The 72,089-nt window shown below is 43.4% G+C and overlaps 1 protein-coding gene across 1 annotated transcript; it reads right to left on the reverse strand.

Moving 5' to 3' along the window:
* Positions 1–14,441: 14,441 nt before the first annotated feature.
* On the reverse strand, positions 14,442–57,740 carry CLSPN (claspin; the record flags this gene model as incomplete). Its single annotated transcript, XM_080691380.1, has 25 exons — positions 14,442–14,552; positions 15,143–15,304; positions 15,564–15,646; positions 17,870–17,975; positions 18,975–19,102; positions 19,338–19,459; positions 19,561–19,725; positions 25,197–25,300; positions 26,595–26,670; positions 27,918–28,029; positions 28,658–28,884; positions 29,508–29,662; positions 30,003–30,202; positions 32,318–32,382; positions 32,971–33,146; positions 34,178–34,422; positions 36,199–36,390; positions 43,545–44,113; positions 44,305–44,413; positions 45,504–45,576; positions 46,370–46,447; positions 49,064–49,225; positions 52,187–52,632; positions 54,440–54,545; positions 57,717–57,740. 25 exons carry the CDS (start codon positions 57,738–57,740, stop codon positions 14,442–14,444), a joined length of 3,996 nt encoding a protein of 1,331 aa, XP_080547506.1.
* Positions 57,741–72,089: the final 14,349 nt, after the last annotated feature.

Genomic DNA, 72,089 nt, shown 5'->3' on the forward strand with positions numbered 1-72,089 from the left:
CTAGCCCTATTTTTTATTCTTTATTTTTGAAACAGGGTCTCACTAAGTTGCAGAAGGCCTCACTAAGTGGCTGAGGCTGTCCGTGAACCTGTGATTTTCTTCTCAGCTTTCCAAATATTGGGCTTACAGGCTTGCTTCACCATGCCCAGCTATTTTAATCTTTTTTAGCCGAATAAGGATAATATGCCTTTAAAATTGTTGAATAGCATTATGACTGTGAACACTGTTACTTGGGCTCCTAATACCAGGCACAGCCTGGTAGGCCCTTGGACATATAGAGCCCTTGAAACAGATGAGAAGAAAAGTTACTGCCCAGATCTGGCTCATCTTCAAGAAAGGAAGGCCTAGGAAGCCCACAGCCTAGTTCATCCACTTCTCCACTTCTTCCCAAAGCGCCACTCAAGTCTAACCGAAAATTACTGTGTGACCATCTTGGGTAAAACATGGACATTTCCTCACTCTGCTGTGAAAAGAAAATTCCAGCCCAAAGTTTTAAAGCCTTTTCTTCTTTTAGCCTTGGAATCTTTTATTTATTATTATTTTTTCTTTTTAGTACTGAGGATTGAACTAGAAGCATTGTACTTCTGGGCTACACCCCCAGCCCTATTTTATTCTTATTTTGAAACAGAGTCTCACTAATTTGCTGAAGGTCTCCCTAAATTGCTGAGGTGGTCCTTGAACCTGTGATCCTCCTGTGTTAGCTTCCTAAGCACTGAGATTACGGGCGTGTGCCACCACGTCCAGCATTATTATTATTGATTAGTTAATTAAAAAAAAATTTTTTTGCAGTGCTGGGGATCCCAGAGCCTCACATGTGCTGGCAAGTGCTCCACCACTGAGCTGTATTTTCAGTTCTGGAATCATTCTGTTTTCTTCAAACAAAATCTTTTCAAAATACCCAGTTTGAGATCTTCTGGCTTTTTTTTTTTTTTTTTTTTTTTTTTTTTTGCGGCATGAGGATGGAACCCAGGGGCATTCTACCTCCGAGCCACACACCCCCACATCGCTATTTTTCATTTTTTTATTTGAAATAAGGTCTCGCTGAGTCGCAGAGGGCCTCACTAAGTAGCTGAGGCTGTTCACAAACCAGGATCCTCCTGTCTCAGCCTCCCAAATGCTGGGATTTACAAGTGTGAGCCACCACGCCTGACTCTGGCTCCTCAGGCTTTTCTTTTTTCTTTCTTTCTTTTTCTTTTCTTTTTGTTTTGTTTTGTTTTGTTGTTGTTCTGGGGATGGAACCCAGAGGCTTCCTACCTCCGGGCTATACTCCCAGACCTATTTTCTATTTTATTTGGAAACAGGGTCTCACTAATTTGCTGAGAGCCTCACTAAGTAGCTGAGGCTGGCTTCGAACCTGTGCGATCCTCCTGTCTCAGCCTCCCAGGCGCGGGGATTACAAGCGTGCGCCACCATTCCCGGCTTGGCTTTTCTTGATCCTTCCACTCGAAACAGCTCCTGAGGGGTCTCCGAGGAAACTTTTCTTGGTGTGTGTGCTGGAATCAAACCCAGAACCTCATGCATGTCAAGCTAAGCACTACCACTGAGCTATATCTCTACCCCGCAGAAAAGGTGTGTGTGTGTGTGTGTGTGTGTGTGTGTGTGTGTGTGTGTGTGTGTGTGTGTGTTTTGTCTTTTTGGCACTGGGGATCACATCCCAGCCCCGCAGGAAGGTTAGAAGATCACCAGGGAAGTTTCAAGCCCATTGCACCAGATGAACCTAGAAAATGAATCCTCCTCCCTCCCACCTTTCTTCCCACCCCACCCCACCCCAGAAGTAAACAGAGAAGGGGAGGGGGTGGGAGTTGCTACGAGAAAGGTAGTGTGGACCCTTTCTCTGCAGTGCACCCAAATGCTAACTGGCCTCTCCCATCCCCTTCCACCAAGGGACCAGAAAGCCAATCCAAAGGTCATAAAGCTGTTGAACATCCCAGAGTAAACTGCATGGAAAAGCTGAGCGGAGGGAGTAAGAGAAGGGGGTCCTGTTCTACCCACTTCCTAGCAGCTGCCTCCGAGGGCTCCCTAATCCCCTGGCCCTCCCCCGCCTCTCCCCGGCCCCACCTCTGCTCCACCCAGCCCATTCATCAGGAGGAGGGCTCAGTATCTGCACAGCCTTTCAGGACCTGATCCTTTCTGGGTGCCCCCCACATGTAACCACTTAACCCCCAGCACAAAGGGCCAAGCTGAATGGGCCCGGAGCCCGCGGCTCGTGCAGAAGGAGAGGCCTCAATGGGATTTGGGGAGCTGGGTGTATAAACCGCTCTGCTTCAGCAGCCTTCAATGGAGGAGCTGGAGTCGGGGCATGTGCCGAGGGGAGGAGCCGGCAGCTGCATCCCGCCCCTGAACAATGATTTATTCATTCTCTTGGCACAAGCAGAGAAAACCGGCCCGGGGAACGCGGCCCCACAAATCGCCCTCAGCCTCAGCCGATTCCCACGATTCCCACGGCAATCGCTGCTGTTCAGAGCACCCCTCCCACTGGTAATGTATTGCCTAAATCCTGCCCTGCCTTCCCCCCCAGCCCTGCAAGGAAGGAGAGTACATTCTGGGAGGCCGGAAGGTCAGGCAGGCGTCTTTCTTTGAACTGTCTGTACCCAATTTCAACCTCTCCCCAACAGCTTCCTGGAAAGGTTTTCTCCACACCCATCTCACAGCCATAGAAAATAAAGCCAACAAGAGTAAATCAAAAGACACACAGTGTGGCCTGTCTCAGGATTGCCCCAAGGGCAGAGCAGGGAAAGAAGCAGAAAGTTGGGAGTATGTGGCTTAGAAATTCTTGACAGCACGTGGGAGTGCAATTAGGCTTGCTGGGGGAGGTAATGGCTACCAACAAAAGGGCCCTGTACCTGCTGTCCCCTTTCCTCTTCCCAGCCTCCTTCCTGTATATCACATCTGGCTCTAATCCCCAGGAGAACCTGTGGAAGAGCTCTGGGGACTTGGGGACAGGATGAAAACAGGTAAGCTCCAGCTGGACGTGGCAGGGCACAGCTGGGGTTCCTGGAAGCCCTTCTACCTCCGGGCTACACTCCCAGACCTATTTTTATATTTTTATTTGGAAACAGGGTCTCCTAAACCAGCACGGGGCTGGCTTCGAACCTGCGCGATCCTCCTGTCTCTGCCTCCCAAGCGCGGGGATTACAAGCGTGCGCCACCACGCCCGGCTTTATTCTTTATTTTGAAACAGGGTCTCACTGAGTTGCAATGGACCTCACTAAGTAGTAGCCGAGGCTGTCCACCAACCGCGATCTTCCTGTCTCAGCCTCCCGAATGCTGGGATTACAAACCTGCGCCACTCACTCACTGTGCCTGGCTGAACCCAGGAATTTGAAACCAGCCTGGGTAACATGGCTTAGATCCCCTCCACCCCTGGTCTAAAAACAAATTAAAAGCAAGACAAAGGAAAATAAAAGAGAACAGGTAAACAAAGTCACTAAAAACAGTAGACTGCTGGGTATGGCGGCACATGTCTGCAATCCTAGCTTTTCAGGAGGCTGAGGTAGGAGGTTCACAAGTTCAAGGCCAGCCCGGGGAATTTAGTGAAACTCTGTCTCAAAGTAAAAAATAAAAAGGGGCCAGATTTGTAGCTCAGTGGTAGGGCATTTGTCGAGCATGTACAAGGCCTTGGGTTTTACTCCCAGTACTGCAGAATAACAACCTAATACATTTTTTAAAAATGCCAGATGGGTTAGTAGTCTCAAGAAGCTAAACTGTGACAAGAATAAATTTGCTCTTGTTCTCTCGCCGCCATTCCTCATGTCACCAGGTCAGATCACACAACAACAAAAAAATCATCATAATAAATAAAACTAAAAATCAATAATGTTAGCGGAACAGGGAGAGCCAGATGGAAGCTACTATCCTCAGACTGGCCCCTGGGCCTCCGGGCCCCAAGCTCGTAATTACCTTGTCACACAGAAAACAAATCTATTGCGCGTTGGAAGTGTGAGAGCTGGGGATGGGGAAGGGAGGTTGTCCTGCTGAGGAGGGGGAGGGACACGGGGAAAGACTGGCCGTCAGTGCTGGTGGTGGGGAGAGTTTGAGACTGAGGAACTAAGGCCCAGATAGTTTCAAAAAGTGTTCTTCCCTTAGACAGCAGAGGAGACACTCTAAGGAAGGTAATCCTGCCTAATACCATCAGAGAATGAGATGGGAGAAGGCCCAGAGCCCACTCCTGAAGTCTCAGTAGAGCAGGTTGCTATGAGGCTGCTGCCCTCTGCTGGGCATAAAAAGACATCATCAAACCCTCCAATACACATGGTAAAAGTGTTTATTCCTAGGTTAGATTGCCCAGAAAGTGGACTCAGCGACCCGTTAGGGTTAGGGTTGCTAAGAAGTGCCCTCGAAAGCCAGGTATGGTGGCACACGCTTATAATCCCAGCATCTGGGATTGACCCGGGAGGACTGTGGTTCGAGGGCAGCCTCAGTTACTTGGTGAGGCCCTTTGCAACTCAGTCAGACTATTTCAAAATAAAGAATAGAAAATAGGGCTGGGGGTGTAGCTCAGAGGTAGAATGCCCCTGGGTTACATCCCCAGTACCGCAACAACAACAACAACAACAACAACAACAGCAACCAACCAACCAAACAAACAAACAAACAAACAAACAAAAAGAAAACCAGGCATGGTAGCACACGCTTGTAATCCCAGCATTTGGGAGGCTGAGACAGGAGGATCGCAGTTGGGCAGCCTCAGATACTTAGTGAGGTCCCTTGTAACTCAGTGAGACTCTGTTTCAAAATAAAGAATAATCAAAAATAGGGCCGAGGGAGTAGCTCAGAGGTAGAATGTCCCCGGTATTCCATCCTCAGTACTGCAAAAAAGAAAAAAAAGTGCCCTTAATCTAAGCATGGTGGTGCATGCCTGCCATCCTAGTACTTGAGAGGCTGAGGCAGGAGGATCACAGGTTGAAGGACAGTCTCAACTACCAAGAGTAAGCCTCTCAGCAACCTTGGGAGACCCTGTTTCAAAACACAAAATAAAAAGGGTTAGGGGTGTAGCTCAGAGGTAGAATGCCCCTGGGTTCAATTCCCAGCACACCACCACCAACACACACACAATAAATAAATAAATAAATAAATAAATAAATAAATAAATAAATAAATAAATAATAAAGAGGGCTGGGGATGCAGCTCAGAGGTAGAATGCCACTAAATTCAATCCCCAGTAACACACACACAGTAAATAAATAAATAAATAAATAATAAATAAGTAAATAAATAAATAAATAAAAAGGGCTGGGGACACAGCTCAGAGGTAGAATACCCCTGGTTTCAATCCTCAGCACCACACACACACACACACACACACACACACACACACACACACACAAAGTGTTCTTGGGCTTAACGCTATGGAAAGAAAGGAGCATAGGAGTATTGCTGAGCTGTGATACAGGCCCAGCAGAGTCTCAGTCTACTCCAGAAGGAGCACTGAGGTTGGAATTGCCCTTCACTGTTGTCCCCGAATGAGCTGAGATGACCAGGTGTCTTGTTTGCTTTGGTTTTTTTGGCACTGGGGTTTGAACCCTGGGACATTCTACCACCACCCCCACAGCCCTATTTTATTATTTTGAAACAGAGTCTCAGTAGGTTGGTAAGAGTCTCACAACTTGCTGAGGCTATCCTTGAACATGTGATCCCCCTGTCTCAGACTCCCAAGTACTGGGATTGCAAGTGTGCACCACGATGCCTGGCTTATTTGCTCTGCTCATACGCTGATCCTTGAGAATGACCAGAGAGCCTTGATTCCGTGATTCACAGACCCACTCATTCAACAAGCACTCACTGAGATTTACTGTGTGCCAGGCCTTGAGGCCAACACTTTACAATTTTTTTTATTTAATCCTCACAATGGTGGAGCTAGGATTAACTCAAGTTATTCAGATGAGATCAAGTTATTATTAAGTGGCTTCCAAAGTCCAACTATACTTTATTCATTTCTTTTTTTTTTTGGCGGGTCTGGGGATGGAACCCAGGGGCATTTGACCTCCGAGCTAATCCCCTGCCCTATTTTTTATTCTTTATTTTGAAACCAGGTCTCACTGAGTTGCAGAGGGCCTCACTAAGTAGCTGAGGCTGTCCGTGAACCACGATCCTCCAGGTCTCAGCCTCCCGAATACTGGGATTACAAGCGTGCGCCACCACGCCCGGCTTATTTTGTTTTTTGAAACAGACAGGGTCTCACTGGATTGCTGAGGCTGCCCTCAAACCTGCGATGAGGCTGTCCTCCATCTCAGCTTCCCAAGTAAAGGATTACAGGTGTGTGCCACCATGCCCAGCCCGATGACACTTCATCTGTTTTTACTGGATACATTGCAGTTTTACATCATATTGGGGTACAGAGTGTCAGAAAAATACATGCACACATCCCTTGTTTTCTTCCCACTGTTCTGGCCTCCCACCCTCCTCTCTCTGCCAAGTCTTTGTGATTGAATTCGGCAATTTTGTATATATTCACAACATTATTTTTACTATTGCATTCTTTATGACTTCCTTCCCCCTCCCTTCCCTAGGCACCCTCAGTCACTCCCCTAGAGTCTCTGCTCATCTATCTGATTTCCTGATATCTTTTTATTTATTTATTTTCGGTGGTACTGGGGTTCCTGGAAGCCCTTCTACCTCCAGGCTACACTCCCAGACCTATTTTTACATTTTTACTTGGAAACAGGGTCTCCTAAACCAGCGCGCACGGCTGGCTTTGAACCTGCGCGATCCTCCTGTCTCTGCCTCCCAAGCGCGGGAATTACAAGCGGTGCGTGCGCCACCACGCCCGGCCTCCTGATATCTTAATATCTAAATAATATCCTTTATTTCCAAATATCTCTCTAGCTTCTCAATATAAGAGAGAACATACATCCATTTATCTCAAGACTGGATATAATCACTTAGTATAATATTCTTGAGTTCCATCAATTTTCCTGCAAATTGTGTGATTTTGTTCTTTATGGCTGAGTACAATTTCATGTGTAGTATACCAAAGGTCTGTGATCCATTCATCCATTGATAGACAGCTAGGCTGGTTCCATAATTTGGCTATTGTAAGTTATACTACTGTGAACATAGATATGCACATGTGATTATAATATTCTCATTTTGTCTCCTTTGGGAAGATGTCCAGGAGTGCTATCACTAGGTCATATGGTAGTTCTGTTCCCAGTCTTCTGAGGAACCTCCATGCTGATATGCAAAGCAGCTGTGCTAGCTTGCAGTCCCACCAACAGTGTAATAGGGTTCCACATCCTCGCCAGTATTATTGTGTTCTTGATAATTGCCATCCCAAATGGAGTGAGATGAATATCAGCATAGTTTTGCTTTTTTTTTTTTTTTGGTGGTACTGGGGTTCCTGGAAGCCCTTCTACCTCCGGGCTACACTCCCAGACCTATTTTTTTTTTTATATTTTTATTTGGAAACAGGGTCTCTTAAGCCAGCGAGCCTGGCTACGAACCTGCGTGATCCTCCTGTCTCTGCCTCCCAAGCATGGGATTACAAGCGTGCACCACCATGCCTAGCTCAGCATAGTTTTGATTTGCATGTTCCGGATTGCTAAAATGGTGAACATTTTTCATATATTTTGTTAGCCATTTGCATTTATTTTTATTTTTTATTTTTTTTGGTGGAACCCAGGGGCTTTTCTACCTCCAGGCTACACTCCCAGACCTATTTTATACTTTATTTGGAAACAGGGTCTCACTAAGTTGCTGAGACCCTTACTAAGTAGCTGAGGCTGGCTTCAAACCTGTGCGATCCTCCTGTCTCAACCTCCCAAGCGCAGGGATTACAAGTATGTGCCACCACACCTGGCTATTATTCCTTATTTTTAAGAGTCTATTCAGCTGGGTGTAGTGGCGCACACTTGTTTCCAAATAAAGTATAAAATAGGTACGTAGAAAAGCTCATGGGTTCCACCTCCAGTACCCCCCCCCCAACACACACAGTCTATTCAGTTTGGTTGCCCATTTTTTAATTGTTTTTTTAGTGTTAAGCTTTTTAAACTCTTCCAAGGACACTTTATTTATTTATTTATTTATTTATTTATTTATTTTGGTGGTACTGGGGCTCCTGGAAGCCCTTCTACCTCCGGGCTACGCTCCCAGACCTATTTTATATTTTTTTTATTTTTGGAAACAGGGTCTCTTAAACCAGCAGGGCTGGCTTTGAACCAGCGCAATCCTGTCTCCGCCTCCCAAGAGTGGTGATTACAAGCCTGAGCCACCACACCTGGCTTCCAAGGACACTTTAAAAAATGACTTACAGCCAGGCATGGTGATACACGCCTGTGATCCGAGTACTTGGGAGGCTGAAACAGGATTGCAAGGTTGGTGGCCAGTCTCCATAACCTTGTGAGGCCCTCTGCAATTTAGTGAGACCTTGTTTCAAAATAAAAAATAGGGCCGAGGTGGGTGTACCTCAGAGGTAGAATGCCCGAGTTCCATCTCTAGTCACACGACACACACACACACACACACACACACACACACACACACACACACACACAGGTACAAGTGCTACTGCTGCTACCAAAGATTCTTCTGGTTGTATGCACCAGAGAGAGAGAGAGAGAGAGAGAGAGAGAGAGAGATAGAGAGAGAGAGAGAGAGAGAGAGAGAATGGGATGGCTCACTGTCCACAGCCAAGAGTTGTGCTTCCACAGCCTCCTGTTTCAGTTCCTTCCTAAAAAAATGTCACTGTCTGGAAGAGAACAAGACTTTAAAATTCCTGGTTGTAATTAATAGAACAAAGGCACTGTTGCCCAGAAGGAAGTTGAGCTAGCTCCTTCTCTGGGTATTCATTGGAAAGAAAGCCCTGACTCCCAGTGTTCTTAACCGCCAGGCACTCACAAGGGTCAGTTCTTCCCTGTGTCTGATTTCCACACCTGCTTGAGTGTTCTGGGACAGCAACGCTGAAAGGACAAGAGGGGGAAGTTTCTGCTCCAGAAAGCACTTGGTGCCCTGCACCTCTGCCTACCTGCTCTGTGGAAGAGGGCAGGGCCAGCGAGGTAGAGAGCACCGTTAGTTGCTATTTTAATACAGTCCTGTCATGTTCTCCTCCTTGGGCAATTAAAACTTTCAGCCCCAGTCACCAACATGAAAATTTCACTTTTTGCATTTAGATTCCAATTATAGAGAACTTGGAAGGAAAAAGAGGGTCGGGGGATGCTTAGATGTCAGGGAACAATTTCTGGGTCTGATTACAGAGATAGTCACTCAACATTGCTGGCCCCCTTCCAACACACACACACACACACACACACACACACACACACACACACACACTCCTTTCCTCCTGGGCTCCCAGAACCTAATTTTTCATGTTTGGAAAACCCAGATGATTTTTGCCTGGGTCCATCTGGTTTTCCAAATAACCTGTCTTTTTGATAAATAACGTAAGTTAAATTAGACAAGACAAACAAAGAGAGGGGTTGGGCAGTCAGCTTTTCTCCTCTCTGCTTCTGAGAAAAAGGGAGGAGTAATTTTAGTGAGACCCAGTTTCAAAAAAAAAAAAAAAAGGCTGGGGGTGTAGCTCAGAGAGAGAATGTTCCTGGGTTCAGTACTACCCCCCCCCACACACACACACGAGAAAGAAAAAAAAAAAAAAAAAAGAGAAAGCAGGTTGCTGAAAAACCCAAACCCCAGTCCATTCCCAGCCCCGCCTAGCACTTTCTACCCCTTGGACATGCCCCAGCTTAGAGCTGGGAGCTGCCTCTACCTCCACACCTAGCCCCCGGGCCCTCAAAATGACCAGATTATGGTTTTCTTGAAACGAAAGAGCCCAGGCATCCAGTCTCCTGGCTTCTTCCAATCACCCTTAGGCTGTAGCTACTTTAAAGTCCCTTCTTCCCATTATATATCCCACCACAGGGAAGAACTAAATCAATAAGCTGAAAATGAAAAACCCTTCAGGTGAGAGAAGAGGACAGAAAAAGGGATGATGGGAAGGACACGGGTAGTAGACACCGACGAGACAACTCAGACAGAAAGATCTGTGTCTTGGCCTCAAAAAGGTAAAATCCTGCCGGGCGTAGTGGTGCACGCTTGTAATCCCAGCATTTGGGAGCCTGAGACTGGAGGATTGCAGTTAGCGGACAGCCTCAGCTATTTAGTGAGGCCCTTCGTAACTTAGTGAGACTGTGTTTTAAAAAAATAAAAAATAAAAATAGGGCAGGGGCTGTAGCTCGGAGGTCGAATGCCCCTGGGTCCTATCCCCAGACCCACCAAAAAAAAAAAAAAAAAAGGTAAAATCCGAGGTTGACACCAGCCGTACGCAAAGCTGTGCCTATTTCCTCCCTAGTTCACTATGAAAGTCTGCAGTACTCCGTTCCTAACACTATCCAAAGAACCAGCACATGCTGGCCACTGCTGGCTGCTGGGGTTAGTCACAGGCTGGGGGGCTGTGAGCTTCAAGGCCTGGCCTCCCCTCAATAAGAACATGACGTGTCAGCTCCAGCCTTTCCTACGCAGTGGGCTGGCCTGCAGCCTTAAATATGCATCATCATTTCACATGACTTTGTATGTTTGATCAAGCATGGGCTTGATAAAGAATAAAAAGTAGGGCTGGGGGTGTAGCTCAGAGGCACAATGCCCCTGGGTTTCATTCCCAGTACCGAAAAAAAAAAAGTTAACGGCTAGCTTGGCATGTTAAACCCTATCATTTAGGCATTGAGGCGGGTTGTTTTAGACCATGAGAAGATTCAACCTTAAGAAATTTTGCTTCAACCTTGTGAGACTTTGCTTGAGTCCAACCAAGTAAAAAATAAATAGCTTTTTCAGGGATGATATGATCCAACTGTATCATTACGACATTCTTTTCCAGAATACTCTTTCCTAACCTCAGCTTCACAAGTCCCAGACAAGAAGCTCAAGAGTTACCAGACATAACACTAGGAGATTAAAACCAAAAGCACCCATCAAAGTCTTCCAGAGCTGGGCAGGATGTCGCATGCTTGTAGTCCCAGTACTTAGGAGGCTGAATAGGAGGATGGCAGGTTTGAGGACAGCCTCAGCAAGTAGTAAGACTCTCATCAACCTAGTGAGACTCTGTTTCAAAATAAAAAAATAAAATAGGGCCCTTTCTGAACCCAAGTGCTCTCCAGCTTCAATATACTGACTCAGCTACATGTGGTGCCACATGCTATGATCCCAATACTTGGAAGGCTGAGACAGGAGGAGTATAGGTCTATGGCCAGACTCAGCAATTCAGTGAGACCCTCAACAACTTAGCAAAACTGTTTCAAAAAATTAAAAATTGCCAGGCGCAGTGGTGCAAATGTATAATTCTAGCATTTGGGAGGCAGAGACAGGAGGATCGTGGTTTGAGGACAGCCACAGCTACTACTTAGTGAGGTCTTTTGCAACTCAGTAAGACTCTGTTTTAAAATAAAGAACAAAAAGCTGGGTAAGGTGGTGCACGCTTGTAATCCCAGCATTTGGGAGGCTGAGACAGAGGACCCGGGTTTGTGGACAGCCTCAGCTACTCAGTGAGGCCTTTGCAACTCAGTGAGACCCTGTTTCAAAATAAAGAATAAAAAATAGGGCTATAGGGCTGGGGGTGTAGCTTGGAGGTAAAATGCTCCTGGGTCCCATCCCCAGTACCACAAAAAAAAAAAAAAAAAAAAAAAAAAAAAATAAGGCTGGACATGTAGCTCGGAGGTAAAATGCCCTTTGGTTCCATCCCTGATACCGTAAAAAAAAAAAAAAAAAAAGAGCTAGGGCTATAGTTCAAAGGCAGAACACGCATGGATTCAATCTCTAATGCCAAATAAATAAAGCTATTATTTAAAAACAAATAGCTGGGTGTGGTGGCACACACTTGTAGTCCCAGCATTTGAGAGGCAGAGACTGCAGGATCGCAGTTCGCAAATAGCCTCAGCTACTTAGGGAGGCCCTTCGCAACTCAGTAAGACCCTGAAAATAAAATAAATATAAAAAGACTAAAAAATAAGACCAGGGGTGTAACTCGGAGGTAGAATGCCCCTGAGTTCTATTCCCAGTACAGCAAAAAAAAAAAAAAAAAAAAAAAAAAAAAAAACCAAAACCACCACCCACCACCACCAAAAACCCTTCAACCTATAGCTATAATAAAGTACATGCAAAGTCTGCTAAAGAGAAAGTGGTACTCAAAGGGCTAAAACAGCTGGGCATGGTGGCACATACCTGTAATCCGAGTACTTGGGAGAGAGAGACAGGAGGATCACAGGTTTGAGGACAGCCTCAGCAAGTAGCGAAACTCTCATCAGCCTATCAAGATGATTTCAAAGTAAAAATAAAATAGAGCTGGGAGTGTAGCTTGGCAGTAGAATGCCCTGGGATCAATCTCCGGCACCACTAAAAATAATAAAAGAAGCTGGGCGTGGTGGCACACGCTTGTAATCCCAGCATTTGGGAGGCTGAGACAGGAGGATTACGGTTCACGGACAGCCTCAGCTATTTAGTGAGCTTCTGCAACTCAGTGAGGCCCTTTTGCAAAAATAAAAAATAGCCAGGCGTGGTGGCGCAGCTACTTAGTGAGGCCCTCCGTAACTCAGTGAGACCCTGTTTCAAAATAAAGAATAAAATATAGGGCAGGGGTGTAGCTCGAAAGCCGAATGGCCCTGGGTTCCATCCCCAGACCCGCAAAAAAAAAAAAAGAATAAAAAATAGGGCTACGGGTGTACGGGTGTAGCTCGGAGGTAGAATGCCCCCGGGTTCCATCCACAGTACCTAAAAAAATAAAATAAAATAAAATAAAATAAAGAAAAAAAAGGTGTGTGTGCTGAAACAACAGGTGCCACCATGTTAACTCTCCGCGCCACACTAACCCAGACCACCGGTAAGTTTGGTCAATTCATAGGAACCGAGGGGCCAATTGCACCAGCCTTTCACTCTGACCTTGAAGATTCTCCTGGGAGGGAAACACCCTGAAAACAAAATCTTCAATTTGAGAGCCAAGGATTTAGGAATGAGCATTCCAGCTGGACAGCGAATCTTGCCTTTAAGGCACTGAGATTTATTGAAAAGCTACATACATATTAAAACAGCTTTATACATATATCCCTCATTACAAGATTACAAATATACAAACATGAGTTCAGTAAAAGTCAGCATCTTGAGTAATAACTAGAAAACCTACACCCTAATTTCTTCACTTAACTTGGTGTTCCTCATCTCCCAGTATAAAACAGACACAATCTCACTCAACTTCTCAACTCAGCTCCTGATTTGAAACTACACATCCACATGAGATGTTTTTCCAAGGCAGTGCTGATGTTCAATTCTGAGTAGGAAAAAAAAAAATCAGTTTAAAATTCTGAGACGAAGCCGGGCGTGGTGGCGCACGCTTGTAATCCCAGCATTCGGGAGGCTGAGACCTGGAGGATCACGGTTCGCGGACAGCCTCAGCTACTTAGTGAGGCCCTCTGCAACTCAGTGAGACCCGGTTTCAAAATAAAGAATAAAAAATAGGGCAGGGGGTGTAGCTCAGAGGTCAAATGCCCCTGGGTTCCATCCCCAGACCCGCAAAAAAAAAAAAAAAAAAAAAAAAAAAAAAAATTCTGAGACGCTTTTTCAGGGAAAGCAAGGAGTGATGATAATTCTCGACACTTTTATGAAACTCCATAGTGGTCTTCTCTCAAAATTAATAATGAAATATTAAAATCTCCTGACCATTCATGTCCTTTGAGTGGCCAGGACAATATGTTCAATGGGAGATGCAATAAATAGTGGTTACGTTTCTTCTTGTCAGACAGACAAGGGAGGTCCTTGAGCAAGTGTTTCAAATTGAGAATTTAGTCCCAGGAAAAGTTTCTCTGCTTCATAGGCTGGCTACTGTGAACAGAAAATAGATGTAACCATTTATCTTCATTTCATACTCCATAAAATTAGGGTTAAGGTATTTCTAATTCCAGTACCACTTTACGTCCTTATTTATAAGGGCAGCAATGGTTAATTAGAAATCTGAGGTTGTCATGGAAAGAAAAAGCAGAAAAATGTGAGGGCCAGGCTAAAGCAACAGCCCATCGGTTGGTTCTCAGGTGCTCATGTAAGAGGCCTCTCCTTCACTGACTCCTGGCCACCATGTGGGTGTGGAGCCATTCTGGTACTACCATCACTTTGCAGTTTTCCGTAACGCCACACTTTATCACTGAGAGATGTCAACCTAGGAAGTGCTGGGATAAAACGTCACAGGTTTAATGGAGGAAGTCCGACTTCACTCAAGTATTCCACTTCACCCAAGGCAAAATTTGGAACAGTGCAGAATTAAGATTAGCAGCCAACTCAGGAAATAATACTAGGAAAGGAAAAAGATGTCCAGAGTCACGCAGCACAAAGAACTAGAATCTCTGTTCAAAACCATAATGCACTGATTATGAAAGAAGGAGAGATGATCGGTGTGAGTATCAATTCCAACCGTCAGTGCCAGAAACTTCTCAAATGTGGTCTCAGCATAGATGCTGGCAGCCTTCATGTTGTTAGTTTTCCAAGTATTTGAAGATGCTTGGCTTTGATCCTGGAGTGCTATCATCTGTTTTGAGGCGCTTAGGAGAAGCAGGTGTCATTAATAATGGACCCCTTCTTCTTACCTAGAGGACAGAGAGGGAGTCAGGGCCAGCTTAAAACCCTTGTGAAGTTACTTACTTTTAATTAGCTCTTAAGCAACTTAAAGTTAAATCATGGACAATTAACAGAAACAAATATAAACATTCTAGGCAAGAGTAAAAGCTAATTATCTACAGGGCCTAGCAATTCCCCTGTACATTATTGGGGAGTGCAATATTATATAACACTGTAGCATAGCTACTAGAACAGACTTTTTTTTTGGTACTGGAGATGGAACCCAGAGCTTTCTACCTCCGGGTTACACTCCCAGACCATTTTTTTTTTTTTTTTTTTTTTTTTTGCGGGTTTGAGGATGGAACCCAGAGACATTTGACCTCCGAGCTACATCCTCTGCCATATTTTTTATTCTTTATTTTGAAACAGGGTCTCACTAAGCTGCAGAGGCCTCATTAAGTAGCTGAAATGGCTACTCGCTAAATGGCTGAAAGCCTCACTAAGCAGCTGAGGCTGGCTTCAAGCCTGCGCAATACTCCTGTCTCAGCCTCCCAAGTACTGGGATTACAAGTGTGTGCCACCACGCCGGGCTTAGTACATCAGTTCTTAAATTCTCTACCTGAGGCTTAGACGATTCCTTCGCTGCCTCAGCCTTGGCAGGAGAAAGTGTATGAAAGACAAAGTTTCTTGAATTCCGGGGAACACTGGGGTTGACATCTGAGAGGGCAGCCAGTTTCTGAAGTACAGCTTTGGACTGTTTTAGCAGTGAGCCTGTTTTCAACTAGAGAAAGAAGAGTCATCTGTTATCAAACCCCAAGTGCCAAGAAAGAATGAAAAATTGGTCCCTCCTTTTTCCTCTCAGAAGAAGGGAATATATTCCTACTCTACTCAAGTAAAAAAAAAGAAAGAAAGCTCCTTTGATATCTATTCCCATTTCCCGTAGCCACCTCCCTCCCCTAATAACAAAGACTATCCTTAGCTTGACTTGGGCTTTTAAGACCTCCAGACCATAATGTCAGACTAACAGGGTCTCAACCAACCTGCTGAGCACTTCCAGGTCTGATGGCTTCAAAAGGGTTACTGAGTGAAGGCTTTGATTCCTGAATAACCACAGGGCGGTTGGCTGGAAAGAAGAAACAGAGAGGACTGGATAGAATTACTTTTAAATCTAAACATGCTAAGCAGCCTTGTAACTAAACCAATGACCTAAAGTAATAAGAATTCTTTATTTTATAATGGTAACTTTGAAACTATAAGTGCCTCTAAACAGACAGGCAAGCTGGATGTATTAATTAATCATTAACAGAAATAGTTAAGAAAAGCCGGGGGTATAACTTGGGGGTTGAATGCCCCTGGGTTCCATCCCCAGATCCGCAAAAAAAAAAAAAAAAAAAAAAAAAAAAAAAAAAAAGAAAGAAATAGTTAAGAAAAAAACAAGAACTGGTATGTGGAATAATTTTTTTTTTGTACTGGGGATTGAACCCAGGGGCATTCTACCTCTGAACTATACCCCCAGCCTTTTTTAAAATTTACATATATCTGTATGAATTTTTGTGGCACTGTGGATCAAACCTAAGGCATTCACCTCCGAGCTACATCCTCAGATCTTTTTATTTTTTGTTTAGAAACAGAGTCTCACTACATTGCTGAAACTGTCCTCAAACCTATGATCCTCCTTGTCTCAGCCTCCCAAGTACTGGGAATACAGGTGTGCACTACCACGCCCGGCATTTAATTTTTTATTTTGAAATAGGGTCTTACTAAATTGCTAAGGGTCTCAAACTAGTAATCCTCCCATCTCAGCCTACCAAGTACTGGGATTACAGATGTGTGCCACCACACCTAGCATGGAGTAGTGTTTAAGAGTTTTATTTCTATCTGGGTATGATGGCACACACTTGTAATCCCAATACTTGGGAAGCTGAGACAGGAGGATCACAGGTTTGTGGCCAGCCTCAGCAATTTAGTGAGACCCTTTGCAACTTAATGAGACCCTGTTTTAAAATAAAATAGCTGGGCGTGGTGGCGCACGCTTGTAATCCCCACACTTGGGAGGCGGAGACAGGAGGATCGCGCAGGTTCGAAGCCAGCCATGCTGGCTTAAGAGACACTGTTTCCAAAAATAAAGAAGTATAGAATAGGTCTGGGAGTTTAGCCCAGACGTAAAGGGCTTCCAAGAACCCCAGTACCACCCCCCAAAAAAATAAAATAAAATAAAAGCCAGGTGTGATAGCGCATGCTTGTAATCCCAGCACTTGGGAGGCTGAGACAGGAGGATTGCACAGGTTGAATCCGGTCTCACCTATTTAGTGAGGCTCTCAGCAACTTAGTGAGACCCTGTTTCCAAATAAAATATTTAAAATAGGTTGGGGGTGTAGCCTGGAGGTAAAACACCCCTGGCTTCCATCCCCAGTACCATAAATAAATAAATAAATAAATATTTTAAAAAAGGAGCTGGGAGTGATGGCGCACACTTGTATTCCCAGCATTTGGGAGGGTGAGACAGGAGGATCGCAGTTCATGGACAGCCTCAGCTACTTAGTGGGGCCCTTGCCTGTTTCAGAAAATAAAGAATAACCTGGCATGGTGGCGCATGATTGTAATCCTCGTTCTTGGGAGGCAGAGACAGGAGGATCTCGCAGGTTCGCCTCTCTGGCTTAAGAGACCCTGTTTCCAAATAAAATATAAAATAGGTCTGGGAATGTAGCCTGGAGATAGAAGGGTTCCATCCCTAGTAACACCAAAAAAAAAAAAAAAAAAAAAAAAAAAAGGGCTGGGGGTGTAGCTCGGAGGTAGAATGTCTCTGGGTTCAATCCCCAGCACCACACACAAGAACAAAAAACAAAGAAGAATTTCATTTCTGCCAGGCATGGTGGTATATATTTATAATCTCAGTACTTGGGAGGCTGAGACAGAAGGATCACAGGTTCAAGGACAGTCTCAGCATCTTAGGTCCTTAGCAACTCAGCGAGACCCAGTTTCAAAATAACAAATAAAATAGGTCTAGGGTATAACTCCAAGGTAGAATACCCTGAGTTCAACCCTAGTACCATACACACAAAAATTTCATTTCTGGAGTAAAAAATACCTGGGTTAAAAATCCTAGCTTTAACACTTAGGTAAATAATCCTGGGCAATTTATTAGAGAAGGCAGAACTCAATACTTCGAGCCTTTGAACGTAAAGCAAAACCAGTTACATCAATTCACAAGTACAACCTCTACTGTCTGACAGTCACACTGTCTTTAGGACAGTATTAAACACAACAGACCCTGAAAGTTAGTTCCATTCAAGGCTGCAGCACTAACAATCCAAGGGGCCAGACCTGAGAAGAAGCAAGAGCTCACCATTCTTCTGCAGTGCTCTGGCCGTTACTTTCTTGGCTAGCATCATAAACTGACTATCTTCCCCAATTTCTTCTTCTTCTTCAGCTCTAATTTTTCCCTGCTGTGCCTGAAAATAAAAGTACTGCATTAACATAAAAGTCTACAGCTTCCCTAAATAGTTAGTATAGCCTGAATTGTAAAGCTAGGTTACTGGGGTATCATTTGTTTCCCTTTTAGCAACCTTTGCTACTTTATTTTTTTATTTTATTTTTTTGTAGTACTGAGGATTTAACCTAGGGACAGTCTACCTCTGAGCTACATTCCAACCCTATTTGTATTTTTATTCATTTATTCATTTATTTTGCGGTGCTAGAGAGATGGAACCCAGGGGCATTCTACCCCTGAGCTACGCCCCTAACCCTATATATTTTTTTATTCTTTATTTTGAAACAAGGTCTCACTAGGTTGTAAAGGGCTTCACTAAGTTGCTGAGGCTGGCCATGAATCTGCAATCCTCCTGTCTCAGCGCATAAGTACTAAGATTACAAGTGTACACCACCACATCTGGCTTATTTTTATTTTGAAACAGGGTCTTGCTAGGTTGAGGAGAATCTCACTATTTGCAGAGGCTGTCCTTGAACCTGTGAACCTCCTGTCTCAGCCTCCCAAGTCCTGGGATTACAGACATGCACCTCCACACCTGGCTCCTTTGCTACTTTAGACTAAAAAGTTTGGATTTGGACAAACATGAAGAGTATTGCCCATGGTAAGCGTCGCAATATAAAAAAGCAAACTGGAGGATTAAAAGGGTTACCAATATATTGCCTAAGATTTTGAAACTCATGAAGAGCCAAGTGACCAGGCTCTCTCCTCCTAAACTGGGATCAGAACTAACAATATTTTTTTCCTTTTTGGGGTACTAAAGATTGAACCCATGGGCATTCTATCTCTGAGCTACACTCCCAGCTCTTTTTATTTTTTTTATTTTGAAACAGGGCCTTGCAAAGTTGCTGAGGTTGGCCTTGAACTTGCAATTTTCCTGTCTCAGCCTCCCCAGTACTGGGATTTCGGGTGTGTGCCAAATATGCTCGGCTTTTTCCCCCCTTTGTTTGGGCCGACTTTCTACCTGGTCCCGAAGCCACTGCTCTCGTTCAATTCGCTCCTTTCTCCATTTGGCTTCTGTTTCATCAAGCTGTTCTTCAATCTGATCATCATCAGAGTCTCTGTGGAATAAGTCCATCTGGGAGGCATCATCTAAAGCAAAGAGTTAAGACTTTCAGCGTTCTGCAATCCCCGTGGCAGAGGACGTTCACACGGGCACCAAACAAACCCTTATTATTTACTGTACTGACATAAACCTATCCTTTCCACTAATAGCAACGGTTATAGCTAGGTCCTCCACATAATCTGTTGGAATGTCATCAGCCATTTTAACCTGGACAAATATGTACACCGGAACCATTTGCTTCTAAAGGCAGCAACAAGATACCTATATTTTTCCATCGAAATTTCCTCATTCGCCCGGGACCATCGCTGTGCAGATCTCCATCAGCAAGGTACCTCTCTTGGTATAAACGCAGCTGTCGCTTATCATCATCCAACATGGTTTTCCTACAAGAGGAGAAATAAGGTGCTTAAGCCAGGACCATCTGGCTCACGATCGGGCCTGCCTTACGACGCATCCTATTGCGTAGGCTTGTTGGGACACTAACATGTGTATTTTCTTGACTTGACTCTGCAGTTCCTCATCAGAAGGAAGTACTTCATCAATTACGTCCTCTTCATACTCGTCCATCTCTTCCCCGTCATATTCATCTTCACTTCCCACATCACTTCCCGACACCTCTGCCTCATCTTCCAGAAATTTCCTCAAACGCCTGGAAAGCAATTTTGAAAATAAGAAGATTCAACAATGACTATATACACAGACTATGAACACAATGAGAAAAGCAGAACACAAAGCCACCTGTAATAAAAAAATATGCTTCAATTTATAATATTTTTAGAATGTCTAAAGTAATTATTTTAAAAATATTTAAAAGTGAATCACTTAATACATACCATTTTCCAAATTTTGTTTTGTTTTGTTTTGGTACTGGGGATTGAACCCAGGGGCATTCTATGTACAAGCTATACCCCCAACCCAATTTTATTTTTTATTTGGAAACAAGGTCTTGCTAGGTTGCTTAAAGCTTTGCTAAGTTGCCAAGGCTGATTTCAAACCTGCGATTCTCCTGTCTCAGCCTCCAATCTACTAGAATTACAAGTGTGAGACACTACACCTGGTTTCCTCTTCCTTTCATATAAAGAGAATATCGAAGACATGAGGAGATTTGAAGCAATGACACTAGACATGTCACTAGTTCTGAGAAGAACTAGAGACGTTTAATATAGAAATCACCCTGCCGGGCGTGGTGGCGCACACTTGTAATCCCCGCGCTTGGGAGGCGGAGACAGGAGGATCGCGCAGGTTCGAAGCCAGCCGCGCTGGCGTAAGAGACCCTGTTTCCAAAAATAAAAAAGTATAAAATAGGTCTGGGAGTGTAGCCCAGAGGTAGAAGGGCTTCCAGGAGCCCCAGTACCACCAAAAAAAGAAAAAGAAAAAAAAAATCACCTAAGAAAGCTCAGAGAAATTAAACAATTTACCCAAGGTCACACAGCTAGGAGGTAGCAGAACATGGATTCAATCTAGGTTGGGTAACCTTAATGCCAGAAACTCTTAAGCTCCTTTACTGTTTTTCTTCTTCTTTATTTGCGGTACTGGGGATGGAGCCCAGGGGCATTCTACCTCTGAACGACAGCACCAGCCCTATTTTTATTCTTTATTTTGAAACAGGGTCTCACTGAGTTGCAAACGGCCTCACTAAGTAGCCAAGGCTGCCTGCGAAACGTGATCCTCCTGTCTCAGCCTCCCAAGTGCTGGGATTACAAGTTTGCGCCATCACACCCAGCTCTTTTTTTTTTTTTGGGGGGGGGATGGAACTCAGGTGCATTCTTCTTCTGAGCTACACCCCCATCTTGTTTTATTTTTATTTTGAAATAGAGTCTTTCTAGGTTGATGAGAGTCTCATTACTTGCTGAGGCTGTCCTCAAACCTGTGATTCTCCTATCTCTGTCTCCCAAGTACTGAGGTCACAGAGAAAAACTACCACACCTAGTTTGTTTTGGATTTGAGCATAAAGCTTTCAGGAGATGGGATGGTGAGAGACTGGGACCTTCTTACAGCTTATTAAATCTTGCCCTCCCCAATAAGAGACAAGACGGAGGCGCAGAGCTCCTAGTAATCAAAATAACTCCCAGTTACTTCAGCTCCACTTAAGAAAAAGGCTGCTACCACCCTAAGTTCCAAGTTCTGTTTGTCGATGGTGATAGAGAATTTTGGTGGCTTTCTGAAGGCTGATTTTTATCAAGACATATATTGTATTTCTAGAAAGTTAAATTTCTCTAAATCTTAGCATTCCTAAGGAATTCCTTCAGAGGCTACCAGTTACTAAGTGTTTCTCAATCTCCCTACCCACTCTCTTTGAGCAGTTAAACATTTAGCTTTATAAAACTTTCATTTGAACAAAGCTCTGCAGTTAAATAAGACTTAAGAACCACTGCCTTCAAAAAAATCTATGGATAATCTAAAGCTGGATGACAAAGTTAACTTGACAAGTGACAAATTAGAACCCCAAATAGATCTTAATAGACTGGAATGATGGGCTAACAGCAATAATATAAATCTAACAGGGATCAGTATGATGTCCTGTATGTGAATTCCAAAAGTCATTCAATACAATATAATACTGAATATCTATTAGAATTATGTTTGTGAACATTTTTATAGGAAAATATCTACTGATATGCTACGTGGGGAAAAACAACAAGATTCAAAAATATACATATGAAAATTATGTAAATCTCAACTATATAAAATATATGCATGCAAATGTTAATTATAATCAGTATCAATACTTTAACATATGTTTTGGATAATGGACGAGTGACTTTTTTATTTATATCTTTCTGCATTCTTTTTTTCCTTTTTTTGGCGGTACTGGGGATGGAACCCAGAGGCATATGTACCTCTGAGCGACACCTCTAGCCCTATTTTTTGGTTTTTTATTTTATTTTTAATTTTTACTTTTTGTGGTACTGGGGGTGGAACCCAGAGGCTTTCTACCTCCGGGCTATACTCCCAGACCTATTTTATACTTTATTTGGAAACAGAGTCTCACTAAATTGCTGAGAGCCTTACTAAGTAGCTGAGGCTGGCTTCGAGCCTGTGCGATCCTCCTGTCTCAGCCTCCCAAGTGTGGGGATTACAAGCATGCGCCACCATGTCTGGCGGTCATTTTATTTTTGAAACAGGGCTCACTGAGTTGTGAAGGGCCTCATGAAGTAGCTGAGGGTGTCTGTGAACCGCAATCCTCCAGTGTCCGCCTCCTGAATGCTGGGATTACAAGAGTGCACCACTACGACTGGCCTTTTCTGTATTCTTTTACTTTTTTTTGTGTGTGTGGTACTGGGGATCCTGGAAACCCTTCTACCTCCGGGCTACACTCACAGACACCTATTTTTTATATTTTTATTTGGAAACAGGGTCTCTTAAGCCAGCAAGGCTGGCTTCGAATCTGCGCGATCCTCCTGTCTCCACCTCCCAAGCACAGGGATTACTAGTGTGTCACCACGCCCAGCTCTTTACTTGTTTGTTTTTACAGTGCTGGTGATTGATTCCTGGGCCTTGTGCATGCTACGCAAGTATTCTACTACTTTTATACTTTTTTATTTGGAAACAGGGTCTCTTAAGCCAGCGCACACGCTGGCTTCGAACTTGCGTGATCCTCCTGTCTCTGCCTCCCAAGCGCGGGGATTACACGCCCGGCATGTATTTTTTTAAATATTCTAAAATAGCCAGGTGTGGTGGCACACGCTTGTAATCCTAGCATTTGGGAGGCTGAGACAGGAGGGTTGCGGTTCATTGATATCCTCAGCTACTTAGTGATATCCTCAGCTACTTAGTGAAGCCCTTTGCAACTCAGTGAGACCCTGTTCTAAAATAAAGAATAAAAAATAGAGCTGGGGTGTAGCTTGGAAGTAGAATGCCCTGGGTTCCATCCCAGTACTGCAAAAACTAAAACTAATTAAATAAAATATTCTAAAATAAATGTTTTCAGCCAGATGTGGTGGCGCATACTTGTAATCCCAGCATTTGGGAGGTTGAGACAGGAGGATCGCAGTTCGCAGACAGCCTCAGCTACTTAGTGAGGTCCTTTGCAACTCAGTGAGACCCTGTTTCAAAATAAAGAATAAAAAAGTAGGGCTGGGTGTTGCTCAGAGGTAGGATGCCCCTGGGTTCCATTCCCAGTTCCGCAAAATAAATGAATGAATGAATGAATGAATGAATGAATGAATGAATAAATGTATGTTTTCATCCAGGTGTGTTGGCGCAAGCTTGTAATCTCAGTGCTTGGCAGGCTGAGACAGGAGGATTAAATAGGTTCAAAGCCAGCCTCAGCTAGTTAGTGAGGCTCTCAGCAACTTGGTGAGACCCTGTTTCCAAATAAAGTATAAAATAGGTCTGGGAGTATAGCTCGGAGGTAGAAAAGCCTCTGGATTCTACCCCCAGTACCACAAAAATAAATAAATAAATAAATAAATGCACATTTTATTTTCACGATTGAAACAACATTCAAAAATAATGTGGAGCTGGGCGTGGTGGCGCACACTTGTAATCCCTGCGCTTAGGAGGCAGAGACAGGAGGATCGTGCAGGTTCGAAGCCAGCCTTGCTGGCTTAAGAGACCCTATTTCCAAATAAAATATAAAATAGGTCTGGGAGTGTAGCCCGGAGGTAGAAGGGTTCCATCCCCAGTACCACCAATAAATAAATAAATAAATAAATTAATTAATTAATTAATAATAACAACATGAAGCCAGAAACAATTTGAATGCTGTTTCCCAGTACTTGGGAGGCTGAGATAGAAGGATCCCAGGTTCATGACCAGCCTCAGTAACTTGTGAGGCCCCCCCCACAATTTAGTGAGACCTTGTTTCAAAATAAAGAATAAGGGTGTATTAATTTCGAGTCACCCCCTCATGCCATTTTGGCATGGGGCTGTATTTCTATTTTCTGTATTTTTATCTTTTAATAAACTTCTTTAAATCTTCAAAAAAAAAAGAATAAAAAAATAGGGCTGGGAGTATAGTTCAAAGGTAGAATGCTTCTGGGTTCTAATCCCAATACTGCAAATAAGTAAATAAATAAATGAATGAATAAAGTGGGTCAATTGCCCAAGACTAGAATGAGGAACCCCAAAATGATTCATAGGCACTACAATTCATAGGAAAAAAAGTCCCAGATAATTTGAGTTATCTCTAAATCCTCAGGATCTAGAGTTTGACTCAGCTCTTAGGATCATTGGTTATATTTTATAATTAGTACAAATACAGTTCAAGGAAATAGCCAGACCACCCCTGAGGATAAAGAGAATATCTAGAGCCGAGAATGGTGGCCCTTATCTGTAATCTCAGTAGTTGGGAGGCTGAGACAAGGGGATCACTGGTTTGAGGCCAGCACCTGCTAACTTAGGAGACCCTGTATCAAAATAAAAGCACCCTTGGGTTCAGTTCTTAGAAGAATAAGTAAATATTTAAATAAATAAATACATAAGAAAGACATGGAGGGTTTTGAGTATTAATGTCATGTGGAAGAAGGATTTTATTTTATTTTTTTGCAGTACTGAGAACAGAACCTTGGAGCATTCTACCTTTGAGCTACATTCCCAGTAGCCCCCGCTTCTTTTTTTTTTCCCCCAAGGTACTAGGGATGGAACCCAGGGACATTCTACCTCTGAGCTACATGTCCAGCTCTATATTTTATTCTTTTTTTTTTTCTTTTTGCAGTACTGGGAATGGAACCCAGGGACATTCTACCTGTGAGCTACATCCCTAGCCCTATTTTTTATTCTTTATTTTGAAACAGGGTCTCACTAAGTTGCAGAGGGCCTCACCAAGTAGCTGAGGCTGGCTGCGAACTTGAGATCCTCCTGTCTCAGCCTCCCGAGTCCTGGGATTACAAGCGTGTGCCACCATGCCCAGTACCCTCCCCCCTTTAAATTCTTTATTTTTGAAACAGGGAGGGCCTAAGTAGCTGAGGCTGCCTGTGAACCTGTAGTCCTCTCGTCTCAGCCTCCCACGTACTAGGATTATAAGCACACGCCACCACACCTGGCAGGATTGTGTTTAATCTATGTTGTTAACAAAAACATAAATAGAACCAGCAAATTTAGGTGAAGAGATGGCAAACTGTGACTTGACTATCTGGAGAACTTCCTAGCAGTTGAAGGAATGGAAGTGACACCTACATTTGCCTTTTCAGCTTCTCAGACCGCTTCAGGATTTCCTCTTCATCGTCATCTTCATGGTCTCGCAGTGCCAGATCTTCATTACCAGAGTCACTGTGTTCATCCTGCAAAATCATGGTACTACACTCAGTGAAGAAGAGAAAACGTGTCCTCAACTAAGCAGAATTTATAGGAGTCTAATATTCTCATGCCTGAGGCATGTCATAAATTTTGTGTCTTATTTTTCTTTTTTAAAACCTAGTGGTGGGGGCCGGGATGTAGCTCAGTGGCAAAGCGCCTGCGTTGCAGGTGTGGTGCTCTGGGTTTGAACCCCAGTTCCAAAAAAGACAAAAAAAAAAAAAAAAAAAAAAAAAAAAAAACCTTTAAAACCTAGTCGTGGGAGCCAGGTGTGGTGGTGCACGTTTGTAATCCCAGCATTTGGGAGGCTAAAACAAGAGGATTGCAGTTAGTGGACAGCCTTTGCTACTTACTGAGGCCCTTTGCAACTCAGTGAAACCTTGTTTCAAAATAAAGAATAAAAATAGGGCTAGGGGTGTAGCTCAGAGGTAGAATGCTCCTGGGTTCCATCCCCAATACTGCAAAAAACAAACAAACAAACAAAAAGCATCTATTGTTGGGAGTTGGGTGTGGTGGCACACACCTGTAAAACTAGTACTTGGGAGGCTGAGACTGGAGGATTGCAAGCTTGAGTCTAGCCTCAGCAATATAGTCAGACTCTCAGTAACCTAACTAGACTGTTTCAAAACAAAATCAGGGCAAGCTTGGTGGGGCACACCCGTAATCCCAGTACTTGGGAGCTTGAGATAGGAGGATCTCAGGTTCGAGGACAGCCTGAGTAAGTAGTGAGATTCTCATCGACCTAGTGAGACCCTGTTTCAAAATAAAATCAGCCGCGTGTATAGCTCAGAAGTAAAGGCCCCTGGGTTCAATCTCAAGTACCTCACAAAAAGGGGGGGGGCTTACTGGGCAGTAACTCAGTGGCAAAGTGCTTGTCTTGCAGGTGCGCCATCCTCGGTTTAATCCTCAGTCCCCAAAAGTACACACACACACACACACACACACACACACACACACACGGCCTAAAAAACAAAAGTTAAGAGCAAGAAAAAAATGAATAAAATAAATAAATAAATATAAAGGGCTTGAGGTAGAAAAACAAATGCAATGGTAAAGAGCTTGCCTAGCATGTGTAAAGCTCTGGGTTTGATCTCTAGCAACACACACACACACACACACACACACACACACACACACACACACACACACCTAAAACAGGATTTATAAACTGCCCAAACACCGCTCCTGACAAGCTGCCGAGCGCAATTCTCATGAACTGAGTCAAGAAGAATGCTAAGGGCAGCAACACATGGAGTTCAGTTACATTCCCTTGCTCCTCACCTCATCACTATCAAATTCATTATCATTTGGGACAAGTCGAAAGTCTCCAAATTCTTCCTCTTCACCTTCATCTTCTCTAAAAAGCAAAAAGCAAATCAATGAATCAGTAAGTTGCTGAAAGCAAACTACAAGCAGCCTGCTAATTTAAAGATTTAAAATATCTTAACACCAATAATCTCAAGAAATAGGAGACAAGCTATTTTGCCTCTGGAAAAAAACTTACTCTCTTAACCATTATTTAATTATACAATTAGGTAGTACTAAGTACTTTCACATCCTTGTAAAAGCAATCTCCAGAACTGTTCTCATTTTGTAAAACCAAAACACCATATCCATCAAACAACTTTCCAGTCCTCCTTTCTCCTAGCCCCTAGCAACAACTGCTCAACTTTGTCTCTATGACCTTGACTATTCTTTTTAATTTGACTATTCTAAGTACCATATATAAGTGGACTCTTCACAGTGTTTATCCTTTTGTGACTGGCTTCTTGTTCTTAGCATAATATCCCCAAGGTTCATGCTTGTAGCACGTATCAGAAGTTTCTTCTTTTTTTTAAACCTGAATATGCCATTTTATGTATATACAACATTTTGTTTACCCAGCCATCTGTCAACAGGCCCTTGGATTTTAGCTACAGTGAATAATGCTGCTTTAAACATGGCATACAGATATCTGAGTCCTTGCTTTCATTTCGTTTGCATCTATACTAAGAACTGCTAGATCAGATAGTATTTCTATTTTTTTTTTTTTTTTGGTGGTACTGGGGGTGGAACCCAGAAGCTTTCTACCTCCGGGCTATACTCCCAGACCTATTTTATATTTTATTTGGAAACAGGGTCTCACTAAGTTGCTGAGAACTTTACTAAGTAGCCGAGGCTGGTTTTTGAACCTGTGCAGTCCTCCTGTCTCAGCCTCCCAAGCGCAGGGATTACAAGCGTGCGCCACCACGCCCAGCTTAGTATTTCTATTTTTAACTTTCTTTTTTTTTTTTTTTTTTGTGGTACTGGAGATGGAACCCAGGGGCATTCTACCTTTGAGCTACACTCCCTAGCCCATTTTTTTAATCTTTATTTTGAAATAAGGTCTCACTAAGTTGCAAAGGGCCTCACTAAGTATCTGAGGCTGTCCATGAACCCAGATCCTCCTGTTTAAGCCTCCCAAATTGCCTTTCTTTTTTAATACTATTCTTCCCCAAAGTAAAGACTCTCTAACAAGTACTAAGCCCCTAAGATGATTAGTTATTGCTAACTACAGTAAATCTGACCCTAGGATATTATCAAAAGACCAGGCCTTCTCAAGTTCCTGCCAATTTCTAGACTCACCTGTCTGTTGGAAAAGAGCCTGAGCAAAGGGCAAGTGCCTCTTCCATTGGGTCACCCATGCTGCTCTCCTTCTCCTGCTTACTCAGCGCCAGCGGAGCCAGAGAGGAGGCATCTAGATCAACAGAAAACCACTGGTCACCAAGGAACGACAACTTTATCCTCCTAGCTGTCGAAAAACATGCCAGCTTGATACAGTTCTAAGGCAAGCTCACTAAACACCTCAGCATATCCATTTAACAAATCTTTATACTTACTACGTGTGGAGCACCAGGGAAACAACAGTGATGGAAACTCACAGAGCTTACGCTCTAGCAAGTGTGTGCACTGGGGTGAGTGGGGCACAGGTGGAAAAATAGCCAACTATTTATGTGAAGCTTACAATATTCCAGATAATGTTCTAAGTTGTGTGTGTGTGTGTGTGTGTATATATATGTGAGTATATACATATATGTGTGTGTATATATATGTGTGTGTATACACACACACACACACACACACACACACACACACTATAAATGACACATCATGTGTCAAAGCTGAAGCAGTCTTAAGTGGACACTACCATTCTAGCAACGTAAAGCTCTAAATGTCAGGAAGTATATAGTAAATTCAATTAAAAAAATGCAAAATCCAGCACAATCCTCTTTTCTGTGAACTTTCCACCTGGGACTAAAGGGTTTCAATGACACTGACTTGAGATATTTGGCTGTGGTATGCTTGATGCTCTGTTGGATATCTACCCTGCGAAGTGAATTTTCCCGAGCAAAGATTCAGAAGTTCCTCCATGTTCTCCTTCTTGTCATTTTTCCTCGGTTGACATTTTTCAGCCTGAGATGTAAACTTCCCGGTACACAAATCCAACAGCTCATCCATGTTGGCATCCATGGCATTCTCATCCATACTAGCCAACGGCAACCGAGGCTTCAGATCTTGGTACTGATTCCTGTGGTTTCTAACATTTAAGAACCTATGAGCAAAATGAATAGTGTAAGACATTCTCCAGAGGAGGTGCAAAGTGGTGAATGAAAAACTCTGAATTCATTTCCAACACCAAAGTTAGAATCTAAATCTCAAACCAGAACACAAAAGACTCAACGTTTAGCTTCATACTATTTTTGTTTTTATTTTTAAAGTTTAGCCTCATATTAATCTAAAAAGAGTGGGGAACATTTTCTGAAAGAATAAAATGCTATTTCAAAAGGTAAAGTGTAAAGGATAATTTCTGGCTTCAGATGATACCAGAGTAGGACTGGGTATTTTGTTGTGTGACGTGCTAGCAGTCTGAATTCTCAGTCTTACCCAATGATCACAGCAGAGTAGGATACACACAGGGAAATCTGATGCCCTCATAAGATCTCTGTATTACAAGTAAGAAGAGATCAAAGGTTCAGAATGCCAGCAAGAGCTATTTACATTTTTCTTTTCTGGACAGACTGTTCAAGCTTGTAGAATGTAATCCTAATGGTCTGTACACCTTCTCTTTCTCAGAAGAGAAAAGCACAGATGGAGTGACAGAAGCTCACTTTATTTTTAACAAAATTAAGCAGTACCCAGCACCATTCCCACCCACAGAAACATAAAACTACCTACCCATCTGCATCCAACAGTTGGCTCTGAGTGTCATCTTCTAAACAGAACTGGAAGTCTTCTGCTCCTAGGAAAAGTGTCTTGGGCTCTGGGGAGGCGTTATACAGATCCTGGGAATCCTCTATGGGGAGTGAAGGCTCAGACAGTTTCCCTGAACTCTGGCACCAAAATGAAAACAAACAATAACAAAACATTTTGCAAAAGTCATTCAGTGTCATGACAACAACAGAAGTTGCTTTTTGCGATATTTCTTCTACCCTCAGGCAATTGTAATTGAGGAGGACAATGCATGGCCAAGAGAAGCTTAAAAGGACTTGACCTCCAGAAAGCAAGAGTGGTGGATAAAGCTTGTTTTTAATACACTAAGGGGGTGGATTTTTAAATCTGAACACATAAGCTCAGTACCAAGGTGTGGGAGTTAGTTGGCTGGGACACACTTTATTTAGCAATGTGGGAAGCAAAGGGAAGAGGAGATTAGAAAAACTCTTACCACCTCACCTTAGAGGCTGAGCTGACCAAACTAGCTCGAAAGAGCCCCGGGGATGGAGATCTGAATCCTCCTGCTGTAGGGAAAAAACTGGTCCCACGGCCTGTTTGTTTGTTGCAAGGCTGATAGGATGGAATTGTGGAGCCAATCAGCTCAAAGCTGCTATTGTGGCTGCTCTCTTTTGTTAACAATGAACATGAATCATCTTCATCTAAAGAAAGAGAAATACTTTTTTAGTATAAGATTACAGAAATAAAGATGGATTTATCTAGGAAAGAGATGAGGATGAAACTCACAGATTAAATTTACAGGCAAAACTGGGTGTGGTGTTGCATGCTTGTAATTCCAGTACTTGAGAAGCTGGGACAGGATTGCAGGTGCATGGCCAGCCTCAGCAATTTGTGAGGCCCTCTGAAACTTAGTGAGACCCTGTTTCAAAATTAATAAAAAATAGGCGAGGGATATAGTTCAGAAAATTCAACTTCCAGTACAAAAAAACAGTTAATAGGCAAACCCTTCAAGTTATAGGTTCAAAATCTATAAGTTAAAAGTAAATTGTAGAGCTGGGTGTAGTGGTGCATGCCTGAAATCCCAGTAATTGGGAGTGTGATAGGAGCATTGTAGTTTCAAGGACAGCCTCAGCAAGTAGTGAGACTCTCAACCTTCAGAGACTGTTTTGAAATAAAACTAAAACATAGGACTGGGGATGTAACTCAGAGGTAGAATGCCCCTGGGTTCAATTTCCAATATATCTCTCTCTCTCTCTCTCTTTCTCTCTCTCTCTCTCTCTCTCTCTCTCTCTCTCTCTCTCTCTCTCTCTCTCTCTTACACACACACACACACACACACACTAAATTATAGTACTAGGAAAGCAAATTATATACTTCCCTTTGCTTTGATTTACATATAGAAATATTTCATGTTTCACTCAATAAATACACACTCACTAAGGATCTGCTATCTGTTCACAGCTCATTATAAAGAAATACATGTAAGTTTTCTAAAAACAAACCAAGAAAAAAAAATTCGAATTCAAACTTCTCTCATTACCACATGTAATACTGAAAGTCACTAGATTGAAAAAAATTAAATCTTTATGAAATTGTAGCCCTCAAGTATTGAGACAGAGCCCTCAGCTTTGTCTTTAAAATAATCCCAGCATTTGGGAGGCTGACAGGAAGATCACTTCGCAGCCTCAGCTATATATATATATATATATATATATATTTTTTTTTTTTTTTTTTTTTTTTTTTTTTGGTGGTACTGGGGGTAGAACCCAGAGGCTTTCTACCTCTGGGCTATACTCCCAGACCTTTTTTTATATTTTATTTGGAAACAGGGTCTCACTAAGTTGCTGAGAGCCTCACTAAGCAGTTAAGGCTGGCTTCGAACCCGTGCAATCCTCCTGTCTCAGCCTCCCAAGCACGGTGATTACAAGCGTGCGCCACCACGCCTGGCAGCCTCAGCTATTTAATGAGGCCGTTTGCAACTCAGTCAGACCCTATTTCTAAGTATAGAATAAAATCAGGGCTGGGACCAGGCACAGTGGCGCACGCTTGTAATCCCCACGCTTGGGAGATGGAGACAGGAGGATCGCACAGGTTCGAAGCCAGCCGGGCTGGCTTAAGAGACCCTGTTTCCAAATAAAAAATGTATAAAAATAGGTCTGGGAGTGTAACCCGGAGGTAGAAGGGTTTCCAGGAACCCTAGTACCACCAAAACAAACAAACAAACAAGAAAAATCAGGGCTGGGGGTGTAGCTCAGAGGTAGAATGCCCCTGGGTTCCAACCCTAGTACCACCAAAAATAAAAAATAAAAAAAATAAAAATTATTTTTGGCTAAAAGCAAAATGAAAAGAATAAAGTTTCTTCAGTTTCTCCCTTAGATGTAAGCAAAAAAGCAGTCTAAAAGATAAGACAGCACAAGGCTCACTCAGACATAAACAAGGCAGTCACCCTGGACAGCTTAGGGTTTCCCAGCACAAGCTCTCTCAAATATAAACAAAGGAGTGATGAGAAGAAAATAAATGTAATGATTGATATGATGATTAACTGCTTGTTCTGCTGCTGTCATCATGCTTATACTAGAAAATGTACATCTCATGCCTACCCCTCCCCCAATAGGTAACCAAAAGCATAAAAGAGCTTGTGTGTTCAGTGATTGGGGCTCCGACCCAAAGCACTGCCTGCTGAGCCTTCACTAGTGAATAAAGGAAGCTGCTTCCAACTCCAGTCTCTGTTTCCTGACTTTGGGCACCTAGTCTTCCTGCAACAGTATCAAAGATAGAGAACCAGAGAAAAGTTCAGTATCAGAATTAATACTTACCCAGTTTGCTAGGCTGTTTGCCTGAGTTTTCATCTGTTTCTGATTTTTCTTCAGTAGGAAAGTAACTATAAAATAAAATGGTCAATTATTTCTGTATCTGTTTGTACCTTGGTTTTTTGGGTACTGGGGACTGCACCCAGGGGTGTTCTACCACTGAGCTACATCCCTGGCCTTTTTTATTTTTATTTTGAAACAGGTTTTTTTTTTTTTTTTTTTTTTTTTTTTTGGTACTGGGGATGAAACTTAGGGGCATTGCACTGGGGATATTTTTTGGTACTGGGGATGGAACTTAGGGGCATTAATTTTTAGGGGCCAGCCCTAATTTTTATTTTTTTTATTTTCTTTTAATAGGGTCTCACTGAGTTGCAAAGGGCCTCAGTAAACAGCTGAGGCTGTCTGCAAACTGCGATCCTCCATTCTGGTCTCAGCCTCCTGAATGCTGGGATTACAAAAGTGTGTACCACCATGCCGGCCCTGAAACAGGGTCTTGCTAAGTTGCCAAGGCTGGCCTGGAACCTGAAATTTTCATAACTCGGCCTCTCAAGTACTGGGATTACAAGTGTGTATCACCATGACTACTGACCTGTTCTCTACTTCTTACTACAGGGGCCAATTCAAGAGAATTTTATATTTCCTTAGAGAAAATTACATACCCCATCTTGGAAGAGTTGTCCTTAAACAGAAGTAAGGTAGAGTCTGATGACAGTGGCTTGGGAACAGAGAGGTCAACTGACTTGCCAGTTTCACTACTGCCATCAATATTTTCTTTATCTATTTCTTTCTCTTCTTTGGCTTCAATGTCTTCACTTTCAAGAAGAAATTCTGCAATCTTTACCAATCATGCACCCCAAAACAAAACAATACAAGTTAAGTCAAAAACTCTAAAAGCAAATCCACTATTAGCTTGAAATATGGCTACTTGGTTACAGGTCACATTTTATATCTGAAAAGGTAAAGCTAAAAGAAGTTCAGTCTGACTATTATCATCATTAATATAATTTTCCCTGACAATTTTATTAAAGCTTTTTTGTGTGGGGATACTGGGGATTGAAACCAGGGGTGTTCTAATTCTGAGCCACAACCTCAGCTTTTTATATTCTTTTATATTTTTTTTGTTTTTGAAAAAGAGTCTTGCTAGGTTGCTGAGAGTCTATGTTGGTGAAGCTGACCTTGATCCTGTGATCCTCCTCTCTGAGCATCCCAAGTACTGGGATTACAAGCATGTGCCACCACACCCAGCTAAACTTTAACTGTGTGTGTGTGTGTGTGTGTGTGTGTGTGTGTGTGTGATGTTGGGAATTGAATCCAGGGGCATTCTACCTCTGAGCTAGACACCCAGACCTTTTTATTTATTTATTTAGTGGTACTGAGGACTGAATACAGAAACATTCTACCCCAGCTCTATTTTATTTATTTATATTTATTTGTGGCACTGGGTATTGAACTCAGAGGCATTTTACCTCTGAGTTACACCCCATCTTTCTTTTTTTTTATTTTGAAATAGGGTCTCACTAGGTTGATGAGTCTACTTGGTGAGGCTGTCCTCAAACCTGCAGTCCTTCTGTCTCAGCCTCCCAAGTACTAGGAGTACAGGCATGTGCCACTGCACCTGGCTGCGTTATTTTTAAAATATGAAAACTAAGTGGTAGAATCCAAGGATACAGCTTTGTGGATCGCAGGTGTTAATGGTGTTAAAAGAACTAAATGTACTAAGATTTAGGTACATATGAAGTAGCTACCTTTATCTACATCCCTAAGATTTCTTATACAATTGAAAATGCTTATTACACTCTTATTTCAATCTGGTTTTCTCTTTCTCTTATTCATCATGACCAAGTAACAAAACAGAATTGTCAGAACCTCCTGATTGCCTTCTTCCTCCTCTTCTTCCTCTTCTTTCTCCTCCTCTTCTAGTTCTTCCTTTTCCTCCTCCTCTTTCTCATCTTCTTCAGACTCATCTGTCATTTCTTCCTCCTCTTCCTCCTCTTCCTCAAATCCATCTTCATCATCTAATTTAAACAATGCTTGGCGCTTCTGGCGCTCCTCAAACCTTCGAAGTTTCATTGCCTCTTGCAGTTTAGCTTTTAGCACCTGCAGCTTTTCACCTATACAAAAGTATGTTAAAATGTTTTAGACATAATCATCAACTATATAACACAATAATTAAATATGCAGTTTAGGCAATTCCAAAAGTGTTCTAATCAAAAACCAAAAGGAAAATCAAGGACTTTATTTTGCCATTTTAATACATGGTAATTATTATGAAATGAAATATTAAAACAAACAAAAAGACCTTTCACACCCAGGGATTTAAAAAATAATTGCTTAAAAAGAGGGAGAAGGAGCTGGCCTTGGTGGCACAAGCTTGTAATCTCAGCATTAGTGAGGCTGAGACAGGAAGGTCATGGTTCAAGGACAGCCTCAGCCATTACTTAGTAAGGCCCTTTGCAAATCAGTGAGACCCTGTTTCAAAAATAAAGAATAAAGCCAAGCACGTTGCCGCAGTTTGTAATCCTGGCGCTTGGGAGGTGGAGACAGGAGGATCACGCAGGTTCAAAACCAGCCTCTCTGGTTTAAGAGACCCTGTTTCCAAAAAAATATATAAAAATAGAGCCGGGCGTGGTGGTGCACGCTTGTAATCCCGGCGCTTGGGAGGCGGAGACAGGAGGATTGCGCAGGTTCGAAGCCAGCAGCGCTGGTTTAAGAGGGAGAAGGAATAAATATGCTTCAAAAGTCTCTGGCTTAGTAGCCATAAGGAAAACATCGATAAATTGACCTATATTACAGAAAAAGAACTCAAAAGTAAAACTGGAAGCTGAACATGGTGGCATGTGCTTGTAATCTCAGGATTTAAGAGGCTGAGACCAGAGGATCGCGGTTCACAGACAGCTTCAGCTACTTAGTGAGGCCCTCCAAAACTTAGTGAGACCCTGTTTCAAGATAAAGAATAAAAAATAGGGCAGGGGGTTTAGCTCAGAGGTCAAATGCCCCAGGGTTCCATGCCCAGACCTGTCTCAGCTTCCCAAGTGCGGGCATTACAAGCATGCGCCACCATGCCCGGCTTTTTATTCTTTATTTTCAAACAGGGTGTCACTAAATTGCACAGGGACTCACTAAGTAGCTGAGGCTGGCCATGAACCTGCAATCCTCCTGGTCTCAATCTCCCAAGTATTGAGATTACCAGATGTGTCACCATACCCAGTTCTAAACCGTGTATCTGAGCGCCAGAGTTGGATGTTCTGGATTGGACCATTGCTCCTACTAATTAGTAACTATAAACCGGAATAAGGGGCTTATGTGGTCAGCATATCAATCAGTATTCTCATGTATAAAAAAAGGATGTTAATGTTATTTTACTTCATGTACTTCATGAGGTTGTAAAGATTAAATAAGATAAAAAATGGAAAGCAGCTAGAATAGCATTTGGTAGAGAGTAAATGTTTAATGCCACAGGCATACACACAAAACAGAATATGCATAAAAGTTTTCCTACAAGGACATACAATCACCTTTGTGAAGACTATTTTTTCTTTTCTTCTCTTTTCTTGGTACTGAACTGATCCCAGGGATATTCTAGCTCTAAGCTACATTCCTACCCCTTTTTTAATTTTTAAAATAGGGTCTCCCTAGTTGGGTATAAGGGTGCACGCCTCCCAGTATTTGAGAGGCTGAGACAGAAAGATTGCTACTTAGGCCCTCTGCAACTTAGTAAAACTCTCAAAATAAAGAATAAAAAATAATAGGGCTGGGGGTGTAGCTCAGAGGCAAAATGCCCGAGTTCAGTCCCTGGTAAAAAAAGGAAGGAAGGAAGGCAGGCAGATGTATTTCTATCTTTTTAATAAACTTCTTTAAAGCTTAAAAAAAAACAAACCCTCAAATACCTGGTTTTGTGTGGCTAGCTCCATCCAGCTTCTCGGCTGCCAAGGTCACCGGCACCACATCTGCCTTCAGCTCTTCCTTCCCATCAGTGCCCAATTCCTTCACGATGATGTTCACGCTGACTGTCTGGCCGGCCCTGGACCTGACTGCTGGACTTGCATGCTTCCAGAAGCGCTGCTTCAAGGCCTCCAGTTCTAAACCCAAACACCAACCCGCTGGTCAGTTTGCATGCTTAAGCTCTTGCCTTTAAGATTACAGTTAAGAATTAGAAGTTATCTAGCTCAACAGTGTTGAGGAAGACATCACACACGAGAAAAAGCAAAAGTCCTTTGCTTGCTAATACCTGCGTCAAATACATAAAACCTAACGCAAACTAATGGACCACCTCAAATGTTCTCCCAATATATCTATATCTATATATAAATATATATAGATACATATAAATCTATGATCCTCCTGTCTCACCCTCCTAAGTACAGGTGTCTGCCACTATGCCCACCATAAATATAGAAAATTCTTTCTCGGTGTGGTGGTGCATGCCTGTAATTCCAGTATTTGGGAGGCTGAGAAGAGGATCCCAGGTTCAAGGCCAGCCTCAGCAATTTAGTGAGACTGTGTTTCAAAACACAAAATAAGGCTTTTTTCCCAGTATTAAGCTGCTAAGAAAAAATATTTAGCGGAGTATGATGGTACACGCCTGTAATCCCAACACCTGGGAGCCTGAGACAGGAGGATTGCAGGTTCAAAGCCAGCCTTAGTAACTTACAAAGGTGCTCAGCAACTTAGTGAGATCCTGTTTCCAAAATAATAATAAATCGCTGGGCGTGCTGGCGCACGCTTGTAATCCCCGCGCTTGGGAGGCGGAGACAGGAGGATCGCGCAGGTTCGAAGCCAGCCGTGCTGGCGTAAGAGACCCTGTTTCAAAAATATAAAATAGGTCTGGGAGAGTAGCCCAGAGGAAGAAGGGCTTCCAGGAACCCCAGTACCACCAAAAAAAAAAAAAAAAAAAAAAAAAATAATAATAATAATAATAATAATAATGATAAATAATAACAACGATGATGATGATGATGATGATAGGGCTGAAGATGTAGCTTGGAGGTAGAATGCCTCTGGGTTTCATCCCCAGCACCACACACAAAAAAAGCTTAAACCTCAACTATTCATGAGTTTAATTTGTCATGGCTTTCCATCTTCTTTTGAAGGGGGTTACTGGGGATTGAACCCACAAGCATTCTACCTCCAATCTCTACTCTCAGCCCGATTTTATTTATTTGGAAACAAGGTCTCACTAGGTTGCCGAGAGCTTCTCTAAGTTGCCAAGGCTGTCTTTGAACTTGTGATCCTCCTGTCTCAGTCTCCCAAGTATTGGGATTACAGGCATGTGCAACCACGCCAGCCGCCTTCTTTTTTTCAGTTACCTATTTTGTACACTTAATTGTTGGTAATTTATTGAATATAGGCAAGATAAAAAAATAAAAATAAAAACCAATCCAGTCTGTGATGTAACAGGTTGGAAAAAGTTTTTTATTGAAATCATTAAACTAGTGTAAGCAGCATATCAGAAAGAAAATCCCACTTTAGGCAGCACCAGTACCAGAGACCCAACTAGTATAAGTGGATGCAGTTTGCTCAGTGCTCCAATGCAATAGCGCCTTTCCCCTCTTCCTTGTCCTTTATCCCTCAGCCAGCTGCTACCTGGCACCATCCCCTACCTACTCCACTGAACATTTCATACCATTGTGAAATCTGTAGTGAGAGCGCCGGCTGGGAAGAGCTGGCAGTAATAAAGAGAACAGAAATGAAAAACAGAAAGGCTGCTTTGGGAACGAGGGGCACTGGATATTTTCACATGGCCTTCTCTTTTCCATGACAAAATGTCTAAGGTCTCCAAGTTTGTTTGTTTGTTTTTTTAACTGAAGGTCGAACCCAGAGGCATTCTACCTCTGAGCTACACCCTCAGCACTATTTTTATTTATTTATTTATTTATTTATTTATTTATTTATTGGTACTAGGACTTGAACCTAGAGGCATTCTAGCTCTGATCTACACCCCCAGACCAATTTTATTTATTTGGAAATAAGGTCTCACTAGGTACCTCACTAAGTTGTCAAGGACAGCTTTGAACCTGTGACCCTCCCGTCCCAGCTTCCCATCACTAGAATCACAAGCATGCCTCACCATACCCAGCTTAATTTTTCATTTTGCAACAAGTGTCTCACTAAGCTGCTGAGGGTCTTGCTAAGTTGCTGAGACTGGTTCCTCCTGTCTCAGCCTCCCAAGTACTGAGATTACAGGCATGTACCACAATGCCTGGCTTTTTTATTTTTTATTTTATCATGCTAGGGATCAAACCCAGGGCTTTGCATATGCTAGAAAAATGCTCTGCCACTAAGCTGTATCTCAGGCCTTCACCAGGCTCTATTCTAGCTCAAGTCTCAAGAAATGGTCTCATTCCCATTTTTCTGTCCAGGAATAGAGTTAGAGGTAGCCAGTACTCCCCACACTACCTCCAGGAACATGAGTAATATATATCTAACACCACAAGGTTTAAATCTACATGTATTTTCTCATTAAAATCTTATTCTGTAGATGTAAGAAAATTGCTGCTCCTAATGCCTTTAATCTTAACCCCTTTCAATGTATCCACCACATCAGCTCCTAGATTGAATTTCCTCAAATGAGTATCTGGATAATTTCCCATGTCAAAAAATTTTTCAATGGTCCTCTACTAACAAAGAGCTAAAGTCTAACTAAGCAGGGCCTCACAGTCTTGCAGAATCTAGGCTCTGATCACCACTCCAATTACAATCATCACTGCCAGCCAGAACTCCTTGTTTCCTATTATCCCTGTGTCTTCTGCAGTTCAGTCTCCTCCACCAAGAAAGCCCTTCCTTACCTCTCTGCCTCGGCACCTCAGCGTTCAGGACTCCACACCTTCCAGAAACTTCCCTAACTCCACAGTCTAAGTAAGCTATCCTTCCTCGAGGTTGCCCATGCACCCCTCACAAGGGCACACTGTGTATGTGTGGGTGTGGGTATATGTAGCTGGAGATTAAACTCAAACCTGTGATCCTCCTGTCTTAGCCTTCCAAGTACTGGGATTATAGCAGTTCGACACCATGCCTGGCTGAGCCTCGGTTTCCTCATTTTGTGAAATAATATTTGGGACTATGAGAATTAAGAAAGATAAACAATAAAGAATCTATTAAGTGTGGTAGCTGGGCATGCTAACACACACCTGTAATCTTAGCTACTCTGCTACGCAGGAAGCTCAGGTAAGAGGACTGCAAGTTCAAAGCCAGCACAGGCAACTTAGCAAAAACCTGTTTCAAAATAAAATTTTAAAGCCGGGCATGGTGGTGCATGCTTGTAATCCCCGCGCTTGGGTGCCTGAGACAGGTGGATCGCACAGGTTCGAAGCCAACCTCAGCTGCTTAGTGAGGCTCTCAGCAACTTACTGAGACCCTGTTTCCAAATAAAATAGAAAATAGGGCCGGGAGTATAGCCCGGAGGTAGAAAGCCTCTGGGTTCCACCGCCAGTACCATAAATAAATAAATAAATAAATAAATAAATAAATAAATAAATAAAAATTAAAAAGGGCTGGGATGTGGCTCAGCACACAGACCCTGGGTTCAATTCCTACCACCACTAAAAAGAAAAAATGCTGGGTGTGGCAGTGCAGTTTGTAATCCCAGTACTTGGGAGGCTGAGACAGGAGGATCACAGGTTTGTACCAGCCTTAGCTACTTAGTGAGGCCTTCCACAACTTAGTGAGACCCTGTTTCAAGATAAAGAATAAAAAATAGGGCTGGGGTGTATCTCAGAGGTAGAATGCCTCTAGGTTCAATCCTCAGTACTGCAAAAAGGAAAAAAAAGAAAAAAGAAAGTGAATGTATTAATGCAAAATATGGTAGATACTCAAGAAAATGTTTTTTCCCTTTCCACTCAACATAGGACTGTTTACATAACAAAATTTAACAGTGTTTAATACAGTAACAAAAAATGTGTCTTCAGCCAGGCATGGCACATGTTCTACCACATGTACATGTACTTGGGAGGCTGAGACAGGAGGATGGTAGGTTTGCAGCCATCCTCAGCTACTTAGTGAGGCCCTTTGCAACTCAGTGAGACTCTGTTTCAAAATAAAAAATGAGAGGTAGAATGCCCCTGGGTTCCATTCCCAGTACCACACAAAAAAAGTGTCTTCTCCACCTCTTAATCTGTTCAGATCAAGCGTCTTTGCTAATGCAGCTAGGCTAGTTCTGTTACACAACCTCTCACAAACACCTCCAGCTCCAACCAAATTGCCTTTTTGTACATCCCAAGAATGTCTCTACCTGCACAAAGTTTACTCACTAAATAAAGATGTAGTGGATCACAATCACAATAGCAAATGCCAAACAATAAGCTGCTAGATCAAGGACAGTCTTATGTAAACAATTTTATTCAGTAGCCACTATTTAAGTGGTTTTTTTTTTGTGTGTGTGGCAGAACTGGGGTAGAACCCAGGGTCATTCTACCTCCAAGCTACATTCCCAGCTCTTTTTTTTTTTTTTTTTGTAGTACTAGGGATTGAACCTAAGGACATTCTATCTCTGAGCTACACCCCCAGCACTATTTTTTTATTCATTATTTTGAAACAGGGTCTCACTAGCTGAGGCTGGCTGAGAGCCTTCGATCTTCCTGTCTTAGTCTCCCAAGTACTGGGATTACAAGTGTGTGCCATACACCCAGTTCAATTTTTTTTTCCTTTATTTTGAAACAGGGTCTCACTAAGTTGCAGAGGCCATAAGTAGCTGAGGTTGGCTGTGAACCTGTGATCTTCCTGTCTCAGCCTCCAAGTATTAGAATTATATACTCCTGGGTTCAATTCTCAGTACCACAAAAATAAAAAAAAAATTTTTTTTAATTCCCTGTTCTTTTTTCTTCCTTTTCCCTTCCTTCCTTCCTTCCTTCCTTCCTTCCTTCCTTTTTTTTTCTTTCTTTTTTTTTTTTTTTTTTTTTTGTGGTGCTGGGGATAGAATCCAGAGGCTTTCTACCTTTGACTATACTCCCAGACCTATTTTCTATTTTATTTGGAAACAGGGTCTCACTAAGTTGCTGAGAGCCTCACTAAGTAGCTGAGGCTGGCTTTGAACCTGTGCGATCCTCCTGTCTCAGCCTCCCAAGTATTGGGATTATAAGCATGTACCATCACACCCGGCTTCGGCTTCTTTTTTCTTTTTGTGGTACTAGGGATTGAACTTAGGGGAATTCTACCTCTCAGCTATACCCCCAGCCCTATTGTATTCTTATTTGAAATAGCATCTCACTAGATCGGTGAGTCTCACTACTTGCTGAGGCTGTCCTCAAACCTGCAATTCTCCCGTCTTAGGCTACTGGGATTACAAGCATGTGTCATCAAGCCCAACCTCTTATTTTTTGTTTTGAAACAGGGTCTCATTAAGTTACTGAGGGCCTTGTTAAATTGCTGAGGCTGGCCTCAAACCTGTAATCCTCCTGTTTCATCCACCCAAGTACTAGGATTACAGGTATGTCACCATACCCGGCTTTTCCTTTTTTTCTGATAATTTCCAACTACCAAAGACATACAGTCAGGCTGGACATGGTGACACATGGTTGTAATTCCAGTACTTGGGAGGCTGAGACTGGAGGTTTGCAGGTTCATGGCCAGCCTCAGCAATTCAGTGAAGCCCTCTGCAACTTAGTGAGACAGTTTAAAAATGAAAGAATAAAATAAGGCTGGGAGTGAAACTCAGAGGTAAAATATCTCTGGGTTCAAACTCCAGTAAAACACACACACACACACACACACACACACACACACACACACACACAAAACCAGTCACTTCTCCATTTCCATGGGTTCTGCATCTGCAGATTCAACCATGCTCAAATAAAAAATATTTGAAGCCAGGCAGACTGTGCATGCCTGTAATCCCAGTACTTGGGAGGTTGAAACAGGAGGATTAGAAGTTTGAGGCTAGTCTCAGCAACTTGGGAAAAATCTCAGCAACTTAGTGAAACAGGGCTAGCTCAGAGGTGGATTGTCCTTGGGTTCAATCACCAGTACCAAAAAGAAAAAGAAAAAAAAACTTGGAAAAAAAATTGCATCTGTACTGAACATGTATAAACTTTTTCTTGTCCTTATTCCCTAAACAATACAGTACAACTATTTATGTAACATTTACATATTTTAAGTAGTGTAGAGATTATTTAAAGCATATGGAAGTATGTTAATATACAAATATTATGCCATTTTATTTATTTATTTATTTATTTATTTTTTTTTTTTTTGGTGGTACTGGGGTTCCTGGAAGCCCTTCTACCTCCGGGTTACACTCCCAGACCTATTTTATATTTTTGAAACGGTCTCTTACGCCAGCGTGGCTGGCTTCGAACCTGCGCGATCCTCCTGTCTCCACCTCCCAAGCGCGGGGATTACAAGCGTGCGCCACCACGCCCGGCGTATATGCCATTTTATTTAAAGGACTTAAACATCCACAGATTTTGGTGTCCTGGGAAGAGGGACCTGGAACCAATTCCCTTTCCATAGAAAATATCACCCCTTTCTCCCTTGCATTACTGCTATTTGTGCACTTCTTATCTCTGATAAGATGCTCTGAGCATAAGCATCTTAAGTGAAGGATAAATGTCAGATACTTCTTGGTGTGCCCACACTAACTTGCAGATAGTTACTGGTTGAGTGAGTGGGGGAAAAAAGAAATTCAGTTTTGCAGACAATTTAAATGAACTAATTTGTTTCTCTTTAGCTGTGAAAAACAGAATTTTTATTTATTTATTTATTTATTTTTTTGGTGGTACTGGGGTTCCTGGAAACCCTTCTACCTGCAGGCGACACTCCCAGACCTAGTTTATATTTTCTTATTTGGAAACAGGGTCTCTTAAGCCAGTGAGGCTGGCTTCGAACCTGCACGATCCTCCTGTCTCCGCCTCCCAAGAGCAGGGATTACAAGCGTGCGCCACCACGCCCAGCGCTGAATAATATGTTTATGAATGACTTAAGATCTGACTTAGGAATAGAGAAAAACTTAGGTGTTCTGGTTGAAAAGGAAGAAATAAATACAGAGTATGATAGCAATGTACCTCTTTTGTAATTAAGTATCAAGGGGCTTCTGTTTTAAACAAGGTCTACATCATTCTGATATGCTGCCAAATTTACATAAAAGGAATTCTGCTCATATCTGGTACCTCTGCAGGGCAAGATCATGTGTGATTATTGGTTTCTCCTGTGTTCCCTGCCCTTTACAGGGGCAAAAAATAGCAAGTTGATGGGGTAAATCGTGCCGGGGCAGCTCCCCACAGTGTACAGGGTTGCCTACCTCTGTTTATTTCAGGCTCATCAAGTATCACAAAGGAATCTTCATCAGCACCCAGACGCGGCTTAACGGAAACATCCACTCCCAACTGCTTAAGTCTGTCCAGAGTAAACTTTCTTACTTTTTCGGGTGGCATGGCTGCTGGCTGAGCTTGCTGCATGGGTTCTTCCACTTTCTCATCTACTCCTCCAGTTTGTTTTAGGTCATCTTGTCCCTCCAGACCATGAGATTCAGACGCCACAATCCCTGCAGTCTGAGACTCCTCACAGGCCTTGTTCCTGAAGGAACTGGATTCCTGTGGTGACACCGAGCTCTCCCCGAGTGAAGGGTTAGCATCAGTCTGCTTCTGTTGATCCTGAATCTCTAGCTCTTCACTTTTGCCTGTATCTTTATCACAAGCCTCATCTAATCCAGAAGTAATGTGAGGTTCCTTTGAAACCACAGGGAGCGTGTTCATTTCTTTTTCATATCCTGTACCAACTGTCCGCTCAAAACCTTTGCTATGGTGGGCACTATTCACTGTAGCTGTATTTGCAGTATCTAGGATTTCTTTGTGATGATACTTAGATGACCTAGAGAAGGGAAAAGGAGGCAGCATTGAAAATTATCCAAAATGTGAAACATTCTCATCCCTTAACACATAATGAATCAGTTAAATCCGTTTTAAGAGAGTGAGGACTCTGAACTTTTTACACTAGATGTTTTGTAGCTACAAAACTGAAGTCAACGAAGACTACAATCAACAAGGAGAGAAAGTTCTTACTTTAGTAGTGCCATGGCATTCCCCTGGCAAGTGGGCCTGGGTTTACGTTTGAAGAAGTCATGAATACTTTTATTCTCAGGCATATGATAAGGAAGATTAAGTGCAGACTCTAAAAAAAAAATGGAATAGAACAAGCAAATATAGAGACCGTACATGCCATTTCATATTCAGTTAACAAAACACTATAACCAAATCTAGAACCACAAATAGAAAACAATCTTGCTTTTAACAAAGGCAGGAGCTAACTACAAGAGGTTCTTGAAGACCAGTGGCTTTTATAACTAAAGGTGAGCCAGGCACTGAGGTGCATGCTTATAATTCCAGTACATGGGAGGTTCCAGATCAGCCTGGACAACTTAGAGACCTTGTCCCAAAATAAAAAAGGGCTGGTTCAGTGGTAGAGTGCCCCTAGGTTCAATCCTCAGTACCATGAATAAAATTAAATGTGAAATCAGAACAATCCAGAAAGCTAGGGTTGGGCGTGGTGGCGCACCCGTGTAATCCCAGCATTCGGGAGGCTGAGACCGGAGGATCGCGGTTCGTGGACAGCCTCAGCTACTTAGTGAGGCCCTCCGCAACTTAGTGAGACCCTGCTTCAAAATAAAGAATAAAAAATAGGGCTGAGGGTGTAGCTCGGACGTCGAATGCCTCTAGGTTCCATCACCAGTACCAAACAACGCGCACACACACACACACACACACACGCACACGCACACGCACGCGTGCACACACACACACACACACACACACACACACACACATCCTGAAAGTTCTACTGCCACTGTAGTTTTAGAATTTTTTCAGTTTACATTAATATCCCAAGGCTTTAGAACAATGGCCATTCACCAAGATCAATTCTAAACTTGCTATTAGAGTTCACATTAAGTTTTATTTATTTATTTATTTATTTATTTTGGTGGTACTGGGGTTCCTGGAAGTCCTTCTACCTCCGGGCTACACTCCCAGACCCATTTTTACATCTTTTTTTATTTGGAAACAGGGTCTCTTACGCCAGCGTGGCTGGCTTCAAACCTGCGCGATCCTCCTGTCTCCGCCTCCCAAGCGCGGGGATTACAAGCGTGCGCCACCACGCCCGGCTCTCACATTAAGTTTTAAAACAAGAAAATCCCCAACATTCAAGTGGAGCTAACAAAAAATACTGTGATTCCCTTAAACCTTGCTGTACTGGTCTGCATTACCTCGAATAAGGCGCTGCGTCTCACTATGCAGTTTTTTTAATGCTTCTTTGCTTAACTTGGCTGCCTTTCTTTCCTTAAAGAAAACAAAGTGAGACTATATTAATGGTATTATTGAGAAGGACAGATACTCATTCCAAGGGTTGGCTCTCTCCAGGAAAACAGAAAGATGGGCCTGCTGGTGCACACCTGTAATACCAGCGCTTGGGAGGTTGAGACAGGAGGAACACAGGTTCAAGACTAGCCTCGGAAACTTAGCAAGACTCTCAGCAACCTAGTGAGACTCTGTTTCAAAACAAAAAAATTATCCAGGACTGGTGGCACATGCCTGTCATCCCAGTACTTGGGAGGCTGAGACAGGAGGATCATAGGTTTGAGGACAGCCTCAGCAAGTAGTGAGACTTTCACCAACCTAGCAAAACTGTTTCAAAATAAAAATAAAATAGGGCTGGATGTATAGCTCAGAAGTAGAATGCCTCTGGGCTCAATCTCTAGTACCAAAATTTAAAAACATAAAAATAAAAACACTGTGGGGATCACAGGTTTGAGGACAGCCTCAGCAATAAAATAGGACTATCAGCAACCTAGTGAGACCCTATTTCAAAGAAAGAAAGAAAAAGACAGAGAACAGGAGAAGGAATAGTAACCACTAATAATACAGTACAATATAACTCAAGGAGCTCATTTATTTATTTATAAATCTCAGAAAACTAATTCAATCCAATCCATATATGTGTTCCTACTATGTGCAAAGAAATATGTTGGATGTTGGAGAATAGAATAAACAAGATAAAATATTTATCCTGGAAGCTCACAATCTCCTGTGGAAAGAAACAGATGTAACCAGTCACCATAGGGCTCTACCTTACCTTCTTCCCGGTGCCTTTTGATAACTCATTCTCTTCTCCAGATGAAAAGACCCCGCTCTCCAAGGATGATTCCTTTTTCTAAAAGAGATTGTAAGTAGATTATGAAGACAAAAACTAAACTCAAATAAAAGGATGTTTCTTAAAACATGCTACATTACAAACAATTATCAAATACAATTTTTTGTTTGTTTTTTGCAGTACTGGGGATGAAACGCAGAGGCATTCTACCTCCAAGCTACACCCTCAAACCTATATTTTATTCTTTTGAAACAGGGTCTCACTGAGTTGCAAAGGGCCTCATTAAATAGCTGAGGCTGTCCTTGAACCTGTGATTCTCCTGTCTTATCCTCCCAAATACTGAGATTACAAGCCTGTGCCACCACACCCAGCTCAAACACAATTATTATTATTTTTTTAAATTTTTGCAGTACCGTACCGGGGTTCCATGGAACCCAGGGGCATTTTACTTTGGAGTTATACCCCCAGCCCTATTTTTTAGTTTTTTTTATTTTTGAAACAGGGCCTCACTGAGTTGTGAAGGGCCTTGCTAAGTAGCTAAGGCTGTCTGCAAACTGTAATCCTCCAGTCTCTGCCTCCTGAATGCTGGGATTACACGCGTGCGCCACCACACCTTGCTTCAAACACAATTTTAAAACATGCAGCATCCTATTACACTTAGAAAACAAAAAAAGGCTTTTTTCTTTTTTGGCACTTGGGATTGAACCCAGGAGCATTCTACCACTGAACTACATCCCCAGCCCTTTTTTTATTTTGAGACAAAGTCTTGTTAAATTGCCCGAGCTGACCTGAAACTTGTGATCCCCTTCCCTCAACCTCTAGGGCAGCTGGGATTACAGGCATGTGCCACCACACCTGGCTCAAATTCAAACAGATCTAGCCCTGTGTGTGTGTGTGTTGTGGTGCTGGAGATTGAATCCAGGAGCATCCTAACTCCAGACTGTGTGTGTGTGTGTGTGTGTGTGTGTGTGTGTGTGTTGTGTGTGTATGTGTGTGTGTGTGTTCTAACTCCAGACCGTGTGTGTGTGTGTGTGTGTGTGTGTGTGTGTGTGTGTGTGTGTAAGTGCTAGGGATTTTTAAGTACACTCCCAGCCCTATTTTTTATTCTTTATTTTGAAGCAGGGTCTAAGTTGTGGAAGGCCTCACTAAGTAGCTTAGGCTGACCATGAATCTGTGATCCTCCTGTCTCAGCCTCCCGAATACTGGGATTACAACCGTGTGCCACCATGTTCTCCAGACCCATTTTTAAAAAAACTGTTAGCTGGGCGTGGTGGCGCACGCTTGTAATCCCAGCATTCAGGAGGCTGAGACCAGAGGATCACGGTTCACAGACAGCCTCAGCTACTTAGTGAGGCCCTCTGCAACTCAGTGAGACCCGGTTTCAAAATAAAGAACAAAAAATAGGGCAGGGGGTATAGCTCGGAGGTCGAATGCCCCTGGGTTCCATCTCCAGACCCGCAAAAAAAAAAAAAAAAAAAGTTATTATGCCGGCCATGGTGGCGCACACTTGTAATCCCTGCGCTTGGGAGGCTGAGACAGGAGGACTGCGCAGATTCAAAGCCAGCCTCAGCTACTTAGTGAGGCTCTTGGCAACTTAGTGAGACCCTGCTTCCAAATAAAATATAAATAGGTCTGGGAGTATAGCCCGGAGGTAGGAAGCCCCTGGGTTCCACCCCAGTACCACACACAAAAAAAATTATTATTATTATTTTGTGTTGCCGGGGATGGAATCCAGAGGCATTCGACTTTCAAGTTATACCCCAGCCTGGCTTTTCTTATTTGGAACCAGGATCTTACTAAGTTGCAGAGAGCCCAAGTTCCTGAGGTTAGCTGTGAACCTGTCATCCTCCTGTCTCAACCTCTCAAGAACTTGGATTAAAGGCATGAGTCACCATGACTGATTCATTTTATTTTTTATTCTGAAACAGGGTCTTTCTGAGTCACTGAGAGCTTCGTTAAATTGTGGAGGCTGGCCTTAAACCTGTAATCCTCCTGTCTTAGCCTCCCTATACTGGAATTATAGACATGGCCACCATACCCAGCTGGCCCTTCATTTTTTATACTTCTACTTACATATCTCCCTCAAGAGAGGCAATGACTTCCGGGGAGCTAAAGAAAATCCTAGAAAGGCCATATTTTGTTTGTTTGTTGTATAATGTTGGGGATCAAAGAACTCAGAACTTCATACATGGTAGGCAAGTGTTTTACTACTGAGCTACATCCCCATTCCTTTACTGAACTTTCATTAAAAGAGCCATAATAAAGTACCAGCTTTTTGTTTTGATTTTTGTGGCACTGGGGACTGACCTCAAGAATTCTACCTCTGAGCTACACGTCCAGCCCTATTTTATTTTTATTTAGAAACAGGGTCTTTCTAGATTGCTGAGAGGCTCACTATTTGCTGAGACTGTCCTCGAACCTATGATCCTCCTATCTCAGCCTCCCAAATACTGGGATTACAAGCATGAGCCACCACACCCAGCTAGTACTAGTTTTTTTTTTAAAAAGTTACCATGTCTATCACTTGTACTACAAGTTTCCCAAGTTAACAGCTGTAAAACATAAATCAATCCACAGGGTTTTCTTCAGTTAAAAAAATTTAAAGTTGCAACAGGGAATAAAAAAATAAGACAGATGTTACTTGGCTAGCTCTTACTGCAACAATGCTTTACTTGCCTTGTGGTTTTTTACTTTGCTTTTCACAGCTGCTCTTATCGATTCTAATGACTCTTCATCTTCCAGTGGGGAGTTATTCTCCTCCTCCAAACCTGTTTCGAAAAGGTCTTTGTCGGCAAGAAGACAGCCACTATCATTAAATGACTGTTCCACATCATTTTCCTGGATAATTCATACAGAAAAAGCATTATTCAATAATTTTAACATTTCATAAGTCCAACATTTCATAATTATATAGTTTTGTTTGGTACTGGGGATGGAACCCAGAGGCCTTCTACCTCCAAGCTACACTCCCCAGCCCAATTTTATTTCCTATTTGGAAAAAGGGTCTCACTAGGTTGCTGAGAGCCTCATTAAGTAGCTGAGGCTGGCTATGAACCGGTGATCCTCCTGTTTCAGCCTCCCAAATACTGGGATTACAAGCGTGCACTGCCATGCCCAGATTTATAGGGCTGTCTGAATCAGACAGCCAGACCTCCACCCCCGGAACTTTAAAAAATATTTTATTTTGAAAAAGGTCTCATTAGTAAGTTGTTGCTGAGGCTGGCCTTGACACTGCAATCCTGTCTCAGCGTCCCAAATTCTGGGATTACAGGTGAGTGCCACTATACCTGGCTCAAGCTATGATTTATTTTTTTCAGTACTGGGAACTGAATCCAGGGGCATTCTACCTCCCAACTACACTCCCAGACTATTTTTTAGTCTTTATTTCGAAACAGGGTTTCACTAAGCAGCTGAGGCTGACTGCGAACCTGCAATCCTCCTATCTCAACCTCCCAAGTAGTGGGATTTCAAGAATGTGCCACCATTCCTGGATATGACTCCCCCCCCCCCAAGTCTGGGATTGAACCCAGGGGCATTCTACCTCTGAGCCACACCCCCAGCCCTATTTCTTAATTCTTTATTTTGAAACAGGGTCTCACTAAATTATAAACAGGGCCTCACTAAGTAGCTGAGGCTGGCCACAACCTGCAATTCTCCTGTCTCAGCCTCCCAAGTACTGAGATTACAAACATGAGCTACCATGCCCAGCTTTGGCTATGATTTTTCAAAGCAATTGTTCAAAATTAACTGAGTAGAGCCAGGAGTGGTACATGCTTGTAATCCCCATGCTTGGGAGGCTGAGACAGGAGGATCACACAGGTTCAAAGCCAGCCTCAGCTACTTAGTGAGGCTCTCAGCAACTTGGTGAGACCCCTGTTTCCAAATAAAATATAAAATAGGTCTGGGAGTATAGCCCAGAGGTAGAAAGCCTCTGGGTTTCATCCCCAGTACCACCACCAAAAAAAAAAAAAAAAAAAAAAAAAAAATTAACCGAGTAGCTGGGCACAATGGCATACATACCTACAATACTAATACTTGGAAGGCTAAGACAGGAGGATTGCAAGTTCGATGCCAGCCTTAGCAACTTAATGAGGCCCTCAGAAAGTTAGTGAGACCCCATTTCAAAATAAAAAAATATATTTTTTGAAAATTAAAATACAGCTTGGTTGTAGCTCAGAGTTAAAATTCCCCAGGTTTCAATCCCTAGTGCCACAAAAACTGTTGATCTCATCTGGGTATGACAGCACATGCCTGAAATCCCAGTACTTAGGAGGCTGAAGTATAGGATATGTCTAACGCCAGCCTCAGCTATTTAGTGAGATCCTCAGGAACTTAGCAAGACTCCATTTCAAAATTTAAAAAATTAAAGAAAAGGGGCTGGGAGTGTAGCCCAGAGGTAGAATGCCCCTGGATTCAATCCCTAGTACCAATACATAAAAAATTAAAAAGGGACTAGGAGAGCTGGGCATTGTGACACATGCCTGTAATCCCAGTACTTGGGAGACTCAGATAAAAGAATCACAAGTTCAAAGCCAGCCTCAGAAACTTAATGAGGCTCTCAGCAACTTAGCAAGACCCTGTTTCAAAATTAAAAAAACAAACAAAAAATAAATAAATAGAGCTGGATATATATATTATAGCCTAGAGGTAGAAGATTCCTGGGTTTCATCCTCAATAACACAAAAGGAAGTGGGCTGGGAGTGTAGCTTGGCAGCTTGGCAAGAGAATGCCCCTGAATCCCATCCCCAATAGAAACAAACAAACAAAAAAAAAACACACACACACAAAAAAACCCGTGGTCTTACAGAAAATAGTTGTTACCAGAGCTTGGGAAAGTTTCGGGGGTGGGGGAATGTGGTAGGAAGAAAGAACAGTTATTGTTGACATTAATTATTATTTCAAAATAAATAGTAGAAAGGGTGTGTGTATGTATGTGTGTGTGTGTGTGTGTGTGTTACTGGGGATTGAACACGGGCATTTTACTTCTGAGCTACACCCCAGTCCTTTTTACTTTTTATTTTGAAACCCAATCTCACTAGGTTGCTGAATCAATACCTGCTGATGTTGTCCTGGAACCTGTGACACTTCTGTCTTAGCCTACGAAGCACTGGGATTAAATGTGTGCACCACCATACCCGGCTTGGGGAGAAGGCTTTATTTTTGTTTTTGGTACTAGGGATTGAACCTTGGAGTGTTCTACCTCTGAGCTACACCCCCAGCCCTATTTTATTTTTATTTTGAAAAAGAGTCTCTCTAGGTTGTTGAGTCTCACTACTTCTTGAAGCTGTCCTCAAACCTGTGATCCTCCTGTCTCAGCCTCCCAAATACTGGCATTTAGCCTACCAAACCCTGCTGGGGAGAGGATTTTTTTTTTTTTTTTTTTTTTTTTTGTGGTACTGGGGTTCCTGGAAGCCCTTCTACCTCCGGGCTACACTCCCAGACCTATTTTTACATTTTTATTTGGAAACAGAGTCACCTAAGCCAGTGTGCGCGGCTGGCTGGCTTCGAACCTGCGCAATCCTGTCTCAGCCTCCCAAGCGCGGGGATTACAAGTGTGCGCCACCACGCCCGGCTGGGGAGAGGATTTTAAATGTTCCCAACATAAAGATATGGTACTTGTTACGGCAACAGATTTGCCTATTACCCTGAACTGATCATTACATGTTGCATACATGTACTGAAATAGCACACTGTTCCCCATAATTATACACAATTACTGAATGTTAATTAAAAATAAAAATACATTTTTAAAAAGAACCTTGAATAAAGACTGCATCAGAGTAAAAAAAAAAAATGTACCTCATGTTTTGTTTCCTTCTTTTTTAGCTGCCTAATTTTTTCCATCTTCTTCTCCTCTTTCTCCAGCCTTCTCTTTGATTTTACCTTTGCTTTTCCTCCAGCTCCATCCTTAGCACGTGTGGGCTTTTTGGGCCTCTTTCTATCAATGGTAAAATCCACAGGGTTTCCAGAGGGGAGCCGTGACTCTCGGCCAGGTGTCACTTGGGTCTCAAGACCATTCTGACACACAGACTCCTCCGGGTCACTTTCATCACTGTCCCCCACAGTGTTGTAAAGCCTTTTAGTTTTCCCACTTTTCCCAGCATATAAATTCTCTTTATTTTCCTCAGTACTGTCATGGATCGTTTTCTCTGGAGAAGCATTGATGTTTTCTGTTTCAGAATCACTGTCTTGTAGCACCTTCTTGCTTTTCAATTTCTTACTCACAAATATCTCTTCATCTGAATCTGGAAGAAACACAATTTTTTAATTTCATTCATTTTATTTTATTTTGGTACTGGAGATTGAACCCAGAGGCATTTGACCTCTAAGCTGTACCCCAGCTCTATTTTATTTTTACTTAAAAACAGGGTCTCAATAGGTTTTGAGAGTCTCACTGCTTCTGAGGCTGTCCTTGAACCCGTGATCCTCCTGTTTGAGCCTCCCAAGTGCTGGGATTACAGGTGTGTGCCACCATACTTGGCTCACAATTTTAAAAGATATACAACCAGCTGGACACAGTGGTGCACACCTATAATCTCAGAGACTTGGGAGACTGAGGCAGGAGAATGTTCAAGTAAGTCTCCACAAATTAGCAAGACCTTGCTTCAAAATAAAAAATAAAAAGGGCTGGGAACATAGCTCATTGTGGAGTAACCCTAGGTTCAACCCCCCGTACCACAAACAAAACAAAACAAAACACAGAATGGGTATACAATGTTTGTTTGGCCTTCCTATTTCCACTTCTACTAAAAAATATATTTTATTATACAAAATTATATAACTACCATTAAGAACTGATTGTAGCAAAGCATATCTAAAAATATATTTAGAAAAACATTTTCCAAGAAAAAATATCTCTGAGAAATGTAATCATATATAATCACAATGTGTAAAGTTGTTCTAATCCTTTTGGCAGGTGTTAAAAAACCTTTTATTAAAACATAGATGTATTTAACCAGGCAATATGTTAACTATTAGATATTTTATATATTTAATAATATAACAGAAAGGGAGCCAGAGCTGGTGGCATGCATGTAATTCCAGTTTAGGAGGCTGAGACAGGAGGCTCATTTAGCATAGAGGCCAGTGCACGGTAGAATATTCCTCCTGCATTCAGTCCCTGCTACTATAAAATATAAAAACAAAATAATATCAAAACTGAGTGTGGTGAGCCGGGCGTGGTGGCACATGTTTGTAATCCCCGCACTTGGGAGGCAGAGACAGGAGGATCACGCAGGTTCGAAGCCAGCCGCGCACGCTGGCTTAGGAGACCCTGTTTCCAAATAAAAATGTAAAAATAGGTCTGGGAGTGTAGCCTGGAGGTAGAAGGGCTTCCAGGAACCCCAGTACCACAAAAAAAAAAAAAAAAAAAAAAAAAAAAAAAAAAAAAGCTGAGTGTGGTGGCACATGCCTATAATCCCAGTACGTGGGAGGCTGAGACAGGAGTATCACAGGTTAAAGACTAGCCTCAACACACCAGGCATGGTGGTGCACGCTTGTAATCCCAGCGCTTGGGAGGTTGAAACAGGAGGATCACACAGGTTCAAAGCCAGCCTCAGTTACTTAGTGAGGCTCTCAGCAACTTAGTGAGACCCTGTTTCCAAATAAATTATAAAAGAAAGCTGGCGTATAGCCCCAGAAGTAGAAACCCCCTGGGTTACACCCTCCAGTATGACAAAAAATAAATAAATAAATAAATAAAATAAAAGATTAGCCTCAACAATTTAAGAAGAATTTAAAAATAAAAATTGCTGGGCATGGTGGCACATGCTTATTATCCCTGTACTTGGGAGGCTGAGACAGGAGGATCACAGGTTCGTGGCCAGCCTCAGCTACTTGGTGAGGCCCTCTGCAAATTAGTGAGACCCTGTTTCAAATAAAGAATAAAAAATAGGGCTGGTGGGAGGGTGTAGCTCGGAGGTAGAATGCCCTTGGGTTCAATTCCCAGCACCACACACAAAAAAGTCGACAATAATGAAATTAACCAAACCCACTTATAACCCAGACTCCCACATTTTTTTTCCTGAAATTAAAATACTACATATTACAAACCTCTTTCACTTAAGGACCCAATTGTTTCACAGCTGCCCTGTCCACTGTCTGAAGGACTATCTGCTTCTTGTAAAATGAGTCTTAGATCATTACTTTCTGGAGGAACCTGGAAAATGAAAATAAACTTTATATTAGCCAGAAGATAACTAATATACCTAGTAAGATCTGCAGGCACACACTGAGAGCTGGGCATCGTGGCCCATGTCTATAGTCACTGCTACATAGGAGGCAGAGGAAGGAGGATCAATTTTCTGTTTTTTGTGTTACCAGGGTTTGAACCCAAGGCCATTCTACCTTTGCGCTACATCCCCAGTCCTATTTTTTTATTCTTTATTTGGAAACAGGGTCTCACTAAGTTGCTAAGAGCTTCACTAAGTAGCTGAGGCTGGTTGTAAATCTGCAATCCTCTTGTCTCAACCTCCCAAGTACTGGGGTTACAAACGTGCACCACCAAACCTGACTGAAGAGGATCATTTAAGGCCACAAGTTCAAGACCAACCTATGCAATACAGACCTTATTTTAAAAAAATAAAAAATAAAGCTGGGCATGGTGGTGCACACTTGTAATCCCAGTACTTGGGAGACAGAGACAAGAGAATCAGGGTTCACAGCCTGCCTCAGCTACTTAGTGAGGCCCTCCGCAACTTAGCAAGACCCTGTTTCAAAATAAAAATAAAGCCAGGCATGTGTGAGGCAAGGCCGGTGCTGGGGCCTCCAAGGCTGGGATCGGAGCCTGCTGAGGGGTTAGGCCAGTGCCGGGGCCAGCATCGGAGCCTTCCTTGAAGCAAGGCCGCTACTGAGGCCTCCGAGGCCTGGATCGGAGCCTGCCGAGGGGTTAGGCCGATGCCGAGGCCATCAGCTAATATCGGAGCCTGCCGAGGGGTTAGGCCAGTGTCGGGGCCAGCGAGGCCAGAACCGGGGCCTCCCATGAGGCAAGGCCGCTGCTAGAGCCAGCGAGGTCTGGATCAGTCCACCAGGTAGCCAGGCCACAACTGGGGCCGTCAAGAGTGGGATCCGTATTTGCAATGCGGCATGCACAGAGAAATATCGCAGAAAATTAAAACCAGATGCTTCCCCTAATCAGCAATAACTAGGAGGAAAGGGGCAACAGGAAGTGGTCGAGCTATAGAAAGGGCCCTATAGTGAAGCAATTAAGGTGACCAATCAGAGGGTATGGAATAGGGGAGGATGGAGCCTCTTTAAAAAGCAGGAGGTACATAAACATACATATCAAAGTTAATCACCAAACAAGCATGGGATCGAGGGAGGGGGAGGGAATGGGATGGGGACTGGATGAGGGCTAATTGGATGATGTGTGCTTGTATATATTCTCAAGTCTTATATTCCAATGTGATGTATGATTACAATGCACCAATAAAAATAAAAATTAAAAAAATAAATAAAATAAAGCCAGGCATGGTGGCGCACGCTTGGGAGGCAGAAACAGGAGGACCGCGCAGGTTCGAAGCCAGCCTTGCTGGCTTAAGAGACCCTGTTTCCAAATAAAATATTAAAAATAGGCCTGGGAGCGTAGCCCAGAGGTAGAAGGGTTCCATCCCCAGTACCACCAAAAAATAAAAATAAAAATAAAAATAAAGCCGGGTGTGGTGGCGCACGCTTGTAATCCCCGCGCTTGGGAGGCAGAGACAGGAGGATCGCGCAGGTTCGAAGCCAGCCGCGCACGCTGGCTTAGGAGACCCTGTTTCCAAATAAAAATGTAAAAATAGGTCTGGGAGTGTAGCCCGGAGGTAGAAGGGCTTCCAGGAACCCCAGTACCACCAAAAAAAAAAAAAAAAAACAAAACAAAAAACCTATTTTCAGGCTCTCCAGCATGTCTCTGCTGCACGCTGCTTTTTTCCTTCCCTTTCTATTTCTTGCTTTGTAATAAAGACTTGCTTAAGCTGAAAAAAATTTGCATTAAACCACATGCAGGCATACACCTGTAACCCCAGCACTTGGGTGGGTGAGATAGGAGGATCAAAGGTCTGAGGACAGCCTGGGCAATTTAGTGAGACTTTCAGCAACCTACTGCGACCCTGTTTCAAAATAAATAAATAAAATGGGCCGGGATGTAGATAAGAGGTAGAATGCTCTTGGGTTCATTTCCTCCCACCCCATCCCAAAAACACATGCATATACTAGAGCCTGGTGTGGTGATGCTTGTAATCTCAGTGCTGGAGAGGCTGCAACAGGAGAATCTCAGGTTGGTAGCCAGCCTCAGCAACTTAGTGAGACCCTGTTTCAAACAGAAATAAAATCGGGCTGGAGATGTAGCTCAGAGGTAGAATGCCCCTGGATTCCATCCCCAATAACACACACACGCTGCATTAAAATATGATCTGTAAGGTGGACCTGGTGGCGCAGGCCTGTAATCCCAGGACTCCGGAGGCTGAGTCAGGAAGATTGCAAGTTTGAAAATAGAGTCAGCAAGTAGTGAGACGCTCATTAACCTAGCAAGATCTCTGTTTCAAAATAAAAAATAAAATAGGACGGGGAAGCCGGGCGTGGTGGCGCACGCTTGTAATCCCAGCATTTGGGAGGCTGAGACAGGAGGATCGCAGTTCGCAGATAGCCTCAGCCACTTAGTGAGGCCCTCTGCAACTCAGTGAGATCCTGCTTCAAAAACGAAAGAACAAAAAATAGGGCTGGGGGTGTAGCTCGGAGGTAGAATGAAACCGGAGGCTTCATACCCGGTACCCCCCCCCCCCACACACACACACACACACGGGCGGGGGTTGTAGCTCGGAGGTAGAATGCCTCTGAGTTCAATTCCCAGTGCCGCAAAAAAAAAAAAAAATACATGTACATATATTTGATTTGCACTTGATCGCTGAATGTTTTGTTAGCCCCTTTAATTTTGCTCCCTGAGTGACAGTGCCTTGCCCTAGTCCTGGCCCGAGAAAAGAACAAGTCTGGAAACAGGTGTGTGTTCTTTGCCGGATTCTGCCAGCGAGCGAGCCGCCAGCCGCCGGCGGAGACAAGGCCCTCCAAAGTCCATTTCTGGCCCAGTTCCCACTCCCCAGCACCCCGGCCTGGTCACCGAGAGGCCCGGGCCCTCTCTCTTTCGGGGCGCTGGGAGAGGAGCCCGCGCGGCAGGAGACGCGCCAAAGAGCGGGGCGAGCCGCCAGCCGGCTGCGGAGGCGCGGGCGCGGAACGCGGGAAAGCGGCGCGGCGGGCGCGGTGCACGCCGGGGGCTGTAGTCCTCCGCCCCGCGCCCGGCCCCGCGCCGCCCGGCCTCACCCCGCTCCCCGGCGCGCGGCCTCCGCACTGCCTCCACCTCGGAACCCACCTCGCCCGTCATGATGCGGCCTCCCCAGGGCTCTGCTCCGGACGCCGCCGCCTCCGGCTCCTCGGCCCTGGACAGCTGCTCCCTCCGCCTCCGGCCGGCAGTACCGTCCGAGCTTTCGCGCCCAGCCGCAGGGGAGGCCACGCCCTCGAAGATTCACACCAATCCCAAGGAGGCATTTTAGATAAGGATCCGCCCCCACTTGGCCCACCAATCACGACGCGCCTCCGCCCGATTTTACTAATATAATCTGGATTAATTTGGCGGGTTCCGGAGGTTCTGGTTAGTTCATCCTAGGAGAGTTTGGAGCCGCCCGCGGTGCAAGGCCGTCCAGCACTTTGGCTCTGCAGGAAGGTTCCTTGTGAGTGGTGGTCTTCGACGTTTGACCCTTGCGGTAGCACGACAGTTTGCACTGAGCGAATTGAAGAATGAACACTCTAGGCAAGGAGTAAACTGGAAGGAAATCAGGCACCTGGGGATGTCCAGAATCTTTTCCGAGGAAGTCCGATCCCCTCGTGGGAATTTTCTCCACTAGCTTCATCCTTGTAGCAGCGAGGTCCTGTCTGCCTTCTACATGACCATGACCACTGAATTTTTCTTTTTCTTTCTTTCTTTTTTATTTCATTTTATTTTTTGGTACTAGGGATTGAGCCCAGGGATATTCTACCTCCAAGCTACACCCCCAGCCCTATTCTTTTCTTTTCTTTTTTTTTTTCCAGTACTGGTGATGGAACCTAGGAGCATTCTACCTCCGAGCTATACCCCCAGCCCTATTTTTTATTCTTTTTTTTTTTTTTTTTTTTTTGGTGGTACTGGGGGTGGAACCCAGAGCCTTTCTACCTTCGGGCTATACTCCCAGACCCATTTCTTATATTTTATTTGGAAACAGGGTCTCACTAAGTTGCTGAGAGCCTCACTAAGTAGCAGAGGCTGGCTTCGAACCTGTATGATCCTCCTGTCTCAGCCTCCCAAGCGCGGGGATTACAAGCGTGCGCCACCACACTCGGCTTTTATTCTTTATTTTTGAAACAAGGTCTCACTAAATTGCAGAAGGCTTCACTAAGTAGCTGAGGCTGGTCGCCAACCCGATCCTCCTGTCTCAGCCTCCCAAATGCTGGGATTACAAGCGTGTGCCACCACACCCGGCTTTATTCTTTATTTTGAAACAAGATATCACTAAATTGCTGATGCTGGCTTCCAATTTGGGATCTTCCTGTCTCGGTCTCCCAAGTACTAGGATTACAAGCTTGGGCCACCATTCCTGGCTTGAATTTTATTTTAAATCGGACTTCTCAAATACCAAAGTATATCCTTGGATAATCTTTATGTTTATTTAGAGTTGGTGTAAGGTTGCCGCAAGTACTCCGATCACCTCTAGAGGGCTTTCCACTTTTGGGTAAACCTGGAAAAATAATAAAAAGTCTGGAATCAGATTTATCCTAGACCATCCTAATCCCATTTTTTGCCACTGTGTAGGTTATTATCTTTTTCCTCCTATGGGATGATTCTCTGCCCTTTCTTTGTCTTGGTATGTATCCAGGCAAGGCTGATCTCTCCAGATTATATTACCCCAGATCCCTTGCCCTCTGGCTTCCATTGGGTTAGGCCACCCTAAGGCACTTCTCAAGATTACTGTAAGAAGCCAGGTGCGGTGATGCACATGTGTAATCCCAGTACCTGGGAGGTGGAAACAGGAGGATCGCAGGTTCCAGGCAAGCCTCAGCAATTTAGTGAGACTATTTCAAAATAATAAAAGGTAAACAGGGCTGAGAGTAATGGGCGTGGTGGCGCACACTTGTAATCCCAGAATTTGGGAGGCTGAGACAGGAGGGTCTTGATTTGTGAACAGCTTCAGCTACTTATTTACTGAGGCCCTTTGCAACTCAGTGAGACCCTGTTTCAAAATAAAGAATAAAAAATAGGGCTGCAGATATAGCTTGGAGGTAGAATTCCCTGGGTTTCATCCTTAGTACAAAAAAAAAAAAAAAAAAAGCCGGGCGTGGTGGCACACGCTTGTAATCCCAGCATTTGGGGAGGCTGAGACCGAAGGATCGCAGTTCCCAGACAGCCTCAGCTACTTAGTGAGGCCCTCTGCAACTCAGTGAGACCCTGTTTCAAAACAAAGAATAAAAAAAATTGGGCAGGGGCTGTAGCTCAGAGTTCAAAAGCCTCTGGGTTCCATCCCCACACTGGGAAAAAAAAAAAAAAAGAAAAAAAAGAAAAGAAAAGAAAAGAAAGGGCTAAGAATATACATCAGAGGTAGAATGCCCCTGGGTTCATTCTCCTATACAAACACAAAACACACACACACACACACACACACACACACATTGCTATAATATCTATGTACTGTAATATCTAGATATTACAGTAATATCTAGATATTAATATAGATATTACAGTAATATATACTACTATAAGGAGGACAGAGGGCAGCAAGAAAGAAAGGTCAGAGTATTTGCTGCCCACTTACCCACTATAATATCCACTGGTAGGGTGACCCACTTGGCTCCGCTGCCAGTTTTAGCGTTGACTGTCCCATATTCTGAGAGCCTCTTCTGTCATAGGCATACCCTACCCTGGCCTCCTCCAGGTTTCCAGCTTTAGGTGGGTTCAGTTAAAAATATATTATGAGCCGGGCGTACTGGCGCACGCTTGTAATCCCCACACTTGGGAGGCTGAGACAGGAGGATCGCACGGGTTCGAAGCCAGCCTCAGCTACTCAGTGAGGCTCTCAGCAACTTAGTGAGACCCTGTTTCCAAATAAAATATAAAAAAGGTCTGGGAGTATAGCCTGGAGGTAGAAAGCCTCTGGATTCCACCCCCAGTACCACCAAAAAACCACACACATAAAAATATATTATGCCCGGCTGGTACGTAATATATTTATCTCCATTTTAGTAGAAAAAGAAACAAGACTTCCGTGTGTGTCTGTCTGTCTGTCTGTCTGTCACTGGGGATTGAACCCAGGGGGCATTATACCTCTGAGCTATACCCCCAGCCCTATCTTTTATTCTTTATTTTGAAACAGGGTCTCACTAAGTTGTGGGAGAACCTCACTAAGTAACTGATGCTGTCCTCAAAAATGTGTCCTCCACTCTCAGCCACCCAAACACTGGGATTACAAGCATGTGCCACCACACCCCGCAGAAACAAGACTTCTTATTTTCTTGCTTGCTTGCTTTTTTTTTTTTTTTTTTTTTTGCGGGTCTGGGGATGGAACCCACAGAGGCATTCGACCTCCGAACTACACCCCCTGCCCTATTTTATTCTTTATTTTGAAACAGGGTCTCACTAAGTCACGGAGGGCTTCACTAAGTAGCTGAGGCTGTCTGTGAACCACGATCCTCAAGTCTCAGCCTCCCAAATGCTGGGATTACAATGGTGTGCCACTACACCTGGCTATTTATTTTCTTTGTGGTACTGAGGACAAAACTCAGGGCCTCATGCATGATATGCAAGTGCTTGACCACTGAGCTACATCCCTAGCCCTGGAATCAGACTTTTAAAAAGCTAGCAATTAGCCAGACATGGTGGGGCACGCTTGTAATCCCCGCGCTTGGGAGGCTGAGATAGGAGGATCGCGCAGGTTCGAAGCCAGCCTCAGCTACTTAGTGAGGCTCTCAGCAACTTAGTGAGACCCGGTTTCCAAATAAAGTATAAAATAGGGCTGGGAGTATAGTCTGGAGATAGAATGCCTCTGAGTTCCACCCCCAGTTCCACAAAAATGTTAAATAAATAAATAAATAAATAAATAAATAAATAAATAAATAAATTCCCATTCTGGATCCAGGCATAATGAGGCAACTTAGTGAAGTCCTTTGCAACTCAGTGAGACCCTGTTTCAAAATTTAAAAAATCAAAACTAAATAAATAAATAAAAACCTAGCGATTTAGCTAGTTTGGAGGCACATACTTTTAATCCCAGTACTTGGGAGGCTGACATAGTAAGATTGCATGTTCGAGACCAGCCTCAGCAATTTAGCAAGGCCCTCAGCAACTTAGTGAGATCATGTTTCAAAGTAAAAAAAAAAAAAAAAAAAAAAAAAAAAGCTAGGGTGTCACTTGCAGGTCGAATGCCCCTGGATTTAATCCTTGTACCAAAATAAAAATTAAATCAAGTGCTAGCAACTCACAGAGCTCATTTTCACATCCTGATCTGTGTGACTTCAGAGCTCACATTCCTGAGAGACCTTGCCTAAGCTGTCTTCTTTCGTTCCCCTGTTCTGCCCCACCCCCAACACTTATCTCTGCTTTCAAAAAAAAGTAAGAAACGCACACACACACATTTTTGCAGTACTGAAGGGTTGAACCCAGTACTGGGATTAACAGATGTGCACCACTGCACCAGGTTTTTTGTTTGTTGGTTGGTTGGCTTTTTGGTGGTTCTGGGGATGGAACCCAGGGTCATTCTACCTCTGGGCTACACCCCCAGCCTTGTTTTTTAGTCTTTATTTTGAAACAAAGTCTCACTAAGTTGCTGAGGACCTCACTAAGTAGCTGAGGCTGGCCTCAAACCACGATCCTCCTGTCTCAGCCTCCCCAAGTACTTGGTATTACAAGTGTGCCCCACCACACCCGACTTGCACCAGGTTTTTTGGTTGTTTTGTTTGTTTGTTTGTTTTGTTTTTGCAGTACTGGGGATTGAATCCAAGGGCATTCTACCTCCAAGCTACACCCCCAGCCCTATTTTTTATTTTTTATTTATTTATTTTTTGGTGGTACTGGGGTTCCTGGAAGCCCTTCTTCCTCCGGGCTACACTCCCAGACCTATTTTATATTTTTGAAACAGGGTCTCTTACGCCAGCATGGCTGGCTTCGAACCTGCGCGATCCTCCTGTCTCCGCCTCCCAAGCGCGGGGATTACAAGCGTGCGCCACCACGCCCGGCTTTATTTTTTATTTTTGAAACAGGGTCTCACTGAGTTGTGGAGGGCCTCATCATTTTTTTTTTTAAATATACTTTTATTGGTGCATGGTAATTTTATATCATAATGAGGTTCAGAGCGATACACGCACACAACAAACACTGTGTGTTGCCCTCTGGATCCCACCCAGCTCCCTCTCTCTCTGCATTTCACTTTTTCTGAGAATTGAGAAAGTTGACCTTGTTTCTTTTTTACTACTATTATTTCTCTGGAGTGGTTTGAGAACTACTTGCTTTTCTCAAGTCTTGAGTCTCTCATCTTCATTCCTGGAGAAGTACTGCCACCATGTGGCTGATCTTGGTCATACAGCCACTGTCCTAAACCTTCAGAGTGGGCCGGGAGGAGGGGGAATCGTTTTAAGATTATTTTAAAAGTTATTTAAACTGGGCATGGTGGTGTACACCTGTAATCCAAGTTCTTAGGAGGCTGAGTCAAGAGGATCACAGGACAGCCTCAGCAAGTAGTGAAACTCATCAACCTAGTAATATCCTGTTTCAAAATAAAAATAAAATAAGGCTGGTGGTATAGCTTGGAGGTAGAATGCCACTGGGTTCAATCCCTACTAGCGTGTGCATGCACAACACACACACACACACACACACACACACACACACACACACACACACGTTATTCAAATTTTCCTTTGGTGGGGTCAAATAACTACATTTCTCCAGGCATGGTAGTGCACTCCCATAACCTCAGCGACCCAGGAGATGGAGGCAGGAGGATTGCAAATTCAAGTCTAGGCAACCTAGTGAGACCCTGTCTCAAAAGAGTAGAGTGTCCCTGCTTTCAATTTTTAGTGCCAAAATAAAAACAAAAACACATCTTCCAGCATTTGCCTTCAAAAATAACTTCATATTTTATTTTATTATTTTATTTATGGTGCTGGAGATTGAACCCAGAGGCATTTTATCTCTTAACTATACCCCCAGCCCTAGTCTATTTTTTACTTTGAAATGGTTTAACTAAGTTACAGAGGCCCTCACTAAATTGCTGAGGCTGGCCTTGAACCTGCAGTCCTTTCTCAACCTCCCAAGTACTAGGATTACAGGCATGGGCCACCATACCTATTTTAGTTTCAAAGAGTTTTCTGTGCATGTGTGTATGTTGTGTGTATGTGTTACTAAGGGTAGAACCCAAGGACTTTCTACCTTCAGGCTATACTCCTAACCCTATTTTATTTTTTACTTGAAAACAGGGCCTCACTAAGTAGCTGAGGCTGTCTTTGTTTTTTTTTGTTTTTGTTTTTGTTTTTTTTGGTGGTGGTACTGGGGTTCCTGGAAGCCCTTCTACCTCCGGGCTACACTCCCAGACCTATTATATATTTTTGAAACAGGGTCTCTTACGCCAGCGCGGCTAGCTTCGAACCTGCGCGATCCTCCTGTCTCTGCCTCCCAAGCGCAGGGATTACAAGCGTGCGCCACCACGCCCGGCGTAGCTGAGGCTGTCTTTGAACCTGTGATCCTCCTGACTCAGCCTCCCAAGTACTGGGATTACAAGTGTGTGCCACCACCAGGCTCAAACAGTTTTAAAGCTCATAGAGGGTGTCCTGCCTGAAAGCCAAGGATACTTTCTTGCTTAACATAGTAACTCCTGATTTTTTTTTTTTTTCTGTGCTGGTGATTGAAGCCAGGGCTTCACACATACCAGGCAAACATTCTACCACTGAGCTCTACCCCATCCCATAACCCCTGATCTTTAAAAATGTCATAGGACCTCTAAAACATAGTGTGTGTTTAATAAGTAATTGTTGAATGAACAGCTAAAATGTGGTGACCTAAAAATAAAAACAAAACAAAACAAAAAATACCAGGGTCTTTCTCCAAGATATAACAGCATACAAATCAACTATTTTGTGTGCAGAAGCTCCTTTACCACAGCTGGACAATCTCAAGTACCAGATAAAATATCCGTCTATCCATTCAACAAACCACAAGCACCCATTTTAAACCTAAGCTAAACACGAAGAGTAAAAGAGAAATAAAAACCCAGTTTTGTTCTCGGAGAGCTTCCCGCCGCCAGTTGGAGACAGTTGTGCAAACAGGTGTGTGCAATATGGATGTGTGTGCACAGGGCCGTGGCATCTCCGAGGGCCATGGCTGAGGTAGGTCGGGTTGGGGTCAATGACTCGGGAACTGGATTTCAAAGCGACTTGGAGTTCTTCAGGCTGGTACAAGGAGAAGGCATTCCAGGTATGTGCAGGGACTTGACAAAGCACGCTGTGTTTGGGAAACAGAAAGTAGGTCAATATAATCGGAGCCCAGGGTGTGAGTGTGGGGAGCTGCTAGGGAGAAGGCTGAAGCGAAAGAAAGGTCCGGGGTGTCACACGCAGAGTTTAGTTGTGACACAGAAGAAACCAGGCAGCCAGGGCTGGGGGCGGGGAGTGTTAAGAAGGACGGGGATGTGGCAGATGATATGCTTGAGAAAGATTATTCTAGCAGCGCAGGAAGGATGGATCGGAAGGGGATTAGACTGGAGGCAAGACCGGTTGTCTAAGTGGGAGATTATGGGCACCTGAACTAGGTCAGTGGCAGTAATGAGAGAAAAGAGGGAGTGGATTGGAGGGGGACAAAGGCAAGTGGACAGGGCTTGTTGGACGATTATCCTTGAGGGGTGAGGAGCGGTGAGTCGGTGTGACTCCAGGGATGCCCCTGCTTCTGGGCCGGGGAGTGAGGAATGGTGATGCCAGCCACCAAGGTGAAGACCGCACGCCACTAATAAAAAGTGCAGATTCACATTAGCTTGACACAAGTTAACCTGCTGACCAGGAGGCTTCCCTCTCCTAGCTCAGACCTGTTCACTCATCGTCCTTTGCTTTTCTGTTGCCTCGCGGTGCTCTCCCCAAGCCTAGGCCCATCTCTCTCCATTCCATTTGCAAACTGCTGTCCGCACGGCACTTGAAGCCTTAACTCGGCAGCTTTCTGTGTGCCTTTCAAACACGTTCTCTTCACCCACCTCCCCTTCCTGGTTACCTACCCAGGAAACACAGATAAGAGAAATTCCTCTGCCTGGCTGGATTCATTTTTTTTTTTTTTTCTCCCCTCAGACTTTTTACGTTGATTTTTTGAAAAACTCAAGAGTTGTCAAGACCTTCCCATCCCCTAAAGCCCTATAGAAGTTTAATGGTTTGGTGATATAAGTAGTATTTATTTAGACACGAGTATCCCCAGCAAATGGTTAATTATATTTTAATCACATATACCTCAACCAGTCTAGGGAGCCTTACCCATGTGTGTATGTCTTGGGGGGAAAGGATTCCACCACAGAAAGAAAAGGGAGTCAGGTTCATTCCTACTTCCTAGTGAGTTTCAGCACCCACTATGTATAGATTGGCTACTGCCTGACCCCCTTTAAACATGCCAGATAACTCAACCAGCCCTTAAAGGGCAGTCTTAGAGGAATACAGTAACTCCTGTAGAAACAGGAGTAATAGGGGGTGATAACGCACAGACACAACATCGTGCCCACCGAGGCCCGGAGGCCGACTTTACCAGGGATTCTAAAGAAGGCCATGGATCATGGCTGCCACGATGACTCACGCTGTTGGCATTTAGTGGGTGAGGCCAAGGTTGTTTCATGTCAGTTAGAAACACTGAAATAGGCAAAGACAAAGAGGGAGAGTATTTTAGGAAGAAAAATAGAATGAGTAAAGGCAGAAGGCAGAGAGGAATGATGGTAAATTTTTAAGGAGTTGTTCAACTAGTGACTTTGCGAGGAAGTAGGTGATAATCACAGGAAAGAAGGTAGGAAATAATATAAAGGTTTTTTTTTTTAATTTGTTTTTTGCGGGTTTGGGGATGGAACCCAGGGGCATTTGACCTCCGAGCTACACCCCCTGCCCTATTTTTTATTCTTTATTTTGAAACCGGGTCTCACTGAGTTGCAGAGGGCCTTGCTAAGCAGCTGAGGCTGATCCTCCAGGTCTCAGCCTCCTGAATGCTGGGATTACAAGCGTGCGCCACCACGCCCGGCTATAAAGGTTGTTGAATTAAGTCCAACTCTTTTTTTTTTTTATACTAGGGATTGAACCCGGGTGCACTTTACCACCGAGCTATATCTCTACCTCCCTCGTGTGTGTGTGTGTGTGTGTGTGTGTGTGTGTGTGTGTGTGTGTTACTAGGGGTTGAACCCAGTGGCATTTTTCCTCTGAGCTAGACACCCAGCCTTTCTTTCTTTCTTTCTTTCTTTCTTTCTTTCTTTCTTTCTTTCTTTTCTGAAACAGGGTCTCACTAGGTTGCTGAGGACATTGCTAAATTGCTGAGGCTGGCCTCGAACCTACAATCTTCCTGTCTCAGCCTCCCAAGTACATCTTCACCCCCTTTTAATTTTTTAATTAAAAACTGGCCTTGAACTTCCAATCCTCCTGCCTCAAACTCCCAAATAGCTGAGATTACAGGTTTGTACTACTGCACCCAGCTAAATCCACTCAATAAGCACCCACAGGGTGTCTATTTGGGGATTAAATATTTACTAGATACATAGGAGAGAGAGAACAAGTTACTTTGAGGATAAAACATACACACCAATAAATAAGTTACCAATCAGAGTGTGATGAGCCCTCAGGAAGCAGGAGTTTAGCAGCCATGAACATGAGGCACAGGACTTTACACTTGATACAACTTCATTTACTCCACAGGCCTTTACCCAGTATTGTGGTAGATTGTAAGAATAATTGAATTTCCCTGTGTCCTCTCCCTTTTTTATATTATTATTATTATTATTATTATTATTATTATTATTATTATTTGCAGTACTGGGGATGGAATCCAGGAGCATTCTACCTCTGAGCTACACCCTCAGCCCTAATTTTTAGTCTTTATATTTTTGAAGCAGGGTCTCACTAAGTTGCAAAGAGCCTCACTAAGTAGCTGAGGCTGTCCACGAACTGCGATCTTCCTGTCTCAGTCTCCCAGATGCTGGGATTACAAGTGTGCACCACCACGCCTCCAGGCTTGTCCTCTCCCTTTTTTAATGTGATTTTGCAAAATATTAAAGACTAGGAAATTTGTTGGGTTTTTAATTTGTTTTTTGTTTGTTTTTTGTTTATTGTGGCACTGGGGGTTGAGTCCTATTTTTATTATTTATTTATTTATATGCGGTACTGGGGATAGAACCCAGGGCCATTCTACCTTTGAGCTATACCCCCAGCGCTATTTTTTTTTTATTCTGTTTTGTTTTGTTTTTGGTGGTACTGGAGGTGGAACCCAGGGGCTTTTCTATCTCAGGGCCATACTCCCAGACCTATTTTATACTTTATTTGGAAACAGGGTCTCACTAAGTAGCTGAGGCTGGCTTTGAACCTGTGCAATCCTCCTGTCTCAGCCTCCCAAGTGCTGGGATTACAAGTGTGCGCCACCACGCCTGGCTTTTATTCATTATTATTATTATTATTATTATTAATTATTATTATTTTGGTGGTACTAGGGGTGGAACCCAGAGGCTTTCTACCTCCAGGCTATCCTCCCAGACCTTTTTTATATTTTATTTGGAAACAGGGTCTCACTAAGTTGCTGAAAGCCTCACTAAGTAGCTGAGGCTGGCTTCAAACCTGTGCGATCCTCCTGTCTCAGCCTCCCAAGCACGGGGATTACAAGCATGCACCACCACTCCCGGCTTCTTCTTTATTTTGAAACAGGGTCTCACTGAGTTGCAGAGCGCCTCACTAAGTAGTGGCTGAGGCTGTCCGTGAACCGCGATCCTCCTGTCTCAGCCTACCAGATGCTGGGATTACAAGCATGCGCCACCACGCCCGGTTTATTTTTTATTTTGAAACAGGGTTTCACAAAGTTGCTGAGGCTGGCCTCAAACCTGGGATATAATGTATTGGGATTATAGTTGTGTGTGTCACCATGCCTGGCTAATATGTATGGGTTTTTTTCTGTGTGTGTGTGTGTGTGTGTGTGTGTGTGTGTGTGTGTGTGTTACTGGGAATTGAACCCAGGGGCATTCTACTTTTGAGCTACACCCCAGCCTTATTTTTATTCTTTACTTTGAAACAGGGTCTCACTAAGTTGCGAAGGGTTTCACTAAGTAGCTGAGGCTGGCCACAAACCCTGATCCTCCTGTCTCAGCCTCCTTCCAAGTATTGGGATTACAAGTGTGTGCTACCACACCCAGATAGAATTTCAACTATCTATCTCAACTCAGCACCAGAAGGTTGTTAAATATGGTTAGATGTTGGATGTAGTTTTGCATGAGTGAATGAGTGCTATTAAGATATGTGACTTGCCTAAAAGTATTGTATTGTATGGCACTTTCACCTTTTTTTATTTTTATTTTTTTCTTCTTTTTGGTGCTAAAGATTAAACCCAGGGGCATTCTAGCTCTGAGTTCTATCCCCAGTCCTATTTTATTTTTTTATTTTGAAACAAGGCCTCACTAAGTTGTGCTGAGGACCTTGCTAAGTTCCTGAGGCTGTCCTTGATCTTCCAGTCTCAACTTTGAAAGTACTGGGATTACAGGTGTGCACCAGCCACCACGCCCTTATTTGTATGTCCAAGATGAGCAACTAGGCTCTTCAGAATGATGATATTGACTAGGACCTATTCAGTCCGTTTCTCCCCATTCAGTGGAGGATCCTGTCACCTGGCTCTGAGTAGGAGGTTAGATGAATCCATATAGTTGTTAGGAGGAAAAGTGATGATTTGAACTCATATGTTTAACTCCTTTCTCTTCTGGAGCCCCTCAAAAATGAGAAAATAGCCAGGCATGGTGGCGCATGCTTGTAATCCCAGTACTTGGGAGGATGAGACAGGAGGATTGTAAAATGCCCCTGAGCTCAATTCCCCTACCCTCCCCCAAATAAAAAAAAAAGGACAGAAAAGAATAAAGCCAGAATTAACCCAAGAGGATAAAAAGAGTGAGAGAGAGACTTCAGAGGATGAGAAGAGGGAAATCTAAATGAAAAAACTTAGCACTGCGGAGAAAGATGCGTACCAAGAGTCTGCAGAGGTGGTGCTTATGAGAAGCAAGCCGCTTCCTGCCACGGGAGAGCGCCAGCTAAGCAAGTGCTAGAGGACCCAGACATCCATGAAGAAGGACCCAAGAGGAAAATGGGTTAAATACAAGAGGCTCAGTGGAAAGTCTCTGTAAGGACCTGTTAGTCACGCGTCCCTCTATGACCTCGCACGGTCAGATGACTACTCTTCCCTGCAGGAGTCTGGAGGTTTTGTTGGTGGAGTAACTGGGAAAGAAGGTTCACTGGACACCTACATGCTGAATAAGGAGACAGCATCCTTCTCTGTCCACTCCCGCTCCGGCCCCCGTCGGCTTATGCTGTAGCTCGGCTGTTCCTTCCCCAGGCATAAAAATGGGGAAATCTTCTTTGGAGAAACTAAATATCCTGAGAGAAGTAATCTAAAGTTGGAGTTTCTATTATGAAAAGCCACCCACTGACGAAGCCCATAAATGGATCCAGAATTCAAATCAACCTCTTAATACCCGACACTTCGAGGTGAATGGACAAAAAAGGATACTAGACGTTTAAGGAGAGCCTCCAAAATAAATGAGGGGGACTAACAGAGACAAAAAGATAAAGAACTAATTCTAACACGCTGGCCTTCCGTTACTTCTTTTTTTCTTTTTGCAGTTTGGGGCATTCTACCTCCAAGCTATACCCCAGTCCTATTTTTTATTCTTTTTTTTTTTTTTTCGGTGGTACTGGGGTTCCTGGTAGCCCTTCTACCTCCGGGCTACACTCCCAGAACTATTTTTACATTTATTTATTTATTTATTTATTTATTTATTTATTTATTTATTTGGAAACAGGGCCTCCCAAGCCAGCACACGCGGCTGGCTTCGAACCCGCGCGATCCTCCTGTCTCCGCCTCCCAAGCGCGGGGATTACAAGCGTGCGCCACCACGCCCGGCCTATTTTTTATTCTTTATCTTGAAACAGGGTCTCACTGAGTTGCAGAGGGCCTCACTAAATAGCTGAGGCTGTCTGTGAACCCGGAACCTCCTGTTTCAGCTTTCCAAGTACTGGGATTACAAGCGTGGGCCACCATGCCTGGCCTTCCTTTATTTCTGAGGTTCCACATTCTCCTCCTGCCTTCCTACTGGCTATTCCTTCTCGCTCTTCTTTGTTGGAACCTCATTCCCTTGATCTGTAAATGTGAAAGTGCTCTGGACTCAATGTCAGAACCTTCTTTCCTCCACCTACACTCATTTTTAAGGATATTATCTAGTTTCCTGGCTCTAAATACTACCTGGAAGCCATTGCCTCCTGACAGCCTGTTTTGTGTTGCTATAACAGAATAACGCACACTAGATAAATTATACAAAAAAGAAAGCCAGGCATGGTGGAGCATGCTTATAATCCCAGAACTTGGAAGGCTGAGACAGGAGAATTGTAGGTTCACAGCCAGCCCAAGCTACTTGGAGGGGCCCTCTACAACTTAGCGAGGCCCTGTTTCAAAATAAAGAATAAAATTAGTGCTGGGAATATAGCTTGGTGGTAAAATGCCCTGATTTAATCCTGAGTGAAAAAAAAAAAAACCCTCCCACTAGAGGGACAAGGGAGCTGGGGTGTTTATATATCAACTCCAGAGAATCACTCACTGGTCCAGAGCTTCTTCTAGCCAAGGTTAATTTCTCAGCCCTTCTTGTCTAAAGTGGAAGCTCATAGTGCCTTTTCTCTCAACTTCTAGGAAAGACTTCAAGTATAGAGATATGGATACATGGGGTACTGACATCATTAACTCTGTGTGTGTGTGTGTGTGTGTGTGTGTGTGTGATACTAGGGGTGGAACCCAGAGGCTTTCTACCTCCGGGCTATACTCCCAGACCTCTTTTCATATTTTATTTGGAAACAGGGTCTCACTAAGTTGCTGAGAGCCTCACTAAGTAGCGGAGGCTGGCTTCGAACCCGTGCAATCCTCCTGTCTCAGCCTCCCAAGCGCGGGGATTACAAGCGTGAGCCACCACGCCCGGCCATGACTAACATTTTAGGATTATCTTTAATGCCTCTCCTTTTCTCATATGCTGTATTTTTTTCATCAGCAAATTCTGTCAGCTGTGTCTTCAAAACAACCAGAATTCACAGCTGCCTCTTAACTCAGGCCTCCACTGCCATTCATCTGGGTCATTGTGGTATGCTTCTTAGTCTCCATGTTTCCTTCCACCTTTGTTCCCTGTACTGGTTTTCTAGAACTGTCATAAAAGAAAAGTGCCAAAGCCGGGTGTGGTAGTGCACGCTTGTAATCCTGGTACTTGGGAGGCGGAGACAGGAGGATTGTGCAGGTTCAAAGCCAGCCTTAGCTACTTAGTGAGGCCTTTGCAACTCAGTGAGACCCTGTTTCAAAATAAAGAATAAAAAATAGGACTGGGGGTGTAGCTCAGAGGTAAAATGCCCCTGGGTTCTATCCCCAGACCCATGGGCAAAAGAAAAAAAAAAAGAAAAAGAAATGTGCTGGGCATAGTGGCACATACCTATA

The sequence above is a fragment of the Muscardinus avellanarius genome (genome assembly GCF_963383645.1).
Source record: "Muscardinus avellanarius genome assembly, chromosome: 3".
Lineage (NCBI taxonomy): Eukaryota > Metazoa > Chordata > Mammalia > Rodentia > Gliridae > Muscardinus > Muscardinus avellanarius.